Raw genomic sequence first — 71,140 nt, forward strand, 5'->3', positions numbered from 1 at the left:
TGATCGTGTAACCCTTTATACACCACAAATGTGTGGCTAGCAGTAGGCCACTAAAATTTGGAACTTCCATATTTTTGTGCTAGTTTGATAGTACCGATTCTCCGCCATCCTGTGCTCCTCATGAATTCCTTTAGACACAGAATTTCTTAATAGCTAGTATTTTATGAAATAAATGCACACTTTTACACTTATTTCTAAAATCTTGCTTTTGCAGCTAATGAAATCGAAAAGGTATGAGATCTCTTCTAAGAACATTATGTGGTGGAAAATCTTAGGGATGGAGTGCAGTGCATCACTGGATCTGCATAACAGTAGTACCCGGACATGAGGGGGGGGGGGGGGTAGATACTAAACTTACTTGAAAGAAGAAAGGTGATCATCACCTGTAAGCTGAATATCGAGGTTGGAAGAAATCCGTTTTCTGTGTTTGTCAAACTCTGTAGTAGATATGAGGTATATAGGTGTGTATTCTGGATTTTCGTATGTAGCTAGAAGAGAAGAATAGTGTTTACGTTAGGAGTTAATTACCACATTGATGAATGGGATATGAAGATAATTTCACGGCCAATAGTACTGAAAGTTTTGAGTTTAAGCGGCCCATGTATTTATAAGTTATGTTCTTTATTTCATAACTTTGACGGATTATTTAAGGCAGCTACTAGTGCGTACATATCCACGGCCACCATGATAATGCGGGCCCTGATGCAGTTACGTCTGCAGGAGCATCTGCTTGCTGTCACTATTGATAAAAGAGTATCGGTTAGCTAAATTTATAATCGACTTCAAAAGGTGCTGCAAATTGAACCATTATTCAAATTAAAAAGTGATCATAATTTTTGGCATTTTATAAAACAATCACGTTTTTATATTCACTAGACAAATTTTCGCACCCTATGCCATGGAACACATGGAAATCACTCGTATCTATCACTTTTAATTTTAGGAATCATCTGCCTTTACACTATACTATGCGCATGGCAGCAAATATTAGGTAATTTACTTTAGTCCTTTTTGGTTCCTTTCCCTGAACAAGAGGTTTAGGTGTCCGCACCAATATCAATGGCCCATTTGTTTCTTCTGGTGAATCCTCAATAGGAACTTCGAAATTAAGAGGTTTGCTTTAGAGACTCAATGTTGTTTAGGCACATTAGGGGCGTTTTCGGCAGAATCACTGCGGTATAAAATTAAAAGTGTTCCTTCAAATGGTACCGCATGCTAAAATTGTGAGATGAGCGAACCACACAATGTAGTAGGTAATTTCCATCAAATATTGTTGTGTATGTTATTTTATAAATTTGAAGGTTACAAATACCATGATTAATTCAAATGGGTTCCGCTTAAAATCTATAGTTAAGAATCGAAGTCAAGCGAAATCACTCAGTGTATAGCAAATCACAATGTCTTATAATGCGATAAAATCATACATAACGCAGTGATTGGAGACATGACGTACAAATTAAGTAGCATTTTGAGAAAATTGAAGAAATACGGACGCTCAAAGCCATGATTCTTGCTCACCTTTGAGCCAGGAGATCTTGCCCTCTGGTTCCCCATCGACAGCCTCGCATCTCAGTTTCAAAATGTCGCCCTCCTCCAGACTCTCTCTCATCGACTCTACGCGAATGCTGGGACGCTGTGGGGCCTCTAAAAGCCAAACAAATACCAAAGACGCAAAACTTCACAGCACAATTAATGTTATTTTCTGTGACTAAGAAAATACTTTTAAGTAATGGTCATCTGATGCTCAAGATACACTGTAATCTTCCTTAGGATGACTGACCATTTGCAAAACGAGGAGTAGCCTAATCACACAAAAACATGCGCATGGGAAATAGTTTGGTATGACTTTGTGATCATAGCAACCAAAATACATGTATTACAATGATTACCTGGCAAAGATTTCAAACGAAATCTACCGGGTAATATATTTTGGCTATCTGAATGATGTCTGTCAGCTGCCTTTTGATAGCTTAACTTCTCCCAGGTCATGGTATGACGAATGAACGGGCATATGGCCAGCTGGCAGTTAAGGTGAAGTGAGAGGATGTTCCATATCATGATCAAGGTTTCTAAAGTAAATCGCTTTCTTAAAAGGATTTTTTGCTACGAATTTGGAAAATATATATTTATAGTCTAACTTTACCTTTGCAACTGGTATTTATTCCTATAACAACAAAAGGAGTCACGAGGATGATCTAAAGGATCTCTTCTTTCATAGGCCAAAAGAAGAAATCAGTTTTCAGCAATTAAGAGCCCTGCTAATGAACCTTTGCACGTTCACTGACCGAATGCAGCCTCATCATTCTCCACTGCCTCTCTACCTCCCTGCAGTTCCTTTTTTTCCATCCTCTCCTGCCCCTCCCTTTCCCCTCTCCTGCTGCCATCGCAAAAGGCATTCGATAATGAGCGAAGGGATGTGGGGCACATCAGGGTTCAGCATACTCATCCACCCCGCTCACTCATTCACTCGCTTCCTACCTCTTGATGAATATCTGCACGCGATCCCATTCACCCGCTCCTGCTAAATACGTACAACAATGGCATGGCGCAAGAAAAAAACTGGATAGCAATCTGTGTCTAAGCAACTATCCGCCACTTTTTAACAGTCAGGTATCCACCTCGTTCATTCTTAATGTACAAAGTAAAGTAACCTTTTTTCTTAGTTTTGCTTGGTTTATAAATCGAAGAGCCACTTCTTTTGCCCAGATGTTAGCCATTAATGAGCCAAGTTTGTACTCATTTTTTACGTTGCCTGTCGCTCGGCCTCATGTGCATCAACGTGTATTGCCAAAATATTCGAAAGGAGTTATGAGTTGTGAGGCATGCTGCAAAGTATCACCTGAAATTTGGTCAAATGCAGCAATAGCCAAAGCATTCCCTTCTTTAAGTTTTAAAACAAAATAGCCATTCCTTAAATTTGGCTACCGTTTTTACAATTTTTTTACCCAAGGAAGTTACTTACAAAACTGTAGTATTTGCGCATCATCAATTAAAGGAAAAGGCCTGTTTCACCATTTTCAGCCTGTGTATAGAAGTGTGCAGGATTTTGGAAATGTCAAACTGAAAAAGAAACATGATTTGGCTCTTTCAATTCCCTTCAAATATACATTTTTCAACAGCTAGTTGGACCGTTAGGAGTCCGCGAATGACGACAAGCAGGATTTTTTCACCCTGTCGAGGCACAAAGTTCAGAGGCTTTCGTACGCCGAGGCTATCCTTTTTCTGTAAATCAAAGTTCATCACCACCAACAAACAAAATTTTTTGCGCAGAAGATGCACGCGTATTGTAATTCCGGTGCTATAGCCCACGACTTTATTCTCAACAGAATGATTCAGCTTTTTTGTGAACTTGCGAATGGGAGAATAGTGTGGCATATTATCCTACTATGAATTTCAGTGGTTATCAATAAGCTGTTATTTTGCACAACTATACTCCAAATTTGGCATCATTAATCTTCAAATTGATATGTTTGTATGCTTCGAGGGGTAAAAAATCTTAATTTCTAAAAATCTATGCGTAAAGAGTTATTTTATTTACATTTAAGTTTTCTCCAACCAAAAAATCATAAATAATAAAGGAGAGACTTCCTTAATATTTCTAACTTAGATAGAAGTGGCATGTTTAGGTTGAGTAAACTTTTATGTGATTGTTCGGATGATAAGGGAAACAACATTTTAAATTATCTATTAATTATACCAAGCCCTGTCGAATAAATTACGTGTGCAAATAAGAGGACATCAATGACTGTTAATATTTCAGTTGTGTTCCACAGTTTAACGATATTAGCAAGCCCGGCTTATGTTTTTTTACAAAACTTCATGTACTACCACTATCTCCTGAAATTCATACACAATAGATCACCCCCTGTTTACCGTAGAAATTTGCTGTTCCAGTGAACCAAGTAACTTCCTACTATTGTTTTACTTTATTAATAAATCAAAATTAGTAGCAAAATCGAGGTATAAATATTGTAGCCAAAGCACTATTTCCATTAATAATAGAATGAACGAACCATATGGTTTTAGTACGACTTGATCCACGATGTTGGTGTGTGTATTGAAATCCACATCAGCAGAGGAATAGCCCCGGCATTGGAGGGCACCGAGTCTCATAGAGTTTGCAGGTGGTAATCGGAGCGATACCGTCTTGATGTAGCTAGCACCATTGGCGCCCCCGCGTTTCAACTCTGCGATGGAGGTCAAGTTAGTGAGATCGTACCACTCGGCAGCATTAATTGTCAATGCGCCGAACCACTTGATCGTTGCTTGACCATAGAAGGGAGTCGTAGAACACGAAAAGATCTGCTTCCGCTCCGGACGCACATACAGGGTGCGTGGAAATTGCGAGGATGATAGGAGTTGGGCTGAACACTCCTCCTTATTGTCTGAACTCTTAGGTCCGGGTAGTCTGGTGTTACTCATTTCATTCTTGTAAATGCAAACACCAGAGAAGGCATCTAAAAATCCAGGTCAAATCAACAATGATAGGTAGTTCCAGCAAAATCATTGAGAAATGTGAAAAATTGGGTATTTCTTAGCCTATTTTTCCTTAATGTAACCAGCAGTGTTGTTGAATTGAGAGCTAAAGTGGAAAAGTGCCAAATCTAATAAAGGTGGAGTTTTTATTGTTCAGTTTGATGTATATGAGGTGTAATCAAAGTGCAGTACCCTATAGCAATAAAATATGAGCCCATTTAGAGCAAAGTTATGCATTTAAGCCATTAATACGGGCCACAGAAATCAAAATTGGACATTAACATTAAGGTGATTTTCGTGATTTTTTATAGAGGATTGCTCTCACTCCACGAGTATGCAGAAAAGGATACAAAAACCCTAAACATCAGTTTATTTATCACTTCATTAGCAGTACCTTTAAGCAAATATTTAGTAAATTCAACATTTCTCTAAGTGTTTTGTTTTAAGCGATGTTAAACTTTGCAGTTGTTAACACAATGATGGGAGGAAATAATTATTAGAAAAAAATTAGAAAAATGAAATAAGGAGCAACAAGTCCGAGTTGTTTTAAGGAAAACACTTCGCCTCAAAACTTTCCTCGCATTTCACCTAGATCAACTTATGCTGTTCCTTTGGTTTGACAGAAATGAAATCGCCATCTTTATTATCCTCTAAGTAATAAAAGATCTGTAGGTTTCTCAGTCACGTCAAAATAGGTCTGCATTTCCGCTGTCATGTTAATCGTGTTTTGCAATCAAACTTCCTGTTAGGAGAAAAAGGAGAAATGGGAAAGAAGCCCGCCTATTATGCCACTTTTTGAGAAAATGAAATTCGACAGGAAGCCTTCTTTACTCTTAAATACTTAAAAGTCCCGTGCCGTGGATACTGGCTGCCGTTATATTGAAATTTTGACCGTGTGATCAGGTAGCCTGGGAAGAAATTAAATTCACAGGTTTATGAGTCGTACCAAATTAATTGCCATGTTTTCTAATTCAAACTCTTTCTATCAATTTCAGAAAAATAGGACCGAATGTTATCGTTTGTCCAAGTACTTCAACAAAAGACCAAACTTCTGGCTGCAGTCGTAATTAGTAAACAAGATTATTCATTGCGTAATGTGATACGAACAAAGGAATCCTAAAAATTTGCAGCTGAGTCTGCGCACTTATTCATTAGCACCTTAATGCGGGCCACTGTGGTGCTCCGGTGTGCTTGTAATACGCGATAAATCAATTCATTGGAGTAATCCAATCATGGTATTGAACTGACTGTCATGATAATTGGCTACAATGGATGAGAATGGATAAGCAATGAGAAAGTGAAATCCTCATAGCTATTTTCGCCTGTACGTATGTTGTGAGGTGTGATTAAAGCAATAGTTAGAGGGACCAGGGGTCCCGAAATCACGCATAAAAACGGCAATATCCTTGGCTAAATAAGCCGAAGAACTGGCCAACGAATTAATCCAAGGGACATCTAGTTGTATTGCCTGCTCTTTTAATTACCATGACCATGTCTTAGCTCGCGTCCCAGTGGGTTTATGGTGTACGGTCTACTTATTTCCCCCAGCTGAAGAGTTACAGTGACAACAGTTGTCACCCATAAACCATTCATCTGGTTGCTATCGAATCGCATCACAGTGCGGCAGACGACACGAAAGCGCCAGGTTCGCTGCTGCAGACTGAATGCTGTCAGAGGTCAGGCCCCACGGTATGGGTTTAAGGTTAGGGAATTAACCCCACCGACCGAGAGGAGGAGGAGGAGGGAAAGTAGTAAATTCTACTCTTCGTACATCGTTCCCGTTAGTCTTACGAGGAGTTGCATAAGACTAACCACCAACGCAGGTCATTTATACAACTACAATGTGATTCTCCTCATTTCAAACTGTTTCCATTATTTATTCAGTCAATCAATGTCTTGTTAGGGACATCTTCCAGAGGAAAGTCATTTCTTAAGATGTGTGCTCACAAAATCAGTTATGAAAAAAATTTCGAACAGCTGAAAGTCAGATTAATGTAGTGAAAATTCTGGTGGTTGTAGGAATCATAAACCATTGTGTGTGGAGTCACTCTCGCAAACATCGCCACCCTTCACGATCTCGCGCAGTATTAACGTTGTATCCCCCTCGAGAGTTGGACGCGTGCCGGCTAGAATTTAAATTCCCAGCCTGTGTGGCATTTCGGCTAAGGTCAGAGATAAAAGCCTGCCAGTATTCCGACTTTCAGACCAGTGTCCTCTCGCTCACACGTACATCCATAGTAAGGTCAGAAATCATTTCTCTCTACCTGTCAGTAGTGGAAGCCCATCATCGCCCAGCAAAGTTACGAGACGATGTTTATGTCAATCTTCGCCCCATTTATCATTTATTTGGCTAAGTGTGGGTTTATCCAGAGTGGTAAATTTTACTCAAGGCATCTAATATCCTCCTGTTTGATTATTGACAAAATAATTTGCAGTTAGATCAAAAATACGATTTGGTATATTCTTCGTTTTAATCTGTTCGAAGACGTAAATAGGTTTTTCTGGGATGTTGTGGATAGGCACCTACCGGTTATACTTGGTGGCAAATCAAGAAGTGCATGCAACTGCAAAATCCAGTTATAATGTTTTGTGATCGATTGAGATGAAATTAGCATCAGTGATCAAATAAATGGGACGCGAATACGTGACATGAACTCCGGGAAGTGGATCTGATTTCTGACGATGCAAGTGTAATACCTCCCCGCCTTTTGCCGACCTCAACAGAAATATACAGGCCAACTGTTCGAACACATTAGTGAAGTGTTAAAGAAGACTTGACGTTTGTTCTTCTGTCAAAATGCGTTGTAGAACTTCCACGTCTGCACAACTCTCAGTGGTGGCGTCGTCATATCAGGAACCGTTAAAGCATTCTGACACAAATTCAGCGATCATGTCAGCAGTGACGTTATTTTTCAAAATAAAGCTGCTGTCAGCCAAAGATTGGATGATGATCAGCTGTAAGACCATGAATGAGAGGTTGCAAACCGCAATGCCCCCTTATGTTAGTGGTCCATGACCTTTCTATTTAGCGTTTATTTTCGTTGCAAATACATAAATTAACTGTCAAGCTTTACATGTATGTGAGACATACGCAACATTGAGAGAAGGCCAATGGGAGTAGAGGCAGAATTGAAGCGAAGCTAGCATTCACAAGGAAGCTCACACAGGCTTCTGGCGCGTCAGCACAGGCATGTGCTTGTCCGTGCATGTCATAGCGGCGCGACTCCGTCGCGGTGACGGGAGACACCGTGACTAATTTCATCGATTTTTGGCCACAGCGGCATCACGATAGGATATGGGCAGGTGACTAAGCTGCGTCTACCCAGCGTGTGAGACGTGAAGTGGACTAAAAACCGGCATTTTCGTCGGCCACCTCAGCAATGATTGCCTGATAGTGAAGCCCACAAGGTTGCACTCAACTAGTACACTGACAGTGGTTAAATTTAGCGGTTGCATAAGTCAAGATCACTTCTAGAATACTTGCAATAATAATCTTTAGTTCGCCTTGAACAAGACCCGTTGTGCCGAAGCAAAAGCTCTACTTTTTATTAGTCAGAATTGGGTTGACTTTGTTAAAAGTAGAAAAGGAAGAAGGCTGACGATGTGCTTTTTCAACTTACACTTAACGTTGAGCAGGATTTTTGCTTTTTGCTCCATTCCCAGCTTGTGCCGCGTAACGCATACTATGGAAAGGCCATTTTGGGCTCGCTTTACATCTGGCAGGGAGAGATGGCTTTCCAGTTGATTTCCATCGGAGGTGTGTCGTGAAAATTGCTGGAGACTGGGCAATTTGTTCAGCTCAGTGACTGTTGACGAAAGAGATGAGGATGCAGAGGAATCCGTTTGGAATGGGCTTGGTGACTGATCCCAACGCCAAATCAATTCACCCGGAGGTGACCCTGGTGGTTTTGATTGACACATGAGATTCACTGTGTCACCTTCGTTAGCAATTATGGAGTCAACAATGCTTTCCTCCGAAGAGAGAATGACAGGAGCCCCTGGCGGCGCTAAAACATACAGTTTTCCATTTACAATGGAATTGTATCTTTGGTATGGAGTTTGAGAAAAATCTGATGCCTGTAGTAATTTGGGCCACAACAATATGCTTTTGATTTATCCTGCAGCTGATTAATGATCAGGTAGAAAAGTATCATTTGGAACACAAATATCTCAAAATATTCCATTAATCTCACAAGGCGATTTTCTCCTCCTGGACACCTTATTAGCTGCAGTGAACGTATGCGCTCAGTAGTCCGATTTCTTTAAAGCTGTAAAATATATTATACTGTCGGAAAAGGTTAAATCGTGAAATCGGCATTGATATCGTGGTAACTGAGGCATCGATAAATCTCCATTCCTAAATTCAACATAAAATCTGCGAACTCAATAATATATTTCAATAGCTGAATGCGACTCGACCCACTAAATGATTACCGCAATTTCAATAAAGGAGCAGAGTCGGCGGGATCAGAGATAACGAGAGTGAATCCGCGTTTTTTCAGCCCTTAAGATTAACGACCAAAATTAGGGGATGTACAATCGTCTTCTTTGGACGTGAGATGTGCAGGATGTTAATGATAGAAAAAAGCTGGCAGCATTTTTATAACGCCTGAATGATACGGTCCTACATAAGAAACGCACTTGCTTCGTGTAAGGAACGATGAAAGAATTGAGAAATTTCAAGTAACAAAGATGCCTAATTTTATTAAGCAAAAATTTCTTTTAAGCAGGAAATTGAACATCACACTCAAGTTTAAATTAGCCATCGCCTGAGGCCTCAAAGCAAGCGAAAAACAGTCTCACCACATTTCGCTACCATATTTCAGGGTTCAGGCGTAGTAGAAGTAAGTTGCATATGACGCTATTTATACTACTTTGAAGATTAATCACGATCAATATTGGATTGGTTGATCTGTGCCCTAAGTAAACCGACTTAAGACATTTATAAGATTTCATTATGATCAAATGGCTGATTACGCTAACAGAATCGGTGTGACTTGAATAAGGTGGACGGATTCAAAACGAGATCGTTACCGCACGTCCACGTTGTATACAGATAATCTCTGAAGGAAAGTGCGTAGATAAAACGGAGAAAGAAATAAAGGCAGCAGCTTTTTACCATTGAGGGAGCTGGCAAAGTCATTCTTCACATATGTTAACTTTGCCGAACTGGCACTTCAGATGCGATTGTTTGGGAAGTCATGCCAATGGCACACCGAAAGCGTTTTAAAAGAAAGTGAAAATAAAAAATTTATCAAAATTTGTCATCGCTATCCTTTTCATAGTTTTTTGGGGTTTATTTTTATGAAGTGTACGTACTTCCCAAAAATGTATATGTCAACACTAGATTGACTGTGTGATGCTGAAGGAGGTTTGTTTATGACAGCATTATGATCAATAGTGCTGTAGACAAACCCGATGTTCCATGAAAAGGGATTCAGATAATAATAAAATTATTATCGCACATGTCTAAACCTCGTCCATTTCTACAATTCGAAAATCGAATAGAATTTTAGTAAATAATACATTTTGGAGATTTGATACTCAAAGCTAAAATCGCTTAGTTTTCTGTAGTGCAGATGCGTCAAAATTCAGTTAACATTCATCTTCACTGCGGTGATTAATGTTGTGTAGATGAAGGGCAAAACAGAGGCCTGTAAATTCTCAAATAATAAAACATTTTCTCAAGTTTGAATATCCACTTAGTAAATATTCTTCTCTGCATATCTTTGGTAGATTTATAAATTAGAATATCTTATTGCAATGACAATGACTCAGTCAAGTTAAAGGAAAACACGTTTTCGATGTGCTTCTTCGACATAGCAAGGTGAATAAGGAGGTCGACATTTTAGTTATTTGCACACGAAACTGGTGGCGTACTTTATTACCTTTTTCTTTTTATGCAATGAGAACAAATTACAAAGAGTTAAGTTTAACGGAAAAAACAGTGAACTTTTAAAGGCTCTGACGATCCTCTGCTTGATAATAAGGCCTATTTGAAAGTTCAACTGCTAAAAATCGTAAGTTTAAAGCAAGAAACATCAACTATCACCAGTTTTTCAGCCTTGTTGACGTACAGTTTCAAATGCCTCCCTTGTTGAACTTTTTTGGTAGTGTTTTTGATTCAAAAATGAGTTAACTACCCAAATTTACCACTGGTAATTTTGTCGATTACTACTGCAATTTTAACAGCATTATCAACAAATTCACAATTAGTACTAGCATTAACGAATGTTATAGGTACAGCTCGTGTCAACAAAGCAAAAATTGACGAAGATTAACTGACGAAGGAAACTTCACATACCCTTTCCTTTCTCCACACCCGTTTTTGATGCCGTTTATTGTCATCCATATCTAGATTCGCGGAAACACTTACTGGATGGGTTTTAACTTGAACGATGTAGGAGTGGGACGGGCCTGGGTTAAAGAGGAGTATGAGCCCAATGGTCGCTTTTTTGGGGATAATCCGATCGACTAAATAGTTGGTTGCGGTAGAAGTTACTTCTAATTTAAAGGTGGGAGTTTGTTTCCACTAGATGAAAAAGCACTCAATTTCGTAATTTATTCAGTGTGCAATTATCCAATAGCCTAATTCGCATTCCTCCTGTTAGTCATACCAAGTGTGCATAAAAGGCAACCTAAAGCACTCATAAAGGAACTGAGAAAGTGGTGGGCGCGTAAATATTTTACCTCGTTCCTATTAGTTACAATTCCTCATTAATTTTACACAATAGGTTTACGGTATCCATCACTAGTAAACATTCTTTTCAATCCCGAGTGTCATCTACCTTTGAATTAAAACAGTTGCTCAACTTATTTTTTTAAACTATGTCGCAAAGGTTAACTAAAATCGGAAACAATAAAGAAATACAAGCTTAGAATGATGATTTAAAACTATTAAAAAGCTACGAAGTTCAGATTTATTTAAAATCTTATTGTAATCTTGTAGCTAACTTTTTTCAGATATAATATATATAATCTACCAAGAGGAGTGTTGCAAATGTTTGTTAAATGGTTTTGCTTTCCGTACTGGTGACAGTGTGCTCAAAAGCAGTCCTATCATCCACTAAGAATATTTTTACGAGTTAAATTATTTCGGCTTGGAAGTATTGTAAAAAGGTGCCGTTTAATTACTGTGTCGCAACAATCAAAGGATCAAAGAAATCAAAATAATGCAAAGTTATTATTTAAAACGAATTTTAATAACAGAGCATCTACCCACCGCCGTTTCGTTGGGGCCACCTAAATTTTAGCCAAATGACCCGTTTCAATGACTTTCTAGTAATTCTTTTACTCACAATAGAGTAGCCAGAAATGCATAAACGACCATGTTATTTTAACTAAAATATCAATAATAAAATCTGCCATTCAGTAATTAAAAGGTCCCTTCATTTCTATCATCATTTGACAGCATTCACAAGATTAAGACACAGTGGTCCTTTAAGTTCGGTGCTATCCTTTAAACTTTGAGAAACCGAAGACACTAGGGTTTAAAAAAGTTAGTAGGAGTGGTGGCTAATCTGGAAGACAGTGTACTAAGGAAAAGCAAGAAAAAGTGTAGATCATTGTTGGCGTTTGAAAAAGCGGACAATAGGCTGTGCCAATGCATTTAAAAATGATGCTTTGCCTCAAGGGCATTAGGGAGAAACGACTTTCGAGACCAAACATTGAAAATTATTCTCACATAATTTAAAAGATCAATTTTAACCTCCGGAGGAGTAAAAACTAATTTCAAAGCAGGTAATTAAGATAAGTGGGGGAACAATTAATGCGGAGACGTGTTACAATATGTAAGCCGAGATAATAATCCTAAATCCCAAAATCGAGCTCCACTATTTATTAGCTGCGTTCAGGTCCACGAATCAGCTCACTACGTTTGCACTCATCAGAACTGCTCGGTTTTACGCATATACTACTATTGTTCCTTTTATTTTCCCCCCAATTAAAGATCGTGGCTTAAAAACAAATGCTATTAAAAGCCATTATTAAATGCAATTATGGTACATTCGTGTTGCATGTGACTACAGGTAGAGCATATTCAAAGTTGGCATTATGCACTTTAAAAAGCATTAAAGCACATACCATTGACATTGTGGAACTGATAGCCAATTGATTTATGTTCTAAAGGTTTTTATAGATATTTTGCCTTAAAATTGTCAATCAAGTAAGAAATTGTGAAAGACTACTCACTCTGCACCGTGACAATGATCTCGGCGAGCAGTTTTTGTTGCCCTAAGTTTCCAGCACGTTGAGTAGCCTTGTTGGTGACCAGACAAGTAAGTCGATCGCCGGTGATTAGGTTGGCCTTGGGGATGACCAACACGGCCTCTCCTTCAGCTCCTCCATCCGCCACGGGAGTAGAAAAGACGTCGTTACCACCGCCACCAACATAGCTGGTGCGCATTGGCAGCCCGTTGTGGAACCACTCGAAATCGGGCGCCGGCACACCCCCCTTAGCCTGACAAATCAACCGCAGCTTGTCGTCGGCACTGGAGAGATCGTTAATGTTGTCCTCTACAGAAAATCCCGGCCGCGATATCACCAGCTGACCGTTCTTCGTCGGCTGCGGCTCACCCGGAGGCGCCATTATGATGGGCCTTGAGGGCACCACTGAAAAGCGACATTACACACAAAACATTCATCCGTCGGTGCACTTTCAACTCAATCACGACTTTACTAGAAGCCGTCTGTGAGTGCTCAGATGACCTCATGTTGTTTGGATGCAAATACAGAAGACTGTTACTATAATTACGGAAGCAGTCGACCATGATTGCGGGGCATCATCAGCACCAACTCTATGACGGCTGGCGATCTCATTTATGTATGCTGTGTTCGGGATAGCGTACGATGCCGGTTCCCGGTGTGACGTACTTGTTTTCAAAAATCAAAATGAACTTATAGACACGATTTTACGCCTGTGGCTGCACCATATGAGAGTTTAATTCGCTTAAATCGGAAAATAAGCTACCTGCTAAATTTAGCATCCTCTTCTAAAGTGTTTGACCCTAACAATGTTTCAGAGAAAATTTAAGAATGAGAAGTAAAAGTAGATTTGTGAAACTATATTTGTTAGTAGTTTATTTTGTGTTAATCATGCTTAGTGAAGGTCCAATTATGATCCATGAGATCAGGCTTTTTGCCCTCTCTTTCGTGTAATACAAAAATTCTAGATTTATACGCGGAATCTAGCAAGAGTCATGAGGAAATAAACATCAGTTGCGTTGTTCATCCTGTTTGAACTTTGAACATTGTTTAGACCCGGTGAAAGAATAAAAGTAGTCAAAAATGATTTGTGGCTTAAATTAGTTGACCTGGATACACTAAGGTTTTAGGGCAAATTTCTATATGCCAGTCAGTGCAGTGCACCATAAACCAGATTTTGTATACAAGCATGCCATAATTTTGGAGTAGTCATCCAAAATAATAATCCAGCTAACGCATTTCCATCCATAATCCAACTCCCGTGAACGTGACCAAGTTTTTTATTTGATGCTTTATTTGCTGTTGGGTGCATATCCATCCTCCCGGTTGAATATGACACTGACTTTTTCATGTGAAGCAGTATTTGATAATAAAAATACTAGCTATGGGTCTAAGTTACAAAACCCACGAATGTTGCCTACAGGTGGAACGCTTAACGGTATGCTTTCGATTTGAATTTCAATTTCAATTTTTTGAATTGAATTTCAAACCATATTTTTTGATAATAAAGCAACATAAAACGAGTAGAGCTGTGAAAATGGGATTTGACTAAACAATGATCGAAAGTTTGGGTCATGAAATCGTCTTAAGTGTGCTTAAATTACAAAATATAAATAATTAAAATAAGTGTTCTATATATCTTATTGGAATTAAGTAGTAAAATACATACCAAGTACAGAAAGGTTAGTGCTCCTGCGTAGTAAAGGCTGATTTGCTGTTGGTGAGACTTGGCATTCAAAATTTCCGGCGTCTTCTCGAGAAACACTTGATATGACCAAATCGTGTTCACCTTTGTCAGCGTTGCCTTGCATGGAATACTTGGGCCAATTTCTCAGTTCTCTATCATAACCTGAAGTACAAAAGCAATTTGTCGTCTCTTCTGTTGAGGTAAACCAGAAACCGTGTACCATAGAAGAGGGTAATAAATATGCACTTACCTCAATTTCTTAAGGTCACACACCAAACCCAAACTCTTGCTAATAGAGTGGAAATTGCACTATAAACGCTTTTTTAAGAGGGCAACTGTGACGTAGATGAGTATCGGGTAAGAAGTTATGAGTTTAAACATTATGTCTTCACCGTTTGAACTCGAATTTATAACAGGCTGAGGAGCTCTGTAAAAGGCTGAGTAACGGTGCACCTCGTCTCTATTAGAGATGGAGGGAAGTGATAACTTGCTAGAGCATTTAGCTTCTCTCAAACATGAATGTAAATCGCACTTCCTTATCAGAGAGGACTATCTCTTCAATAATCGACACATCATCCTTCTTCATTCTAGTTCTGATCTATGTACCAGCGTAATTTCTAAGCTCAAACCTCACATAACAAATGAGTCTAAACTGGTCGTGATTTTGCAGCATAGCTTACTAAACCCTTACTAAATAGAGAAATATTTCTATCAGACAACATTTCACAAAACGTGGGGCACATTAATAAAGCTATCATTAACAGAATATTCCTTATTCATTCATGCAGATTGATTAACAGCCCCAAGTATCAAAAATAGTCCTAATTCAGACTGCAATTCTTTTGTGAAATAAACATTGAGCCACTTAATTATACTGGATACCGTTGCTATCTTAAAAAATATAAGAGTACAATATTTAGGCCTTTAATATAAATGTTCTAATAAGCTTTTGTGCTTATAGTTTCCTATTTCTACTACTTCTAGTACAAAATTAATCCTTTGTATATTACCGCATTTTAATTGATTGCGAATAGACCTTCTATCTACCGGCTCCACCAATTTATTTAAAAAACGTCTTCCAAGAAAAAGGCCTTATGTTAATTAATTACATGGCCAACACTCTGGAAGGATCTTCTCATAGTGCCGATTCATCTGATCGTGATTATTGTTCATATGAAAAGACCAATCCTAAAATATTGTTCAGTTTTTTATAAATAAGCCTTATTTTTATTTCGTCCGCATCAAATTTTCACAAACTCAAAATATGTGATCTCTTGGCGAAAATGCCGTCAAGTGAATTAGACGCAGGCAGTAGGAAATTCTTACATTTTTCACCAGTGGCACACAATTATCCCGAGGGACTCTGTTTGTGTATCGGTAAATATTCTTTTTTTCCAGTTCCAGTCTTCTACTTTTTGTTATTTGTGCAACAAGAAGGTCATCTGGGAGAACTACACTATCTCACTTTTTCCAGGGTTTTAGGATGGCTTAACAACATTTTGTACATTTTGGTGGGTTAGTATTCAACAGATAATCCAAACAATAAAATATTTAAAACTTTTGTGCAGGTTGAAGACTCTCTAATTTACACACTAATCTAGACAATACAACAGATTATAGTTATGAAGCAAATTAAGGCGATGCGTTTGTGGTACCTGACCATTGCAATTCATTGTAATGGTTTAGCAATCCTTGGTACATCGTGCTCTTTAAAGTTCTTTCCAAACCAAAATATATCAGTCGCTTTTCACTTTTTTTATGTTTATGAATACCTATATGTGTAACACATCGCATCAATCCATTTTAATGCTGTTCAATGTTTAAAAAGTCGTCAAATTCATTAATTTAACTAGAAAGAAGTAAACAGTTGGGGTAACTAGATGTTTGCTCTGACAGTGTGGTAATTGTTTGCATTTTTTTCTATATGAACTTCCAATCGGGATAGTTGTGGGAGTCCACCTTTTAGGGAGAATTTGTGTCACATTTGTGAGTGCGTACAGTAGGAGTTTGTCAAACTCATAGTTCGGTTCCCGCGAAACGACTCGGAATTCTTGAGTTCTAGTTCCAATTCATTAACGCAAATGAAGTGATAGCCCGACGTGAGGGAACTTCGGTTGTCAGGAGAGCTCAAGTCTCTTTGTCGAGTTTTTTACTCGCATTGTAAAATGTCAGCAATAACCTAATTTTCAACAATAAAGATAAAATTTGTGACTTCCATTTACCCTAACGTCTTCAAATATTTGGGAAATTTGGAATTTAAACTGTACAGCCATATTTAAAGGCACAATGTTTACTTATTTGTAGTAAGAATTTGTTTTCAGAAGTAAATTCGCGCATCTAATAGTTGAAGGATGATCATGCAAATTTAAGTACTCAGTCAAATCTTATTTTTCTTTTTCGTTGATTCGCCATGCAATATTAGGTGCCAAGAAGCATAGTCACCCTAATGCCACCTATGCGGCAAAGTCGGATTTGCGCCATTCAGACATTTTACAAAAGGTACCAATAAAATCGTTAAAAAGTATTCATTTTTCTCCTGATATTGCGGTGTGTCTTTCATGCACTTAATTAGCCCTACCATTCTCCCATGTTACTCATTTAAAGTGATAAAGTTGCCATCCCAATAAACAAATGAGCTTGTCTACAATCGGTACGCCTTAGTTTACAGAGCGTTAATAACAAAGTCACTTTTTGAAGATAGGCCACGAGGGAGGTTCTTGTTCGCTTACGAAAGATCTAAATTTGTTGTCTGAATTTCCTTAGAGGTAATTAATAAGAAATTCTGCAATGAGCATACACTACCGCTGTGGCCAGTACACCAAGCGTGAAGTTATCTTTTTTTCTGTTAGCCATATTCAGTATAAGTACTGTCAACAAAAATTATTTTTTACGGATCATGCACATTTATTTTACAACAGCTTGTAACGTCTTTTAAAAAACTAATAATAGAAATTTGAATAACATTAACTGTCATCGCAGCACAACCTTCTTAAAACTCGCTTTCTAAGCATCAGTCACCATAAAGTGATACGCCCACGCCAACCACTCACGTCAAAATTCTAGCTTACCTACATTCCATTAATAAATGCTCCAGGAGCGATTAAAACCGAGTGTCGTCAGATTTGCACATATGCTCATCCAATTTCGGTAAATTAAATGGAAGTTCAATATTACTAACTTTACAATAAGTATACTTGGAAAAATGAGAGCACATTAAAACCTCAGATTACTGCTTGCTCTGGAACTCAAGAGTCAGTCACAAAATATACCTGATTTAAAAAAGTGACACTTTAAGAAGGAGTTATTCAAATCGGGAAAATCGAGCATTGATAAAAATAATAATTTGAAACATATGTAGAGCCGAAAGAATAAGACTAAAGGAATTTCGCTTAAGTACTGCAATTATTCTCGCTGTAATGCCGCGATCATAATGTTTATTACTGGTCTGCAAACATACACGAAGTTCAAAATAGCAAATTCCTTATGGTGTTAGCTGATTTCTCCTTAAAAGGAAAAACATGTATTACTGAGTGTGTCATAATTGAGAAGCGTGCAAAACTGAGAATTGGAGGCAAATTACCTTATACGAGTCAGCCAAAAGACAACTATTTTAAGTGATGCATTTTCTCAGTCTTAATTAAAACTATGGTTGTTAATAGACTCTACATTCACCCGACTTGATAGCTCCTTTTGCATTATATTTTAATGCAGAAAATATCTGCAGTCTGTGGGATAAGATCTGGCGGTGAGCAAATTCAACTTTAAACTTTTTAGATGCTTGCCAAAGCTTATGTCTATCGCTTGTTTTAATGGAGAGGATACTGGTTAGGTTCATCCTTATCATCAGTTATGTCAAAATGGTGGAAAACCCTTCTTTTCTTTGTATATTTCTAGCCGTTTCCCTCTTGTTTTTCTCTGTGGGTCATAGTTTTATTCTCATAACAAAGTAAAAGAATGGAACATTTTCCCTAAGTAAACACCTTATCGTGTTCCGTCTACCAGAAATTAGTTCTGATCATAAATAAAATCGTTTACAATTTCCAGTGTAAATATTCACGCGAAGGTTCTGAAAGTTTAAAAAAGTTAATTTGAATCTTAATCTGATTTAAAATGCACTCTCATAGGGATCACAGGACCTTACTGCATTAGGTAAAAGCTGATGAAGCAAGCGTGTGTGATACATACCGAGAAGCGTGTTGTGAGCTCGCCACTGTGCCTTTCCACTCTGCCAGGATACCCGACACCGCATGCGCACGGGTGAGCCCTCCAGCACCTCATATTGATCTGCGGGTAGTTCGGAGAAGCACTGGCGTTGAAGCCGCTCATCAACGGGGGAACAGACAGAGGATTGAAAGGACTCGAATGCTGTTACCACCTCCCCCGAGTCCGGTGCAAATATTAAACTCCGTAGACTCTCTACATCATCGACGTTAGAGCCGGAGACCCCAGTAGAATTGCAGAAAGCGAAAATAAGTAGTAGAAAAAGTGAGAAAAATGTCAATTCTAACATGCGCATATTGCAAAGAGGTTAGGTGAGAAGCAGAGAATATAAAAGAGAATCCACTAAGAGCAGCTACTGTAGTTTTGTAAAGGGGTATTTCTCAGGATTCCCACATCACGACGACCCTGCATTACAGTTTGTCGCATTGAACGCTAACTAATTAGGAGTTGAGAGTGAAATCCGCTGGGGTGGGGATGAGTTGGGACGGGACAGGACGGGACGAGTGGAGTACGAATGCGTTCGTGTATGCGCCACCGCAGGCAAACGCAACTGTCACGCGTGTAGCAGATTGGCGAGGGCGTGAGCAAAAGTCGTGCGTATGTTTGCCCTGGCCGAACGAATGAGGTCATCAAAAGATAGGTCGGTTTATTACTTCTCAAGACAGAACAAACGCCATCATGCTGCCTACCTGCCTAAAATGCCCCTCTCCACCCCTCCTAATGATGTTGTGACATCTTGGATGACCGGGAGTAAACATGGCTAATGAGTTAAAACCATAACACCATTCAGTCGCAAATTACGTATTTGTAATTCAAATATGCTCTCATATTAGCAGAAATCCTGCTTAGATAACTTTTGTGTTAGATGCAAATGCGAAAGTTGTTCGTGTAGGCGCATGGTATACAGTTTTCTAAACGCTTGTGATTAAACATGCTTTTGGGGAAACCGATGATATCGTCACTTTTTCTAAGCTTTTAAGGTGCCCTAGCAACCAGTATCTGGGAGGCACTTAAGCTAGTAATTGGATTCATACATCACCATTTTTGGAAAAAGAAACTGGAAAAATTATGCCTATAAATATAGTATCACACAACTTGAGTACGAATATGGAGGCTTTACTGGTGATTTGCACATTTATTACTAACTTTCACTTGTCAGAGACAAAATAAATCACTGAAAGTGAATTATGACATCTAGTATATCAAATTAAATCAACCTACTTCTTCGAGTTCCTATCGGAACCACCTCTTTAACGATTCTTTGCTCGACAAAGAATTATGCTCCTATCATTTTACGGAACTGGCTGCGTTGCTCAAATATATGATGGCATTAATTTGACCATATAACGGTAATAATAGTTATTATGCAGAAATGTATATTCTTTCAAAGTCACTGTGTTATACTGGGAGTATTGAAGAACACATGCTCAGAAAGGAAATTTCTTATCCATTGTAGCGGTGGAAGAAGCTCAAAATTTTGATTCCTAGGCATTGAGGAATGCATGCATTTTAAAACATGCTTGCGCCATTTTATCGTTCCAGAAAATCTTTGTTTTATCGAGAAGGAGCCGCTATATATTTCAACTCGATAACTAACACTTGGTTGGTTTAAAGCTATGTTTTTTGAGTTCGGATTCGTTTCATTTCTCAAAATTATACTTCGGAGGTGAGACGGGGACTTTTTAACAATCCATGCTAATAAGTACAGATTATATTTGGTCACCTATTTAAACAGTAAGCAGAGCCTGTATAATTTTGGCCCAAAAGTAGATACAAATAAAATAAAAATGATGTAATTGCTATTAGTGTACCATGGGATGACCAAATAATCTATTTATATTTCACCATCGCGCACCATCTGAAAACCACCTGTCTTGGAAATCAGGCCCGGCCATAGTTGTGGAAGCAAAAGCGGTAACAGTAGTGTTGCGCGACCCAACACTAGCAACTGAACAGCTGTTTAGGAAAACCGGAGAAAACTGCGAAACATGGACAGACTGACATTATCGCTGCCAACGATTCATGAGTGCCCCGCGCAATCGCGGACATTTTTCAAAGAATCCGATGAAGACCTCTCCCAGCAGTTGTTAGTGCCCGTTGCCCACCTTGCATCTACCGAACCGGCTTTTTGCCCCTAAATCGGCGACTAAAACAATAAGCCGGCTTGACAGTGCAGTCCAAGTTAATCTTTCTCCCCCGTATGGTAGCAGCACAGCCCCTTTGTTTTATTTATCTTAAGTGTAGCCTATTTTTTGTAAAATCAAGTGCCAATTTTACTATTTATTGCCATGGTGTTTAATTCGTCTTATATTGCAAAAACTTTTAACTCTACAGAACCTAGCACGTTTACAAAACCACCCTATCAATACTTAAAGACAGCAGTATTAACTTTAATTTTGATTATCTTATGGTAAAATGTAAATCAATTACTTCCGTTTGTAGGAAAATGATGAACTTGTGCTTTATTTTAGGGATGGCAAGATTTAATTAATGTTCAGATATCAGACGGAATGATTTATCTCCTTCATGTTCAGCAGTACCCTTTAGTTGTCGGCCGAAAATGCAGATTTTGCATAGTTTAATTTACACTTTCACCTCACTGACACCGCAAATACACTGAAAATGTCACGTTAACATGACCTCCCCACTATCGATTATTTCTCATCTATTTAAATAATGCGTTAAAAATCAATAAATTAAATTGAGCTGACATTTGCGTAGAGTCAAATTTGACCTGCCGTGGCTGGTGCTATGTGCTGCATCAAGTGGATGCTGATAAGCGGTCCGTGGCGTCTGACTGTGTGGGCAGACGAATTCACCACGGTCTTCGTGGAACCTTTCCACCCAAAGCTGGCAGAATGCACAATCCGCTGCATTCTTCCCTTCTTCCCCAAGCCCCGTCCGACTTGCGAGTTTTTCACCTACTTTTTCCTTATGTGGCCTCTTGAGTATTACCGCAAATTTACAGGTCGTGACAGACTGGCAGCGGTAAAACTCTTCAAGAATGCTGTCTGCTTCATCTGCGAGGTAACTGACATGTTTGATCCTGCCGACGCGGAGACACTCTTCAATGTGCCCGAATGGAAGTACTACATGATAAAGGGCACTTGGCCTTGGGAAGAGGACGAGGAGGAATCTGATGATGACGAGGATTAAGAGCGGTAGTTTTAAATCACATTTAGAATTCATTTTTTTTATCTATACTTCACTGTTCAGATGATTTCCCATTTTGGAGAGAGGGTTGTTGGCACTCGTACCTTAGCCATAAGTACTGATGTGTAGGGAAATCATTTATTTACAAAACTCAAAAAATATATATATATAAACAGAAGTGCAATGGTTTTATGATCCGAGACTGGTGAAACCTGCCTCGCCATCATTACCGCATCTACATGGACAAACATTATTTTATTTAATAGATTTGCTTAGTCTTTGGAAGTAAAATAATTTTTTTGTCATCGAATTATGAGTGCACGATTGCTCCTTACGAACGACTAGCTGTTGCACATTCATCCTTAAGTAGTTCAGACAAGTGAGGATTCAAAAAAAGAAGTACACCTATTGACGTGCACGAAAAAAGTGCTCTAAACATCATCAGAAGGGGCACCATGACGACTCAAGAATTAAAATTGCTGCTGAAAATTTATTCAATGCCACTGTGCTTCAGTGCTCTCTTAGACAAGACAGGTTCTTACGCAAAGCAGAGGAAACTCAGCAATGCAACGTCACTAACATTATTTAAAACAAAGACCGAAGCATGCCTTGTCATCAAAAATCAGGGTCTTATGCGTAGGTACACTGATCACACCCGTAATAAATTCTGATTTCATACTAAAAATCCAATTGAAAATAGATATTTAACGAGGTTTTAGGATATAATGGACGTAGCATTCTGAATTGGAATTTTTAAATGCACTTCTATTGTTTCTACTATGCAAGTGAATTCCCAAAATGTCCTTGAGAAGAAAGCATTCCGTAACTCAAATCGACTCATAGTGACGATCAAAATAGACAAAGACAGTTCTCAGGACTGGAGAAAAGTACATTTTGTAAATTTCACCGACTTATCACTACAAGCAAGACTCTATGTTCTTAAAGCAACAAATGAGTTTGAAGGACAGATTCAAGAAAGTTGTAAGTAAAAGGCATTTAAGAGGTTTTTCAATCAACTGGCAATCGTTCTAATTGAAAATCAAGTTAGACTGTTTTGGGATGATGGATGAAACCTCTTTCGCGTTGCAAAGTTGCGCTACTTATCTCCTCCTAATTAAAAGAAATAAAAAGTGGCGTAATAAAGCTCTGGCTTGTAAAGAAGGTGCCTTTGGTTTAAGGAAGGGCAAAGGTGACAACAAGCTGTTGATTGGCCGTTAATTGCATTCTGGATTGTACAAAATGACGCCAGAGGAGATCGGGTAGGATTTTGTGATGGAATATCACTTGATGAAACAATGTTAAAGGAAGTGTTTCGCAAAGTTAAAAAACTGCTTTAAACAATCAGCATCTGAAAATTAGAAAGAAAGCATTTAGTAAATGGGAAACCAACGCCAAACGCACAGTGCTAGAACCTTATTGACAGAATTTTTATTAAAAATTCCTAAAATAAACAATCAGGCTTGTATTTCATTAAAAGCTCCAGTTTACAGTGCTATTAATTTAAATTCATACGCTTAAAATGAGATTAACTTCAGCTAAGTGGTTTTGTTTGTTTTTTTTTTACTATTCAAGAGTGCTGTTGACTGTCATCTTCATAGAAGCGCTCGAACAAATCTCATAGAAACGTTAAACACATTAAAATAGGCTTGATTAAGCGAAAGAATGGCCTTCTATCGGAGTTTTTGCAATTCTTCCAATATATGGGGACCGCTCATGTGATCAATCGGAAGGCTCGGAAGTGCACTCTGCCTGATGTGGACTTTTAGTGGATACCCAAACGACGAAGGGCCCAAGCACAGAGCACTGTAGGAATGCACGTGTGTGGTTTCTGGGCGAGCCTAATTTTAGACCTGGGAGGGAGGGCTTTTACCGTGTCTTTGTTTACATTAGGCGACAGCTCCACGCTGCCCCATGAACAGGGCTACGAGAGGTATAAACATAGACGGGTTAAAAGGCCACGGAAAAGGCCGGAAATTGAGGCTATGCCATAGCAAATAGCTCAGATTTTGGTATGCAAATACCTCCAGGCAACCAAAAATGGCATTTTCTCTTGCGATTGTAACAATGATTATGAATTATGTTGCCGATTTATAGTGAATATAAATGAAGATGAAGACATTAGTTCGCAGAAATTACTATCAGTCCCTTTGGAGATGCTTTTTCACCGCCAAGTAAAAACTTTGTATGTGTTTGGAAGATATGAACGAAAACATTACTGCTAGTTTAGTTACTCGAATACTAAGGAAAAAGCTAAAAACATCTCTCATAGCTCCTCAAATATTGTGATTGTAGTAAAATTAGGAAAATAATCGTTTACAACTACCTTCATTACTTAAGGTGAATTTCCACAGCACTCCTTCACATATTACACCTCAGGTAAAATTGTGTTTTCCTTTTCTTAGATAACTCAACATTGCTTCGCACACTTACAGTTTGAAATCATCTGTGTCCGTTTTGATATATTAAAATGCTACCCTGCGAAAACCCAGCAGCTACAGATGCATTATTTGTTGACTATTGGCCCCACCTGTCAAAATCCGCATCAAATAAAGACGTACGATTTGCGTGTGCATAGGTCCAAGAACGAATGCTTACACAATCGACATTCAAATTATGCGGTTATTTTTCTTACATTCAAATTTAAATGTCAAGATCATAAAAATAACTTATAAAGCTGACCAAATAACAAAAATACTGCTCAATATTGCTTACATACCTAAAGGTTTAAATGAAGGGACCGAAAAGCCAACAAACATCAACTTTCAATTCCTATAATTAGATGCCATGGCTTAGCACCCGTGCGGATGTTTTTACCAAAGAGCATTGGAAATATTATTTCGTTATAAGAACTCAAATATCCGGCTTAAATCAGTCTACTATAATACTTCCGGAGTTAATAAATCACAGATAGCATAAATTATGTTCTCAAAAAGAAGCATGCTGCTATACGCGGAAATGGGTACGTTTCTCCTTGCGGGAACTTACGCAGAAGAAGAAAACCGAGAAGGCTGCGGCCTGCTGTCTCAGAGAGGGACATGATCAAAAATGAGTTAATCCACGCACAAGCACGCAAAATTGCAAAAACCGTCTTCTTTGCCTTCTTCCACCTTCTCCGGATTGTACCGACTTTCCCGTAAGTAGATGTGTGGGTTGGTCATGGCCCGACGATCCTCTTGTCCCAAAGCTTGGATGGGAGCTGAGAAGCGGATTGGTTGGGTGCAACATGCGCGCACATGCACGCATGAAGATAACGAGTATGCAGGTGCGTGCGTGTATGTGCCTACACATGGGCATTTTGGATTTTATGCTATCTACGTCGAATTAAAAACTCACTACGACTCTTTATTCTGAACGGTGACTCGAATCTTGGCAATTCATTTACTTCACTTTTATGAGGTTAATCATGTTCGCCGTACGTTCATGCCTTGAAAACATATATCTACCCAATAATCTCTTTTAAACTATTATGATAATAACTACCATTAGCTTAAATGACGGCATTTTAGGTTATTTATTAGGCCATTCAGGTGAGACATTCAACTAAACCTATTAGGCGAATTAAAGTCCCATTAATTTAGCCTCGCTCGGGATTTTTGGCATTTACTTACTTCCAAAATTTCTTATCAAGATTGAAGTAGAGCCATAGTGACAATATGAGGTATAAATGGGCCATAGGCTACAGTTAAATTACATAAAATTCATTAACGGATTTTAGATGGCTGTCGTATTTTAGACGTCGAACTAATTGAAAACTCATGATAAGATGCATTAAAACAATATTTTGTTTAACCCAATAGCGTATACGGAGACCATAAATGCGAACCAATATATCTGTTGGAATATTGATATGTTTGCTGCCTTGAAATCAACCTCCTCCTTACGCAAACAGAGAAGACATAATATAGGTTTTATTGGGGTATGATAAACTTCAAGCATTTTACGATTGTCCGTGTGTAAAATCCCTTGTATTTTACATCTGATACATATCTACGAAGGAATAAAAGATTTAATCTCAGAATTCATGGCAGGCATAACAAGGAGCGCAATTGATATGACTTACATCATGCACAACATCTTAAGACAGCGGTATAAGGCTCTCGTTCTCAACGCAATGAGCCATCATGCGCTACTTCAAGCAGTAGTAGTTAATCATACTATATAATCCGACACATTCCCTAGAAGTAGGGTTCGGACTTTTGTTCTGTGAAATTGCGAAAAAGATGGGAACTTGTCGTTTTACATAACTTTTTCTCCGTTGAATTCGAATTTGACCTTAATATCCCTTTTGTAAGATAAGTATTCAATAAATTTTAGTATTAATTCCCACAGTTAGTACTTTAAATTACTTTTTATGCATTAAAGTTTTTGGCCGCTCAATATTATCGCCAGAGGACTGTGTTTGCTCTGTGTACGTGCTATGGACTAGAGTTCTAAATGATCAACACAATTGGCTTGCCGAAGGTCAAACAATTACGTTTAAGATGTACTCGACACACCTCGAAGGTGCGTAATGAAAAAAAAAGCCTTAGAAACAATCGGGACTAGTGCATTAGTCATAAAAAGGTCAAGTTCCTACAAGGCAGAGCAAAGTCTCATTAATGATCCCTAAGAAAACTAGCACTAAAGAGTGAAAGAGAGGCAATGATCTATCTTTATTCTCCAAAATCCCTGCTGATTATTCCTTCATGTGGTGAATATAGTTTTTCCCCTGCAGAGTAAAATAGATGGCTTTAAAACAATTTAAGAAATGGAGGTGGCTAGGGATTGACAATTTCTTAGCTTCTAAAAGCAAAACTTTTTATATGAAGGTGCGATTTGTAGCTAGAAAGGAACTCACTAAAAGTGATTGAAGATTGCAACGGCGATCACTTCAACGACTAAAACACTTGGAGAAGCCTACTTGGGTTATTTGTTTTTAACTCTAAGACACCATAAGAAAGTACTTATTCTTCTTTTATTCCAGGCATAAAACCCTCGGAGGGAGTAATAAAATCGTAACCTCAATTTAACCACGGAAATGGAACAATCAGTCTCCTACGCAGTTTATTCAACTTTTAATGGGGAATTTCAGCCCGTTTGATGAAACCACTAACCGAGATTTTATGATAGGGTTTATTAGATCTCAAATCCCATGAGATCGGTCATGCTTTAGTTGGCTCTCCCAAACCCGATTCTATCAGGTAAAGAGTCGATCAGATTGTAATGCGAAGTGTCTAACATAATACCTGAGTCAACTTTCCGTTAGGTAATTTTTCTTGCTTCTCTAGTGCATAGTATTACGGGAAATAAAAAGACGCTGTTTGGTGCACTAGAGACCTTACATCTTACGCCAAAAGTGCATCGAGTAATGATATGAAGGAAGGTATTTAGGCAGATATTTTTAAAATTTAAAGCTAAAGTCTATTACCCTTTATTTAATGAAGTAGTTATTATTCGTTCAAATAGCAGATGGTTTAATTGAAGGTGCTAAAGCACCTAGTAATCATGATTATGTAATACGTCGGTTGAAATACAGTCTACTCCTTCTGTTTCTTCTTCCTAACGTCTTTTGTAAAGGATTTTCAGAAACCGCTTATTGAGATGAAAATTTTTCAATCATAAGTCAGTTCTTAATTTTCATGGGTTCATTGTAAAGTGCATTTCAGGTTAATTTTCTAAGCAAATGCGTATCGTTCCCAGACTTCCCAGAGGACAAAAGAAGACATATTACTCGGGCAGAACATGCATAAACTACCTGTGGAAGGGTTTAGGGCTACTGTAATGGTTCGGAGGTCAAGCCGTCCGGTAAGGGTATAGTGAAGAAGCCCTAAGTAACCTGTTACCAAAACTGTAAGTTAAATAAGCAATTGAAGTACAGCAAATGATTTATTTTTAGATGCCTTAGAACTCAGGCGCGAGATCAATGAAAAACGAATAAGTAAACATCGGTTTGTTTTTGATTTTCCAAAGCAAGGACTAAAGCAGTTGAATAATATTTCGTTTTGTAGGAAACCCCACATTCATTCATTCGTGTTTTTAGCACACCTGAATTTAGCTGCTCCCACATAAAGTAACCATGTGTACTCGTGGTAGTCGTTACCAAAGCTCCTCTTACCGATGTAAGAAAGTCAAGGAGATCTTCCCACTCTCAAGCCTAATGCGCGCAAAGTTATTCGTAATATGCCGTTATCGATGAGACGTGTTTCATGTTTTGTATCCGAGATACTTTATGCCTGACTGGCGCAAGTTGTCGTGACTGCTGTCGAAATTATGCAGTATTAACGACTTTAAACAAAAAACTATACAAGAAGTAAACTAAATTTCCGCTTTTTACTGCACCACTTTTTTGGATTATCAAATAAGGATATTTAATATGATTCAAATAATTGTTTTATTAGACCCGTTGGTCTCCAAAATTTAAAGCTCTCTAGTTCCTCTTCATTGTATCTCATTTTAATGAGGCAGGGATGAATTCAATGACAAAATACTGCTGACTGTCAGTAGAAAAGTCATTTTAAATGAGTACTGCTGGTAAAAGGCTTATAAATAAATCACTATCAAGGTGAACTTTGCAGTTTTTTCCTGTTAAGGAACAAGCTTAATTAAAGAAATGTTCAAAAATAGGGGTTGATGCTATTGCCACGACTAACTAGCTTTATTACTAACATTACTATAGTGATCCCATCTGTGTTTGTAGGTTGTATTTCCATCCTTTGGCATGCTGTTTGAGCTATGCTTATGGCCTGTTAGCTTTAATGATACAGGAGACATCACATTATCAAAATTATACGATTTGTTTTGCCTCTGAATCATATTCACGTTTTCTTAAAAAAAATTTAACCCAATTTCAAAATCAAAGTTGTAAAGTTCTTTGGATTTATTACCGGTAATATTTTGTAACCGAACATTTTAATGGAAATAAGATTAATGCTTTTAACTCCTCTCTCTTCTTAGGTTAAAAGGCCGTCCTTGAATTAGCTACATCTAGTTTTTCGTAAAAAGTGACTTTAGGGTGTATGTTTACAGGGTAATTAATGCCATTTTAGATTATTTGTGTCATGTGCTAAATATTTATTTAATTGTATAGTCTGAAGCCATACTACCGTATCATTTCAGCTGTTGTTTGAAACCGTATTCAAAAATTTTTAGTCAACCAAAAGGCTTAATTATTATTTTACCTATTTTTGATTGAGACTAACTGTTGTCATGGTTTCCAATCATTTATTGGGAAAACAGTTTGCTTGCATGATGGGAAAAAACGACTAATTTGTACCTTAAATGAACCAAAACTATTCGTTTGCAACGATTTGATACTCTGAGAAAGAATCGTTTCGATGACATCTATCGAAAGCTGGTTTTCAGATCTAGCTTAAGGATTTGTCACTTGCATTTTTTATCTTTAGAAGAAAAGAAGAACATTATAAGCAGTTTTTAAAACATACTATTAGTTTTGCCTTTAGCTTCAAATCGGTGTGAATACTTTGCTATAGTGTAGCCTTACTGGTTTGTTACGGTTTGTGAACATCTAATTTTATCTGCAAAACCATCTAAGGTTTAGGTCACTCATTGCCTTGCTGGTACGAAGCTATAAAGCACCACGAAAACATGCCAAATCAGTACACTTATAGTACTATAGGTCATAACGGTCAACAAGCCCTGTCAAATGCATAATCGATGTGGAATTAGACCATCCAGGGCTTTGTTGATGACTGGTCTCATTAAGTAGGGTGCTTAAGTTGAGTTCTTAAAGCTGGTGCTAATTTTTTTACTCCTGAGACAATTTTGGTGGAGGAAATAACAAAAATATACATAATGTTAATGCATTTATAAAGCAATAAAGAGTCAAGTCCTTTGGTACGAAGGTTTTGAGGACAATATTTATTTTTTTTTATTGAAGCATACCAATATGCGCCTAGTTAATTACGAAAATAGATGGGTTTTCATAGTATTTCATCAGTAGACCCAAAATTGGGTATTTTTGCAAGGATTCGTAGTTGAGAAGTCAATCTCGAGGACGATGCCAAAGCCGAAAATTCGGTGGATGCGTGTTTGTATCACAAACAGGACTCACTTTCATATTTCAGGTAGTTTATAACTTTGTCACTATACTAAAGGGCTTCACAGGAATATATGCTCAACTATATTAGCACTGCAATTATAATTGACTTAGAAGTGGTTAAACCAGTAGGTTTTGCTAAATATTAGTATTCTTAATAACAAATTATTCATTTATCTTTGGTGAACTGTTCTCTACCAAGCACTTTATAATTTACTTTATGAAAAAGCTGCTAGTTCCTTCTTTGCTGTTCGAAAGGTTAATGACGATGGTAGCGATTTTTACCATGAGTTTGATCATGCTATCTCTCAACCAATGCACTTTAACAACAATAATTGTTTAACGCCAAACAAAAACCCAGTAATAAGTTTTAAACTTGCATTACAAATTTATAACAATAGAAATATATGGTGACGTTCTATGGTGCAAATAAAGTTGATGGATACAGGGAGCAAAGGAAGTAAAAGGGGGAATATTTAATTCCACTTATTAGTTTGTTATGGTTAATTCAGTGATATTTCGCATTTTGCCCATAAGTGATTAACAAAGCGCAGTCTAAATCATGCATGATTTATGCGGGGTGGATCCGTGAAATGCTGCACACAACGTCACCCAGACTGGGCTGACAGGGAGGATGTCGTCTTTTCAATCGGCAGTCAATCTGGTCTCTGCGCCTATTTTTATCCCGCCTCTCTGCCTGAGTGCTTGGCAGGTGTTAGCACTCTCCCCGCGACCATCGGATAAAAGGCCGAGACTGTTGTTTCAACTGCATCCGCCATCGATTTCGGACCAGCAGGAGATTGAGTCTCCATGCCCAGTATAATTAGGGCCAGAATAGCCGCAGCCACACAAATCGCGTTGCTGCTTACAGATAAGATGCGTTTCACACTGAATCAGTTTGGCATCATGCATCGTACCACTGGTGTCGCGAAATTCGCAAACAATAGGGCTACTGTTTGTCCCATAATCACTATACAAGTAAACATGCTAAATTTATGCTTAAGATAGTTTTAAACTGTAGTTGTCTATGTTAACCAGATCAAGTTAATGAAATCTTGTGCATTTAAAGTTAAGTCTATTTTACTCTATACGCTATTATTTCATCCACTTTTCATATGAGTTATTCCACATGGAACTCATTGATAAGTGGAATTTTAATCATTATGCGGTGATTTTTATTTTTGAAAACATTTATAGTAGACCTTTTGGGTATTTCAAATATCTTTAATCCAACTATTAATTGTGTAAAATTTCAACGGGTGAGGCTACTACAGGCGAGGAAGGTAGGGTTTATTACCGTGAATATAGTTTCATGAAATGCATATTTAAAGAGGTCCATTTTGATTGTCGTTTTATCTACTGGAGCAATATTTGTTTCTAGCAGGAACAACCACCCGGGTCCCTGACCCATACTTTAAATCGACCGACAAATAAATTTCGTTGTGCTATGAATGCAGTTTTTCCCTTAGTAAACAAAAAATGAAGGAATATTGTAAATGAAGTGTCGAAGAAGAAATTAGGTAGATGCGGACCGGACGCATTGCAAGTTGAAGGACGTGTATGAATGTTGAGTGAAGACCATTATCATGGATGCGAATCGGGTTTTGACAGTTAATCACATCAAGAAATTTGTGTGCATAGTAGACAGCAGATTTAAATGTGGTTTCTAAGTCCTTTTAAAAATCCTCAACTTACAGACAAAATTTGGTTATTTTGCAAAAGATAGAATCGAGATTTATTATCGATAAAAGGGTAATCGTACTCCATAGAATAATGCACAATAAATAGCCATTTAAAGACCCAACCTTCTCTGTGATGATTAAGCAGCTGAATCAAAAAAAATTTTCTGGAGATAGAATAAACATATGGGATGGTGTCGTGCATCAAAAAACCCATATATTTCCCTCTTTTGAAAGTGTATTTTCCAAATAATGGCGCATCATATTCAACTACAAATATCCTCGTGTATAATTTCGTTTGTTTATTTATTTAAAGCGAAATAGCCTTTGGTCTTTTCCCATATTATCTATTGTCCAATAAAGAAATTAGGTCGGTTAATTCAAATATTCAAGAAACTAGTTGTATTTTTGAAAAATTAATTTAAACGTGGTTTTATGTCTGAATAAGGTTTTTCGACACTATCGTGATGACAAAAATATATTGAATGGGAGAAGCTTTAGTGCCTATATGTATTTAACACTCGTTAACTATTGGCTGGGTTGTGCCACGCTCTGCAAAATTTCTACTTTATATGGTATCTTCATGCTGTTTGCAGTCTTTGTTATCAGGCAACTTTTCTATCATTTCCTAGTAAAATATGCGTGAATAAAAGGATCACACGACTAGCGTCCATGTGATTCACAGAGCACATTCAAATTAGTGGGATTAGGAAAGTTTTTGTCTTAATCTTCTGTATTTGCATTTATAGCAGTTAACAGTGCCAAGATTAACATAAGAAAAAAGTGGGAAGTACCAAAAATCTGTCCACTTTCAAATAAGCCACTTATAAGCATGTTTTCCTCTCCCTTCCAGGAATTTGAGTATTCATCGGATTCCCAATTCCAAGCGGCTTAAACAAACTGATAATTTAATGTAACACTTTAGTTGTATACGAATAATAGTTAAGAAAACACCCAAAAGTTGATAGGAAGAAGAACCGCGGAAAAGTGAGAGCGCAAGTCGGCTTTGCTGGATAAAATGTGCGTCTCCACCTTCTGACTCAGTATTTGATCGCTGTATAGTCATATTCAAGTCACAAGTCATGCTTCAGAATGCTCAGATGGTGTTGTTGATACGGATAAGAAGAGCGTGTTGACAGCTTGATGTCTTCATTTGCTACAGTTATACATTGGGATTAAATAAAAAGTGAAAAGCACCGATGCCACGCGATTAACTTTTACCGTTTGCACTAATGCAGCATCATTTCACAAACATTTCTATCATTTAGTTGCAGTTTTGCATTTAGATAACACTAATAAGAATGCACTAGTGAAGTGTGCTCAACATATTTAGGTTAACACGAACTTACATAATCGCAGACACAGTCAAAAGTGTATGGGTAAGAACGCACCAACAATGGGTTTTCAAAGCCTTACCAGTAGATTGTTTTTAATACCTTTAACACAATAGCGTTTGTGAAGTCTTCTCAAGATTTAAATCAAAACTAATTGTTTGCTAGTTAGGGAGAGAATTAATACGAAGCCAGTTCCGCATCTAAGTCATGGAACAGGAAACAAGAAAGTAGTCTAATCACCAAAGAATTCATCCCAATAAAGTTTATTATTTTATTCAAATTTCGAACTAATAACGGAGGTGAGCCACAAGAGGACTTGTTTTATTTTCACGAGTCTAAAAAAATGAATTTTTTTATATGCGGCCAAATCTTTCACCAAAATGCGCTTACTCCACCTATTTCTCTTGGCTTTACAAACCACTTTTTGAGATTTGATAATCTAGTTCTACTCCTGAACATCTCTCCTCCCCCTCTCCCTCTAGCTTTCCTACGAGAAGCCTTTATGCCGCTACTGTCACTCCCAACATCGAATTTGCTCGTAAGCTCAGACGGGAATATATAAGTTGCTAAAATCTCGTCTTTTAGTCACACACACCCAAACACATCCAAAGTTTGTGTATACCGCACCTTTTGAACCCACTTTAATTGTCGTTAAACCTAAAGACATTGGTTTACTAACAAAACAACTAAATCCAGACAGTCCCTGTTGTTGTGCGAAATAAACTAACTCGTAATGAGTGGAGTATGGCACATCTCCTTTTAATGGACACTGGTGCTGCTACTGTGAACGAATGCGTGAGAAGAAACATGACTAAGGGAAATGATAATGAGTGCTCATTCAAACGCAAGCCTGAAGTCGTGCGTGTCACAGAATTCATTTACTCTCAAATACACAGGGTAATATACAAGCCAATAATGTTAAAATATTTCCTCAAAATAGGCGATGCATTTGCAGAGTAGATTACATATTATAAGAGCATCATTTCAAATCCAGCTTTTACTGAGGTCAATAAAACTACCAGCATTTCACCTTTAGTGTTTAGCAAGTACACTGAAATTATCGAATTCATACAAAACTGGTTAGTTATACACTAATCCTCTACAATTTCCTTAATTCTGTGGTAAAGATATTTCAGTGAAAATAGCATATGCAGTCATTTTAGTCGAATAAAATATTTTTCAAACACGGCAATCCAAACGACCTCTAATCAAGCTCGTTGACAAAACCAGAATAAAATTGGGATTTGTTAAGCTTGTGGAGTCAGAGGTATCCTAAAGTTTTAAGCTACTAAATAAACTAGATTTCATCATCTTGTTATAACGTGTTTTTTCAGCACCTCGTATTTCCAAAACAAATCATCCTGTGGTTTTTCACACCATTTCAATCAATGTGTCTATAAGCTTACTGAATGAGAATAGGTAGGTAGGTATAACTGAAAATATTGGAAGTCGACTGCACACCGAGCTTTCAATTCTTCCTTTATTCAGAAAGGGCGAATCTCAGAAGCCAACTACGAGTTTGTACTCGATTTTGTCAAATTGGTATTAGTCACTTGTGAGCAAGTTATGCAGCTAATTCTTTACAATTTACCATTTACGTATGCAAATCTATTATTCAGTTGCCATTCAGTTTCAAGTATATGCTTATTTACCTTCATACATGAAAAAGGTGAAATAACTAATAGGAATGTAGTGCCTGAATATGTTGTGGTCCAGCTATAGACAAAGAAAACTTGTGCTCCCATGATGGAAACTTAGTGTAGTAGTTTAAAATTAGAAAGTGAGGATAACGGACCCTGTTATGAGACACTTAGAAGTTTACACAAAAGAGATCTAACATATGAACAAAGTATCCGCGGTCCTTTTACAACAGGAGTAATAGATTGGTTTATAATCTCAGTCGAAAATGGCAGCTAAAATTCTACCTTAATACTGAAGGTTCGGGCGAAACTGACTTTAGTGAAACTTCATAATATGATGCATGATACTCAGGTAATTATAAAAATTAGATTGGAATGCTATTTTGTGTGCGTTTGCTGGGACAGCAAGTAGTGGTGTGATTTTCCACCACAAATGATTGAGAAGCATTAATCCTTTTTTACCAATAATTGCTAGATTTTAAATAAAACGTCAAGAATACTACTTATGCTTTATCTAATAATAAAAACATGTCTAAATATTAAGCAGTGTACCTTATCAGCGAAAGAGCTTTGGTTCTGTGAATTTTCTAAACTAAAATGTTGATTTATTGAGATCTGCCACACTTTCGATACTTAAATCAACATGACCACCTTACTTCCTGCTCACAAAAGGCGCTATTTAAAAAGAATTCACCGTTTATGAGTTTATGTAGTGCCCCTGCAAATTGTACTTTTATGCCTCCGTAAGACCCATGCCCCACCATTGACTGCATCAAATATCACAATTTAAGTGTAGCGTTTTGGGGACAGTTCCGCGATTGATTCCACATGCTGCTATTTTACGCTTTGTCTATCATTCATCGTTCATTAAGGCAAAGACCATAACCTTCTTTTTGGACGGATAAATTAACGTGGCTTTGGGCATATTAAGATCAAATTGACACGTGATTTTCCTCGTCCCCCCTTCCATTTTGCTCCTAATAGTTGTGATCAGCATTTGATTATTTGTTTATCCAAATTGCTCAGCGATCGTTGCACATCCTGTTAGACCTTTCTCCATGCATTAAAACTCTTTCCCTTTTGGTGTTAATGGAATACTGGTTGTGAAACAGACGCAGGGAGTTTGGAGAAGGTGTGGTATCATTATGCATTACATTTGCATTCAATGAATTTTGATTTAATCTTCATGACCACGTTTTGTATTTCACAGTAAGATTCTTGAAGTTACCTTATTAATTGAGAGAAAGTGTTTTGATACTACTGACAGGCTTTTGAAAATAAAGTAGCTTTTAATAGGAGATCCTATAGTTGTTGGTGGTTTTATAAGCAATATGTATATAATTAGTGATAGAATAATGCAAGAACACCTCCATTAACCTGCATATGAGTAACCTTACCCGTACCAAAAGGAAAACATGCCAGTCTATCTCATACGGAATTACATATGAGGTTACGGATAGCTAAACCTTCCTAGGATACCTAAATTGACGTTTGGATGTCTTGTATCTGGAATACATGCTTTATGGATGGGAATGAGTGCAAAGGTCAAATAAGCTCTACCGCATCTACTGCAGCTTCGAATTGTGGAAGCGTTACTTCTGCGTAACACTGGGAACCACATTTAACGAAACAGATCATGAAAGACTCTGATTCCAATTTGAGAGAACAGTCAACCATAAACTCTGGGCTATCTTATTCTGCATTTTCACAATGACAGAAACAAGCGGACAGAATACTCTCTGTGAAAGAGTGCATAATAAAGTGCTCTTCCAAAACAGTGCCTAGAGAATTAAAAGGAAATTACAATGTCTTCGTAAACGAAAAATATATGCACAATCGTCGCAACTCAATGAGGACAGGAATAACACCTCGAAGCGATTCAAACCATCTTGACTCCCTTTGGTGACTAACGCGTAAAAGCCTACGAAAGATTTTTCACTGAGCCGTCCTCAAAGCAGTGGTGCCTTTCTTGAGTGAATTATACTTTAAGCTACTAAATGCGCTTTCGTTGCTTAATCATTTAACAGATAAACCAAATTTGAAATGGACTCATCTTTCCAGGAGGCAGAGAATAATGCCCATATGAACCTTTTGTGATAAATTTCCACTAAATAAATTGGTTACTTAAAAAATATAAACCTTAGTGTTGCCTTCGATAAGCACTTTTTAAACTCCTGCATTTGCAGCTACCTTTCATCTTTTCCAACTCAGGGAGTAATCAATACTCCGCATCTTCGAATGAGACTTTTGGTAGGTAACAGCAGGATTCTAAAACAAGTGTCGGCTAGGTGGATTAAATATTCTTAAATGCTTTTTCCTTTTTCATTTTAGTAGCGAATTTTTACTGATAAACACATTGTATTCTTAATAGGCATAAAACTTTCACGATGCTAGGGCGAGGTTTGTGCAAGGGGATTAGAAAATTTGTTTTTAATTGATATAACCGATTATTGGCTCCGCAAAATTGTAGAAAGCAATTAGTAATGATAACTTGTTTAAAATCTTGCATGAACAGGTTTTTGGATTTTTAACAAGTATTAAACAAAAGCCTTAATGATTTAATTCTATTTCATAAGAGAAGTTTACATAATTTTATGAGGTGACTTCTAGTCTGTATGAAAATATTAGAATATTCAGTTCTCGTACTTAAAATTTTAATCTGGAAATGTTGTCTCTTATTGAAATGTTAATTTTTGCCTATATAATTGTTTTTTGATAAAAATTAGTTCTTAAAAGAGTTCATTCGCCAAACTTTCTTGCACACCGTATTCATGATGGTATATTTAACGGTCCTCATGTAAGAATAAGCTCGTTGTGTGTATTAAACAGCGCTATGTCCATTGAAAACGGCGCCAAATGGTGGTTGTGACTTTGAGCATAATCATGACATTTTGCATTGTTCCCGAGGCTGGTTTTGCGATCTATATATAGTTATGGAAAAGGCCGGTGATTCTGTCGACATCACATACTAGCCTCTACAAAACCCACGAACCATTGCCCAATGCATCAAATAGTGCAACATCAGTGCGGCGTTTTTCCAAATTAGTTGAGTAAATGAATCCACAAATCAATTCCCAGGTCTCTTTCTCACCTCATTTACTGTTTTACAAAATATTTTATCGCAATGTTTCGCACGATTCACCAACTCTTGATCTAAATGAAACCAACCAATTTCTAGTAGTGTCCAAAGATTGTGCAAATTAGCAGAGGACACAAAGACAAATTTTTTGGGGAAGTTTAGCGAATTAAAAACTTCTCAACACAAAGTAGACAATGTTAAAATAAAATTGCATTAGATAATAATAATATTTTCTCCACTGTCATACTTGCATCTGATTATTTCTTAAATTGTTTGAACATTAGAAGCAATATTGGGTGTTTGCTTTTTAATTATTAAGGGTAGGTTTCGCTCATTGATAGCAAACTACCTAGTAGCAATCTGAATTCAAAATTGTGTTTTCTTTTTATCGTAGGCTATCACAAATAAGTATGGTAAAAGAAAGGAAGGTTTTTATGTCTGATTTTGTTCATTGTAACGGCCATACCAGAAACCATGACAACACGTACCTTGGGTAATTTATCTTTTCATTAGTGAATAGGGAGTAAACGACTACAACCATAACGTACTAGGTATGGTTCAACTGAACGAAAGGGTTGCTTTTATTTCACACCTTGACACCTTTATATGCAGCAACCACTATTAAAAGGTGATCTTCAGGTGAGTTTCATGTAGTTTGACATTATATGGTAGAGCAAGTTTATTGTTAGACGTTGACAAAAGTCTTGTAACTTCAAAAAGTATTGGATATTGGTAGTTTAATTAGGGTTCTTACTAACACGCCCCAGTCGGGACAATAATTGGACACTCTGCAAACAATCAATACCTAACTTCTAAAAATGCAAATCAACGTGAGTACAGTTAAAAATGCCATATGATTCGTGATGCATTCTAAGACGGCAGATGGAGCAAATGTTGACAGTCAATGCGGATGTTAAGAGAACGGGCATAGGTAAAACGAGGGGTGGCGCGAGGAGACGCTGCGTAGGTGAAGGTGGTGGTGGCAGTGGCGAAGGAGCAGCAGTGCAGGAATCAGCGATTACCGGCCGTATGGTTGAGTCGCTCTCGCAATCTGTCAGTGGAACGATGGGAGAATTAGTGGTGGTGGTGAATGAGATCAGACGCCTCGAATAAACAGCGAACTGCTGTTACACAATTCTCACAAGTGAGCAGATGGTCTTACTAAGTAAACACACTGGTTTTATTGCAGCAATTGGTAGGTGAAGCCATCCTATTGCACTCAACAGTTCGTTGTTTTGACACTTCGTCAAAAGCAAAATGACTAAAAGTTGCAAACTGAACCCAAGTAATCAAGTTTGAGGACATCGCTTACTAACGCTCAGCGAAAAACAATGAATCCAAGCGGCAATTCACTTACTTCCAAAAAAGGTACACCATCACACTGGAATAGAGCACTAAAACAAAGCTGCAATTGTCATATCTAAAGCTTATGTATAGACTGCCCTACTATCATAATCTACCATTATACTAGGTGGATGAATTCTTCCTAAGTTAATTAATTTATTGTTTTCGTAATAGCACATTTAAGAATTATGAGGGCTTAAGGTTTAGGTTTCCTTCTATATCAGATTACTTGTACTCACTACTTTATTCCAAGCTTTATACACACCTTGTTGATCGAAAGCCCTGCACTGTATGGCTCTTTAATGGAGCAGCCTTAAGGACTAAAATAAATCAGCCATTTGATAAATATATCTAGTCAGTAGTTTCGTCGGCAAAAGACTTCTTGGTTACTTTTTATTGTGTCAATAATTGCATTTTCATGTTTATAAAAAGAAGGAACATGCTGGCTTCCTCTGCGTCACTGTAAACTCCAAAATTTTGCATAAAGAGTTACTGAATTTTAGTGAAATTGCAGTATTCCAACAGAGTGCACTTTATAGAAGTAAAGCTTAATGTAAGGTTTTCATATTTTCAGGTAAATGTACTTCAGTTTGTACTACATCATTGGCTACAATAATTTTTGAAGCTATGACGTATTCAAAATGGCTTTGTATAATCTACACAATTAATTCAATTCAAAGAAACTTTAAAATGCTGAAGCGTAGACTGCTCAGATGGCATTTAGGTACATGCGGTTTCAGTGAGGTTATGATTTTTCTTAATCAAAATTTGTTGCTTTTAAAATGACCAAACCGGTAGTTGGCCTCTGTTCGTTAAATTTTGAATATGGGTTAAACAACAGAGAGGATCTGATTTCGCTGTGCTACCACATCAGCACACCTGAACTGCCATTCAGGTTCCAAATTTTCCAAGTAATCGCAAATAGTTGTATAGAGTTTGACCCCGATCTCAAAATGTATGTATGGCTGAGTTTTTGAACTTATTGGCATCATGTTTATTTGCGGTAGAAAATAGTGGCAGTAGTTTTGTAATAATCTTGCACCTTAACGAAAATTTAATTTTTCTTTCAATTAAAAGTCTTAGCAGTGACTTGTGCTTTTACAATATTAGATGGAAAGAAACAACGTTCTATAAAAATGTGGAAATGATGAGAATTTCATTATTTTTGTTTCTTTAAAGAGCGACTTTTGTGGACGATTGATTTAGTTAAAATGATGTTTAATAGTTCCTGCATGAACCCATGGTACTTTGAATTGCCACATTTATCGCAAATTTATCCCTCGTAGTGTTTATCTGCTCTACAAAGGTTTATAAAAATGTTAAAAAGACGTTACAACACAAATGTTCAAAGTTGATTGCACTGACAGCCCTTCCCTTCCTTCTCTTGTACCTCGTTTCAGCACCTTACCCGGAATTTCTTATGCATCCACACAAACACAGTCTACTTCCAGACAATAGACCCATCTCCGTCTAGTCTGTTCTCATTGGCACCTATACAGCATTGGACGTGAGTAAAACTGCCTGTCCCTTTCACCGAAATCGTCCAATAGTTCGAATTCTAGCACATATTTTTCCACAAATACGATGCTTTTATAAGAAAGTTTTGTGGTGCCTATTTATTGCACGCTTATCCCTTTCATTTTTCGAGGCTTGTTTGAATAAACACATCGGTACGTAACTTGGTGCAGGAGGCTGGCCTCTAAGGCGAAAGACCTATAATGATTATTTGCGCTCACTCCAAACCTCCAGAGCCTAAGTATCTTTTGAATGGGTTACCTTTAAAAACTAGACGGAGTTACCTGAACCACACAAAACTATAGTTTTTTTCTTGATTTCTTCATATCCTTGGAAAGCTTATCGCCGCTACAATCCTTCTAACTCGATTTCCTGACTACTTTAATACTCACTTCAACATTATAATCGAAATGAAATTTTTAAAGGCCGTTTTCATTTTCTTTACCATTTTCTAAAATTTGTTTACGAATTTGCGCTCCTTCAATTAAATTTTTCGCCTCCACTCTAAGTACTGCTCGTGATTGGGAACTGAAATGCTCTGACGGTCTTTTTTACAAAGAATTTTTCGTATCAATAACTCCAGCTGCAAAATAAAGCAGGACCCATTAAGTTCTTTGGCATCATTCGTCAAATCGATCTGAAGTTTAGTGTGCGTTTTGATTCGTAGTGATCATCAGGGGCAGTTATCCCGGCCTATACTGATAACGGCTGTGTGGAAAAAAATTCGGGTGCTTTAATGGGTTCATACATCCCAGTCTTCCAATTGGTTGAGATTAATTTTAACTTCCTGCTAATTTTAGGTGGAGTTTAATCATTAACCAATGAGATGCGGGAATCGGGTATTAATGAGCCTGTTGGTTGGATAAGGCACTCAATGCTGTACTCAATGCAAACACAGGAAGGTATATAAAGGGATGCATTTTCAAACTTTATCAGATTACGAAATAGATCCAATTTACCACCACAAGCATGCGTGCAATGTTAGCTGTCCTCCTCTGTGCCTTATCCGTAGGTGACCCATGTTGCGATTTATATGCTATATTTTTAATTCAACCTCCTCTCAAGTTACACACTTAATTCTATTTTTGAATGAATTTTCCAAATAAAAGATTTGGTTATTTTTGAGTAGTTAAATCAACCATGAACGGACGTAGTAGGTGCTAATTTAAAACTTCTTAAACGCCTTAGCACTTGAACTACCTCCCCGAACTTTCATTCATGACTCCGTCAGATATGGCATTCACCAGACACAGCGTTAAAATGCAAGTAATAGATAACCAAAATGGCTTTTTTATTTCCAATTTTTACGCACGCCTCTTATTGCAGTTTTTCGGCTGCGTGTCAATGGCCCATCCTTTGTCCGATGAAGAGAGCTTGGAGCTATTTAAGCGCTACTTCGATCCTATCCGATTCGCGATGGGTCGTAAGTAATTCAAGTGACTTATTTAGTCCCCACATTACGACCTCACCTTTATCGAAGGTTAATTAAGGATTTATCCATAAAATCGGAATGGTTTTGTTCTATGCTACCGGCTTGGTGTGAATTGATGCTGTCTCAGTAAATAGGTAAATTTGTTAAGCTTACGATATCCATTGCAGCTACAGATGATAGACTAAAATCGGTAACAAGTAAATTTGTCAAAACTGCTCCGTCAATCTTCCCTAATGAGCGGGCAGAGATGCATGGTTTTTTTGCAACCTTATGCTCTTGGCATTAAATGCAAGGAAATGGGCAAAATGCACTTACGGTGCAATTTATAATTCGGTCCATAATAAACAGCACCAAGAAGAACTCATCAGCATTACTTATTGTCTGATCTACCTCTGTTAGATTTCACCAACAAGATATAAGCTAATGTGGCAACATATCCACTTTGCTCGGGCCACTTACCCAACAAGATTATTGAGACTGCTTTTTCCACTTTTAGCCATTCGTACCAAGGAGGATTTGGATAAGCGTGAAGCGGTCGTCGCCTCGAAGCGATACTTTGACCCCATCCTCTTCAAGCACGCCTATTAGAACAGTGCCTGTAGAGCGAACCCTTTCTTTGTGTTATGCACAGTAAACAATCGGCATACATTTACTACATGACTGGACTCTTTAAATGGTGGGATTGGGGGCGAGGATGGTGGGGGAGGTGGGGTGAGAGGTGACCTAATTTGCTTTCAAGAGGATGTATTTGTGTACGCGTGTGCACAATGTGAAGTCGGTTCCTTTAAATCACACTATACCAGACAATGTATAAATCCTCAAACGAGGCTTATGATCATCTTCGCAACACGTGATCCACTTTTCAGTGGTCATCTAATCTGTGCTTGTATGCTATCATCGTGGAGTATGCATTTTATTACAACCCAGCTACACTTAACATACATACGTCTGAAGTTCACTTGAATTTTTGCATTGTTTATAACTACAATTGGTTTTGAGGGGTTGTTTTAAAATTGATTACATTTAATATCCGTAGTAAGACAGCTTAGAATTAGGTTCTCGTCTTTACTGAAGCAGATGACAAGTCAAATCAACGTGCACATTGTAGAAGAGAGTATTTATTATTTGCAGTATGACACTTGCCACTTATAAGATCGGGTATTTTGGTCTATTAATCGAGATGGATGACACGAGTTAGTACATTAATCCCAGTGCTGCCTTCTATGGTCTCTTATTTAAACACACTGAATTTATATTTAGTCAAACTGCAGTCACATTTATTACCGTCAGATTTATGAGAAACGCAACCTGGGCATAGTTGTAACCGACCTATAACAACCACAAGTCTCTAAGTAATTCTGAAAGAGAGTAAAAGATAGATTTGGCATTTCGTCTTAACCGAAAAAAAAATTTTGATGCATATTTGTATATTTAACTTCAAACACCCTAAAATATTTTAAATAAGCAGACTGAGTGAAGTTATTATTTACCATGTTAATTATATGGAGCAACATCGCCGTCGCTTGGAATTTATACTCCGGTTAAATACCAAATTTGACTGCCTGAATTATGAGTTGGAGGATCAGGAGGGTATATACATAAAGAAATATCAAAAAAAAATATATACGTTCACTTTAAGAGTTTAGTAAAGCCGAAATTTAGAACAACACAAAATGATACCCTACTGCTTTGCTTAATACTTAACAATGGATCTTAATGCCGGTTTTATGAATTCTCAATTTGGACTCCTTGATGTGCTCATTATACGCCCTTTTGATCAAGTGTCTCAATCAGCAAATTCAGATCAGTGCAAAGGTCATTTGAAACCCAAAATTTAGTCTACCAATCGCAAAAGCATCGAGAATGAATTGATTCAGGGGCGATGAATTGCGGGTGCGTACTACCTTTAAAATCTCCTCACAAAATCGTGCTACTCAAATGTTAACTCAAACAGAACCCTGCATTGATCGACGAAGGGGCTGTTCTCCTGCGTTCCTTCAACACCTCTTATCGACTAAATACTCTTTAAAAGTTCTAAACAGTTTTACTGCTTTTTAAGATTTCTTGGTTGGGTGAGACATTTCGTACGCAGTTCCCTCACATAGATTATCAGGAAAAAACAGAGAACCCTATCGAGTCACGACTTTGCAAATGCCCAGTTTAAGTAATCACTTCAAACACCTAATGCTCATGCTCTTAAATAAAAAGGGACGATTTTCCAGTCGCGTTGTAGGTATTTGTTAGGCGAATTGGATGATCAAATGCCAGTGGACCTAATTTTCCCAACTCTAATCTACGCACGCCGATCCTTTTTATCCTCGGCGTTGGTATTGCATTGAAAATGCCATATCCTTTTAACGTTTGGAATAAAAGGCGATATCTCCGATTCGATAGAAATTGTTTCCATGGCTCATCAAAAATAAATTCTACTTGCTTAATTTAGTAGCATAAGAATCGAATTAATGACAAGGTGAAGGCTCCACATGCTGCTGGATGGCCGCTAATACGCGCCACCGCAGTAGATAGGTTGATCAGTTAACTTGTGGCGCTCTGCTAGCTAGAGAGATCAAGCAGGCCAGTTTGATGTGGTAGTTCCAGGACTGAATTTGGGAATTTACATAAACAAATGGAGCCAACAACACCAGCAAACGCTCTATTGCAAAACCAATTAAGCGTGCAGCTTCTACACGAATCCAAGTAAGGTTCTGCTACGTAAGTGGTGTTAGTTTAGTTTCTGTTGATCAAAGTGCGCAACCAGAGGTAGAGCTCGCTGTTCAGCTAGGATGCGACCAAAGCGTTCACAACTTAGTCACTTGTGCTTAGTTCAAGTTTGCAGAGAAAACTCCGTGCACGACATCGGGTCGCCCTCCATCCTTCAGCCAGTTTCAAGTGCAAAGAACAGGATGTTTATGGTAGTGGGTAGACCACCTAACGCCTCGTAAGGAGACATTCTTTGGCAAGTTAGCTGAAATGTAACTACCTAACGGGTTTTGTTTTATCACCCCAATCTTCATGACCAAATTTATCCCGTAAGTGCATTGTTTTTGCTCCCCTCCAGTATAATTTTCTGCAGTAGATTGGCTAGATCGGTGGAAAACAGCAAATCCATAAACGCCGCGATCTCTTGCGATACACGACACATAAAATGCCCTTTCGGAAGCACCATGCGACACATTTAATATTTAGAGAAATGAATAGCGATTCCTATTACTCAACTTATCCCCATCAAGTTTTATAACTCATTTTAGAAATTTCCATTGCAACCCCTACGTTTTAGCAAAAGCAGTCGGGGTCATTTTTTTCCTAATTGGAGAGAAATGCGTTAAAACTATTTATCATCAATCAATTGGAAGAAAAGCAAAGTAAATTCAACAGAATTAATGCATTTTTAATTCCACATGCCATAGCAGAATCTGCCCTTTAAATGTATATGCAAATAAATCAAATAAAAAAGGATGATTTGTTTGAAAACTACAAAAAAGAACCATGATAGATGGAAAATGTAGTGTAATGTAAGGGATCAAAGAGGAGCGAGTGAAAGAGGAAGTAGGGGATGGAAGGGGCGAGACCAATAAAGGCTCAAGATGAAGAGATGGTGACTAGTAGAGAGCGAGGGCCATGCATACCCGCGAGGGGATGTAGACGTACATGCTGCAGCGTCGGTTGTCCCACCCCTCCTCTGTGGTCGGCATAGCCATTAAGTCATCGACACGATTGAAGCCGCCAAACTCCTCTCGGTCCGAGTTCAGGATGATCTTGTAGCTGCACGCGTACATGGGTTGGAAGAGAGAGGCAACATGTTAATCGATGGCTCCCAATGATGGTGCAGGCGAGGCAAGGGCAAATAACAACACGAGCTCACCTTCCAGGGGTGTCAACGCCGATGCGGTAGTTTGTGAAGCTCGTTTGTGGGTGAAAATTGAACACAAACAGTACACCAGCTCGCTCAAACACAATCACCTTGTCGTCTTCGTGCTTTCTGCTAACGTAGGCCTAGAATAAAATGTGCAATCAGTGGAGGCTCAAATGCGTCAGTCTACACTAAAAACAAGATTGCAAGGCCTCATACTTCTTGGTACTGATAATAAGGGGCGAATGTATTAATTGTAGTGGAGCATGACACAGTCCCTCAACTTTTTGCTTAGATACATTTCCAAAAAGGTAGAGGTAGATGTAGGTATTAAGTGAAACCAGGTCAAAATTAAGGCATAAACTAAGTAAAAGTCGCATTTTATCAAATGAAAACTCAAAAGTTCATGTACGCAATTCCACTTCCATCAAAAATAGGTAAAATGGTAAAAACGATGTCCTTTTTGTCAGTTTTTAGCTAAATATATGTAAAGTGGCTTCTAGGCCGAAATTTTCGTAAGAAATTCTTATCCACAAAATAAATCAAATTTAACTAGGGCAATTTTCGGCTATCCTATGGATCGTACCATCACGATGTTTTCAACAAAAGGACCAAAAATCCCACGCCATTCGGTATCACTGAAAATTGAAGATACACTTGAGCCGTTATCACGATTAAAATAACGAGGTAATGTCAGTAATTTGCATAATAAGTCTACTTTGCTGTAGTTATAACGAAATCTCGCGTTGAAAAGCTGAAGACTTGTTAAAGGATGGGCTGGTCAATGGATGCGAAAACTGGCGAATAGATAGAGGGCTGGATAGATGTAGAAATTGATGAATTGAACTGATAGATGGATAACAGTAACTGACCTGAGGAGCGCTGAGCCAGTGGTACTTCTCCTCCAGGTGTTGCATGGCACGATCCCAGTTATTAAGAAATTTGTACTTGAGCAGGGGATCGTCGACGAGATGCCACTGCCGACGCGCATAATGGTAACTGCTGTTGTTACCTTGTCGTGGGAAGTCCAGCCACTCCGGGTGACCAAACTCGTTGCCTGTGTGAAGAGCAGAGGCACCGCTTCAATCCTCGAATCAACCTCCGATCTCCCCTCTGATCGCCTTCCCCTTTCCCGTCATTCCATTTACACTTAGTTTATATATTTTTTCGCATTTTAGTAACCACAAGGTTCATTCACTGAGCAAGTGATTTACATTTGTTGATATTTTATAAATTATTCCGGTAACTATTGATCTAATGGAATATTTTTAAGTACTAAATAGTATGAAAAGGAACAACCCTTTATTGTGTCGAGTAGATACGCTCGACAACCTCAATCCCACAAACCACTGTAACTTACCCTAAAATAGTCAGCATTAATAATTGAAATGGGCCTAACCAAAAAGTTCTTTGAAAAAAAGTATGGTTTTAAATCTTTTGTGAACAACGAAGTTTTGGATAATATGCTAGCTCTTAAACATGCTTAGGCGTGCAAGTCGTTAGTTTTCACCATTTTCAATATGGTATTTTGGAGCTTATACTGGTTACATGGATTGCATCGGTTTAAAAGCATTGCTAGTCGTGGTTGCGGATGGACCCGATAGACGCAAAAGTGATGACCGACTGGTAAGGTCATTCTGCCTGTGACTCACCCCAACCCGCCAGCTGAACACACTCCTCCCCAGTTTGAGAAAGTCACGACCGATGCATTCTTTGGACAGGCGGGAAAAACAGAATGACGCGTTATAAGGGCATATTTTTGCATTTTGAATATCGACTTAGCAACCCTTGGACTATTCCTTACCACTCTGCAGTCAGAGGTTTTGATACCAATATTTGAGCATGATTCAGCCCTTGCGATCACAACATGGATTTGTCCCCAAATGGTTCACTAGGATAAATGGCAGCAGAACAATCATGTATGCCACCATCATCCACTTCAAAAAGCGTACATTCTCAAGCAGAATTAAAGCAGTGCACAGCATTCTATCAGCCCGCCGACGAAAGTGGGGCGTAGCCGATTCAGTAATAGCAGTGACTGTCCCTACTTTTTTAGTAGTGCAAACATGAGCTGTTTTCTTACGGTAAGCAGTAGGAGAGGCACCATACACCAAGCTTTCCTAAGCTTGTTGCCTACAAGATGATTTTAGACATCTCTAGCATCAGACGTCCACATGCTTTGCCTTCTGGAGGCATTGCACTTTGGATTCCCACTACAGACACCGACAACGGTAGCATATGGATTAGGCGAATCGAAGATGCTAGGAAAATACAGGAATCAGCACGCAGCAAATGCGCTGATTCTAGTAGAGCATTTACTGTTGGTGGTGGTGGTGATTGCCGTAACCCACTGCAATCACGCATATACACATACACCTGATCATGACAGCAGATCGGATAGCAGAGAAAAGAAATCCCAAGACCTGCTAATCTACTAGCCTATATTAGTTTATCTTTTTTTTTCGCGGCAGACCAAGCAATACAGTGAAGAAAAGATTGCATCGAAGAAGAGGTTAGAGAAATACGCACCCATGAAATTGAGATATCCCTCGCCGCCGAGGGCGTGGGTGATGAATCGTATCATCTTGTGCAGCGCAATACCCCGATCAATGATAAGACTGGGATCAGAAAGAGTACTCATGTGGGTGTACATCTCCTTGTCCATCAGCCAGAAGGAGATAGTCTTGTCGCCCACCAGTGCCTGGTCGTGGCACTCTGCGTAGGCAATGTTAGCCTCACCCCACCGTCGGTTCGTCAGGCTGTGTACTATCTTCCCCATGTCCCAGTCCTCATCCGAGCGTTTCTTTAAAAACTACACATTCGCACAAAAATGATGGCTTTCACATACGGGGAAATCGCATCTGTTTGCTATCAATGCGCAAATCGCTCCAAAAAAAGCTTGCAAGCAGTACATTTGCGTGAGATTCCGAACCAACAGAGAAGTTTCAACAACTTTGCAAGTTACCATTCTAGAAGTATGCTTCGTAAAACGCTTGAGCACTGAAGTGGCTATGTATCTATAATGAGTACTAATACAAAAATTTCGTTGCTTAAATCCAAAAATGGTAGTTTACACTAAATAACTTGGGAAGGTAACTGCGGTCCTCAATGATATAAGATAGAAGCCTTCACGACTCCACACAATCCGCTTCCAGTGCCATGATGCATGATTAAGCAGGTGGTTTAAGAATAAACCAATGAAGCATGTCGTGCATGGGGTCCGTTACATCCGGGTTACGGAGGTACGTTGCACTTATGGAAATTAAAACTAATATTAACACACACCATATATAGGTGATAGGCACTAGTGACCACTTCATAGTGTGATATTGAGATGGTTTGCAAGCCGATAAGCGAAAGAACATAAATACGAATTGACGTAAGTAAGCAATTCCCAATTTTCACTCGCAAAAGCAGGTACAAGGCATCAAAAGTACCACAAAGAATAACCGAAGAATTGTGGATTGTTATTCAAACGTGCTAATTTATGGTTCAATTGCAGAATTTCAGTCTTTCAGAAAAAAAAAATAGTAGTCAATGCTACGTCAGCTAATGAACTTGGTCACTACAGCTTGATAATGCGCATGGATTCATAAAGCACGAATAACTGTTCAAGAAGTTCAAGAAGGTAAAACGATGCCAGTGTAAAAAACTAGTTGTAATAAAGAATAAAAGATCTCATTTACCTGGAACTAACTATTAATAGTTCAATATACAATGTTGAAAACAATTCGGGGTGAAATATATGGCATGGACTCAGCATTTAAACTTGCTTCCTCGTCCTAGATTATCATGGAGCCTGAGCTGGCGTAGACATCGTCACGTCTACCCTACCATCACTAACACCATCAAGGCCTGGAGTTTGCGTTGTTTACACCAAGCATTCATCACACCACAGTTGACTGCATTGTAATACCGACGTGGGTTCCACGGAATATTTACTTTGTGTAAAGGTCACCAGACCCTAGAATCTACATGATCACGCCTAGTAACGGTGTCAGAATATGAAAATGCAACAAATTAAAATCTGAGTTAAATGTGATCCTTTGAGTGGGTGACCAATGGTAAGCGGTGAAGGATGTGGTGCTTACCGCAATCCAGAGATCGGGAATGGCCATGGCGAGACGGTAGTCGAACCCCGCACCTCCCTCGTCCACGGGACGACACAGAGTGGGCATTCCACTGACCTCCTGCGTTGAAAAATAGTCAATACAGTCGCATCTATTGACATCAGCTTTTTAGCACATTACAATTAGCTTCGGTTTTGATCTGAATTTGTTTAAACTAACATTCCTAAAGATTGATCTTTCGACCATATAGTGGCAATGGAGAGCAGAGAATTTGAAAGCGGAGAACTCTCAAAATTCCAATTTTAGCCTTGAGCTCTAACCTACAGAGGTATTCAAACAAACCAAATACCAATGCCCATGGAAATCACGTACGCACTTTTAAAATGACGTGTAGTAGGCACAAATGGCATGCTATCCAAAATATGTCACACCAATCTTTTTACTTTAATCGCAACTCCAAAAATGATAATATATTTTCTCAATTTTGCTACTTATATGGTTTGTCTAGAGCTAAATGAAATCTAACGCACCTCCGCAATGGTGATAACAAAGGGATACTTCTTGTGTAGGAAGCTATTGGCTAGCATGAGGTAGGTCCACGACTCCGTATCCACCGACAGCCCAAAGTACTCGCCGTAGGATCCGGAGAAATTGGTGTTGAGGCCGTGATGATGGTAGATCATCGACATGACGCCGTCAAAACGGAAACCATCAAAGCCATACTCGTCAATCCACCACCGCAGATTCGAAAGGAGGAAGCGAAGTACTTCCAACCTGGAATTTAAACACCGTAATTACTTAGACAGTAATCCAACTTAGTAGTCACCATGGTAGATTTATGTTTGTGAACAAGCAACCAAAGATTTAAAAACCCCTACAATTCCACGAAGTTTATAAACATAACTGCATCATGGGATCAAAATTATGAGTAAATCATTGGCATGCCTAGATAGGTCTTAAATATGCCGTCGTAATGAGAATACTAGTGTGACTTCTAGAACACTTAATACTACGTTATAAAAGATTAGTCAAACGTACTCAGTGTAATTGAAGAGACGCGAATCCCAGAGCTGATGAACTCCTCTGGCATGCGCATGAAAGTAGCAAGAGTCTGTTCCATCGAACTGATTCAATCCATCCGCGGTATTCTTAGAGGCATGACTGTGGACCACATCGAGAAAGACAATGATGCCCTGGCGATGACACTCATCCACCAGCTCCCTCAACTCATCCGGTGTGCCATAGCGGCTGGAAGCAGCGAAGAAGTTGGTCACCTGGTAGCCGAAGGAGGCATAGTAGACGTGCTCCATAACCGCCATCAACTGGATACAGTTGTAGCCTAGGTCGACGATCCTCGGCAGCACCTTGTCCTTGAACTCCAGGTAAGAGCCTACCTTCAACTCCGACGTCGCGATGCCAACGTGGGTCTCGTAGATTCGCAAAGCCCTTGGCCTAGGCGGATGGGAGTATTTGAATTCGTAGCGCTGCAATACAGTCAGGTTTCGTGAAAGTGAGCCTACCGAAGGTGGATTGTAGAATACTTGATCATATACTATGTTCTTGTCAAAGTTTTTCACGTAAGTCGCCCACGGGCTGAGACGATCATGCTTGGTTCCATCTGGGCCAATAACTAGAAGCTAAAAAATTGAGAGAATAAACAGCAAACCAATTACCTTGACTTTCGAGAGATGCGGTATCACCGGTTTCCCATCACCAGAAGTCGGTGGAATAACAAGTTCCCACTTTCCAAATTCCATTTTTTTGAAAGGATACTCAAATTCATTCCAATTATCTATTAAGAATATATTCATTGCGATTCCCAGAACAAACTGAAATCTCCCCGAAGATAAATTGCTTTGGCTCCTGGGGCCCATTCGCGACATCTAATGGCTCCATTTGGATCCACGTGGGTCCCAAATTGTTTGTATCCTTGAGTAAATGATTCCATTCCACCTACGCTATCTATCCATTTCTGATAATCCTCGAAACACTTGTATCTAAAAATTAAACAATACGTGGTCCAAGCAAAGTCGATTGTGGCGGAGTCTATCAAAATAATATCTCAAAGAAGGTACCTACGAATGTACCCACTATATGCACTGTGAAAGTGGGAACTCATGCCCACTTCCAACGTGCTTCAGCTGACTTCTGCCATATAGCAATATCACGAATCAATTAGTTTTAAGATGTTGAAAAGTATTATGAAATAACGAGAAGACGAGGCATATATAGTTACGAGGTCAATTAGTCAGATACTAGGAAATACCTTACCCTCAAGCATGAATTATAGTCAGAACCCTTAAAAATATTCTCCAAACTCAGAGACTTATCCAATAATACCGAAACCCCAACCTCACAAACAAGTAATCATATGCAATTCCAGAACACGATATAAACAACACCTACCTCCGTTTGATTTCATACCTATACGGTTCTAGCCACGGATCAAGTTCAAATAAATGCTCCTCGCTGGGAATTTTAACCGCATTTATTTCTTCGGAAGTGTAAAACATGGTACCTTCGAAAGACTAGGAGAAGCTACACTGGTCTACCTTGCCGTCAATCCGCCTATTTACCGGATTAGATACATGTCAAGTATTATAACAAAAACATCCTGAAAAAAAATTATAAAAACTCTGCATGATACTTCAGTCAAAAGGCTGAAATATTTTTGCCACACAGACGGAATATTCTGAGTCCGCAAAAATAAACCTCACCATATATATCATCAATGTGCGCGTTTGTCAACCATGCAATTTACTGTTTGACGTCATTTTTTGGACCTTAAAATACATTACACTCCATAAAACATAACACAAACAAAAAAAATTTTGGGGACTTGTTTGGGTTAGTTTGGCTCTAATCCTAAGCAACTGCATTTAATTCTCCAAATGTTCTCTTGGGTCATAATATTGAAATGCTTTAATTGTTTGCTTACCCCTCGGTTTTAGTAAAGGAAATACTTAGGCCCTCCGTCATTGTATGTTGCCTGAATGAGCCTGCCTCTGGGCCATGCCAATAGCCCCAATCCCCTCTGCATGCTGAATATATGCATATTCTGCCTGAGAATTCTGTCAACTTTCGGCTTCTGGGAGGTTGGAGGGCGCTGCATTAATGGCAGTGGGAATTGAACTCGATCTTAAAGGGCATCTGTCCAGATTTCTGCTGGGTGATAAGTATTAGCCTAGCGGAAAAGTGCATATGCTGCGGATAGAAGAATCTGTGATGACCCCTATCAGAAGGGCTGAAAATGATGCCTACCTTCGGCAACTAGCTCAGTTTGGTGTTCTGAAGCGACATTAACCGTGAACCATCTGGAAAAGTTCGTTACAGTCCTGTGTTTTGAACATGTACGATGACATCAATTTGTAAACACGCGATATCTCCTCCACTTCTCCGCAAGCTGGATAAAACAGACGGATATGACTGGTCATCTCTGAAGTGAAAACGACGTGGAAAGGAGGAATCAAAACAAAACCCTACCCCAACAGAACTATATTTGGTCTTGTCTTTCGCTGCATGACTCTGCTTTTAGACTAGTGTTCTTACCGCTGGCTATGGATACTCCAGATGGTCAGCACATTCCCTGTCTCCGAACCCAGTTCTCATATAGGACGAAACTTCAGATCCAATAGAATTGCAAAAGGCATTATTGACACTGCGGTCAAGTATCTTCCTAATAGGATGGAAATCCGAGTATGCTGTGATGGCCGACGCGGAAGGTTGTATAAGGGTAGTGCTGGGCAGGACGCTCAAAGGAAGCGAGGAGCTATGTAATGCGTTAGTTGTTTGTTTAACTCTCTATTTTGGTAAAAAACAGGCCAATTACGGACTCTGCCATTGTGTCTCCTTCAGAGGGGCTGGTCTCTTTCCCATGACAGTAGATCCAAGTCCTACTGGAAGTATAGGGGTGCTGGAGTAAGCTATACTAATATGGGGGGCTTATTATTAACAAAGAAGATGTAATGCCTTCAGTATGAGTAGAACGCCATGGTACCGATTAGACTACGAAGACTAGAAAGCCTTCATTCTCAAGTGTACGATAATACGGATGCTAAGCTCACTTTTACTTAGGTGGGGGTGAATTAAAATGAAAATTCTATAACAGTATTTCGGCCTTTATTGACATGATAGCCACAATGTCACTTACTAGTTGATTACCCATTTTACGTCATCCACTCGTTATCAATATTTTTAGAATGTACACAATTTGCACCTTTTCGATGTGATTCAATTAATTGTAATGCCTCTGTCGTGCCCATAGCCTTTCCAGAAGTCGTAAGAATTCATGGGATTTTAGCAGAAAGTACAGTACCGACGTACAAAAGGCATGAGAGGCTCCTGACGTGGTCGGGTAGACATGTCGCCCAGCGAAAGTACGGTCTTCAGAGACCTACGTACCCACCCAATCAAACGCAGAGTCAAATGCACTATCGAAGCATTAAAGAGCCTTTCTCTTTTGAGCATTGCCTTTAATGCTCCCCTTGGTCATTCTCCTGCGTAGGCCATTGCAGTATGGTCGGTGCTTAGAAAAACCACCTGCAAACCAGTCGCAAGTCAATGAATTCACGCACAATTGATTCCAGTGTCGCTATTATATGTTGGTAACTCCACTAGGACTGTCGTTTCGATCATAACAAAGAGTCTTTTTGACAGCTCACCCTGTGTGTGATCCCAAACAGCTGTTCCAATCTAAGATAAGGACTTTGGTCTTTCGCTAGATCAGTCTTTCATTTCTGATTCATCAATCTTTTAACCAGTCCTGACTGACGACGTGGGTCTTTAAGTTTGTTTTAGCTAATAAAGGAAGTAGGTTGAATTATTGAGTACGAGGTTTGAGAATTTAGAAGTAAGTTAGTAACAATTTCTAGAAATATTCATTGCAATGAAATTCATCGCCACTAAAATAATTTACTTACAATCAGAAAAAAATCAGAATTCTTCAAATATTGTGAAATTATTTTCTGAGGCCTTCTGATCTGCATTTTCCTGTACTGAAGGTCTGGGCGTCATCGCGTAGTCGTAAGGTGGGGAGAGCTTTTGCTCGAAGAGACCATCCCAGTCTATGCTGACGAACCACGGATGGTTTCGAATCTCCCGCGGGCCCTCCCTCGCCAACGATCCGTATCGTCGGGACACCTCGCGCTGCAGCAACTGTCGCAATAGGTGACGCAGCAATTCACCTATGCGTACCAGCCCACTCGCGATGACATTCCCCAGTGGATCGCATCGGGGATCGAGGATCTTGGCGTAAGTGTTGGCAACATCACGACTGACAAACGGCGACGCACCGACAACCATCTCGTAGAGCAGGATCCCAAAAGCCCACCAATCCACAGAAAAACCATATCCACGATGCTTTAAAATCTCTGGTGCTAGATACTCTGGTGTCCCACAAAAGGTGTACGTCCGATGGATCACAAATTTTGCAAAACCGAAGTCAACCAACTTCACATAGCCGTTGTGAGAAATCATTATATTCTCCGGCTTTATATCACGGTGAATGATTTGCAGGTGGTGGAGATACTCCAAGGCCAAAAGCACTTGTGCCCCGTAGAATCGGGCTAATCGTTCATCGAAGCGATGCAAATGTCGCAGCATTGAAAAGAGATCACCACCTGGCACGAATTCCATCACTAAATAGAGTCGTTTCAAATCCTGAAAAGCATAGTTGAGCTGCACAATAAAGGGCATGTCGCACAGAGCCAAGATAGCGCGTTCGTTGTTGACATGGGTGACGTGACCCTTGCTTATGACAAACGCCTTCAGCAGTATCTTGGCGGCGTGCCAGGTCTGTGCTGTTTTGTGTCGAAGGAGGCGTACCTCACCGAAGCCCCCACGTCCAAGCGTCTGGTAGAAGAAGAAGTCAGAGCACTTGCTCACGGGTAGTTTTGGCGGCTGCAAGCGGTGGTTGGCCTTGTCGCGCTTGACCTCCACCAATTCGTCAATTCGCCTCCTCTCTGCAGTCAAAAAATCCACCCAAATAGAAGCACCGGAGCTCCCGATTGACCGCATCTCCTAGCCGGAGTTAACGAGAGCAAGCACTTACGCTCTCTGTGCTAGAGTATGAGACTGACATAGAGAGAGGGAGACGTACGTAACCAATCGACCTTTGCCCAATTAACTAATCATCTTAATCGTATGCGTGTGTGCGACCAGGTACCCACAATAGACCCAGACTCATAGATGGACAGTGAACAATATTGAGCTGTGTGATACTTTGCAGCATTAAAAAACGATTTGTTTCCTCGACCTTGGCAAGTAAGGTAAAATGCACCTGCAATATCTCAAAAACAATTTGTTCCAAGGCCGGTAATAAATTCGAAGTTTAAGCCATTTTTTCACAAGCCCCTGATCTATGGAGGTGGTAGTTCTCACAAAATGGACCGAAAAACCCACCTTCGGGTCAACAAGAAGCACAAGGAAATCTTGACTTCCAATCCGAATTTTGATCAAATTTAGCTGGTACAAACTACCACAATTTTACACGATAATAACTACTAATTCGATAAAAATCCCCATTCAAGTCGACATCTTATGAAACCAAGAACTCTAAAAACTTTGCCGTGAGTAACTTAAGGCAGTAAATGGTAAGTTGCATGATACTGTATGCCAGCTAAAATTCCCATTCACCCACTGTTTATACATGACCTGGGACAGTGATGTTACTGACCTCCTCCCTTTTTTATATTTCAGGGATAGTGCTTTATGGAAAGCAAACATTTTCCTAGATACTTCGGGGTCAGATTCTAACAAACTTTCAACCGGTGTCCCATAAAGTTACAATCACGTTTTGCGATATCTTCTTTGTACAAATTCAGGATAATAGATGACCAGATCTCAATTGAGGTAGAATCAAGTGCATTCTTCCTCTGAGAATACATAGAGGAGACTAGTTTAAGGTGCAAATGGGCAATCTGACTCACGCTACTTTATTATCAAAATTCCTTCTTAAAAGGCTTCCTTCAGATGGCCTTGGAGATACCTAAACTGCAGTGGTTTAACTTCATCGCACATTAAACAACAGTTTACGAGCGTTTCGATCTTACGTCGAGTAGTAAGTACGACAATCAAAATCGATTGAGCTATGTACTAGCCGTCGACTAAGAATACCTTGAATTCAATAATATTCTACAGAATATTTACGAAAGCAGGCGATGCAGCATTATTTCCTGATATTTTCGGTAATATATAAAAATGCAAGGGTGTAAATGACTATCAAAACGTCACAAAGTTATCAGAGGTGATTCCTCCATCTGCATTCTCCTGATCCCATTCATATAAGGCCAGAGAACACAGGGTATATCAATGCTCCCGTCCTGTAGCAATGAAAAAGCGATTTGGATTAATTTTTTAAAACGTACTAATTAGTAATAATATAACACATTCTAGATCGGTGGCAGAATCAGAGCATGTTTCAGGTCTCAGGAGATGGAAGGCGTGATTGGCATAAGCAGAGTCATTGTATATATATATATATATATATATATATATAAGTGTGAAAGTCATTTGACCCGTTAATTGGTCGTTATTTGACCCAATGAGTGAAAACATCCCAATTTATAAAATATATCTTACAGAGTTCTGATGTGTTTCAACAAGGGCCTTTAGAATTCGCGTAACAGCACAGCCGGTCCCATTTAACTAACGAAAATCAGAAAATAAAAACAACAGGTCGTAGTTGCATACGAAAAACTAGAAGAGTTAAAAACAACTCAACACAAGAACCTACCGTGTAAGCGTAAGGATGACGCTTCGCTGCAGAGTCCTGCTTCCAAAGGATGTTCAATCGAATAGCTTGATAATCAGTGCAGTTTGATGTGCTCGAAATCTGAACTACCAAAATACACTACTTGTGACTTTTCCTCATTCCCATGCCTGAACAACACTTGATCGGTAAACACTCCGCTGAATTGTAAGATAAAAGACCACCAAAAAATGATATCAAACAGTTCACCTGGCAGCATTCCTAAAAACTGAGGCAACAGTTATTGAATGTAAAAGGCTCCTAGGTCTAAACATGACTGCACTAAGGACATGCCACAAATACCGTTACCTCCCCAAATATTCCTTCACCGGGCATAAGCGCCTCGATGTCAATTTTTCGATGAGCAGAGTTACCGAGCTCGCTTGTGGGCATCTCCAGGACACTGGAGAAGAGTTAAAAAATAATCTCATTCAGATAATTCACATCCAAAGAACAATTATTTTAGGACTAATAATACCAAAGAAATTCCCTCTTGAAAACTAGGCACCAATCTTTAACGGCTAACACAAACAAACCGGAAGTGTAGTTCGAGATCTGAATAGAGTTTCTTTTGGAATTCAACAATCCTTTCAAAGACCTTGTCCCCGACTTCCGGAGAGGGTTCGGTCACACAAAATATTTCCACCTAAAAACACACCTGGGCTGTTAGAAAGGACAACATCAGCATGATACAATCCAAAAGAATGACGAGAGACACACTTTGGTGAATTGATGCGTCCGATAAAGGAGAGACTCCTGTGGTGCAATCTCATGACGGAAGCAGCGGCTGACTGCACAGAAGAACTCCGCCTCGGCGGTCCCCACCTCACCAAACACACGGTTCGCACAGAATGCTGCCAGTGCCATCTCTGCTGTCCCCGACAGAGAGAATAGGGTTCCATTGCCAACACCACTTCCCTTTCGTTCGGCAATATTGAATATCTGTAGACAGAGGTGTCTACAACTTAGAGTATCGTTCAGCGGCCCAAGGACAGACAGCCAGACCATGAATTGCAGCCAATTTTCAAATGAAAAGTTTCATAAGCAAAAAAAGCCAAATCAGATACCTGGTTCCTATCACCAGTGGTGGGAAACCCGCAGCGTTGGATGACAGAAGAGAGGAGAAGGTCAGGAACCGCGATAAGTTGGAATCCGGCTTCGCGGGTCCGATTAAGGGTGAGTTGGAGCAAGGCGGCTTCAAGGACGGCAAGGCTATCGTAGAAAGCATAGGCGCGGGAACCGCAACCAGCCACAAGCGCTCCCGACGACCTCAGCGTTCCATGTCCTGTTCTACGAGCTCGATTTCCGCATCTGTGGGGAACGACTTCGTTCGACAGTAAGTCAACCTCGTTCTTCGGTTGTGATACTTCAAAATAAGGTACAACAATAGTGCAATTACTTGTTCTGCCTAAGCGGAGAAATGAGGAAGTTTAAAAGCGTACGCACTAAGTTTTGGTGAACCATGGAGATGGAGAAGTCGAAACTTGCTGGGATCTCCTACGGGCTACAAATGAAGAGGTGCATAGTTATAATGAAGAGTGATGTACTCACTGTACTTGGGTGGCTAAAATTCGGTAATGAAAGGTAGAGATGCTCTATCCTAGACTGGAGATCTTTTTCGCCGTTTTGAAGGCGCTGATAAAGTGAAAGCTAAAATGTGGAAGGCAAAAGAATTAAAGCAAATTCCACACGAAGGGATGCAAGTTGGGGAGACTCGACACCTACCATTTCGTCTAAATTCGCCTCGGAATTTCGCTCAATCAGGTTCTGGCGCATGCGTTGAATGAACTTGGCACAGCCCAATTGGTGGAAATCACCCTTCGTGCCCTGCACGAAGGGTGATAATACGGAGGCAAAGAAACGGCGACCACCACTTGGACTCCAGATATTCCCTGCCGCAGCCCGGAAAATCGACTGCACAACTGACAGAATTGTACCGGAGTGCTTAAATTCGATATAAACAGCAGATAGGAATTAACACATCTCAGCGATACTCATGGTAGGTAGATTATGAAATTCTAGGCGAAATACACTAAAAAATACAGAGCCATAAGCTCTAAAAGCCGGCCCTTTGATGGTCAGCCTCGTGAACAAAAGATGAGCCATAAATCAATCCCACGGTACCCCTATCCAGCGCTTGTACATCAATGGTTGGAAATCTCGACTAATTTTTAGGCGTGTTTTGGATCGGAAACGATACAGGGCAGTTAATTTGATTGGTAATTAAGTTTAGACTGCCAATCAAGCGCTCAGACGCATTCACATTTTTTGACGCAGTGTCCACGGCCTCACCAACCCTTTTGCCCTCCGAAAAGTAAACTGCAAGAGGTAGGACTCAAACATCCAGTTTCCACAGATGATTCTGTCAGGAGGAAACAGCAACATCTTCAACAGCACCAATCCGTTGTGCCTCATTCTAGAGTACATCAAGTTTGGGTCTGGTTACACTCGCGACGATAGTATTTTTAAACACCATCAACCCACTATGTGCTCCATATTAGCTGTTGGATAGTCGTTTCAAGTTGTCTTTGATGGGTACCTACTAAAATCCTGGCATTCAGCATTTTATCCTAGATGCGGTACTTTGAGAACAGTTATCATTATAAGGATTGGATATCCATGACCGAACAGATTTTCCAAGATTATGCAAAGGAAAATTTACCTCAGTGCTTTTAATGTCCAGACTGGACCATATCAATGTCTGAATTACACTCTACCAAAATATTCATATTCCGTGTTAGAGCGGTAAAGCACATTATTCCAGGAAGCGCTAAGCAGATGCGAGTCTAAAGAGCACACACTAAGATGCTTATTCAACAGAACCAAATACACATACAAATCCGATGCTGAGGAGCCATCACTTGAAGAGGTATGAACCAACTTAGAAACGGAAGAATGGATGCATTTTTGATCAGCTTACTGCATCACTGCACCGCGCATTTTAAGAAAGGTGTTTTATAAAATCGGATACTCCCTGACCGTCTCCTAGTAAATTCAACACTGGGATTTGCAATTAGAACTGGGGAAGGGTATGTACTGAGAAGGTAAACAAGGTTCATAAATATAAAATTGGTAAAAAATTAAAAAATCTAGGAGGCCTCCTACAGACTAAAAAAAGCCGATTCACCACTCCAAAAGCCGAATCAAAGAATCTAGCATTTTATTAAATTCCCTTGCAATGTACACGAAATTGAAAAGTATCATGTTGCATCACCTAAGTCATTCAGAGCAGCATTAATGGTGCCGTTAAGATCCGACAACATTTTAGTGACTGCGGCAAGTTCCTCCTGAGGCTCATTACCCACGCACTTATTAATGGCCGACTAAAATAGAGTAGAAAAAGTAAAGAGGCAAAATCGGTCCTTGAGTCATGCGAACTACCAAGTTGTTTTAGAAAGGACAATGACCTTAAGTCTTGCGATGTACACGTTGATATTCATTCTAAGAGAGGAGAGAGCGGAAGTAATGAAGAGCTTCATCTCTGGATCTGATGTAAAGTTGTCCACGCAGCCGGTGGAAATGAGAAGCTTCGCCATGGCTTGCAGGTCCGCCAGAAGCTCCTCTCGCGCAGTCTTATTGAATTCCCAGTCCGGAGTCGCAGATCGGAGGCGGCATTGATAGGACCGTTGGATGTACTGAACCGCCTGTAAGGTTGAATATAATCTAGTAATCGGCGAATCATATTTAAAAAACGATCAATTAGTGCAGAAAAAACCAACAGTCGGTTAGGGCAAATGCCTCAAATTGCCACGAATGCAACAACATTAGAAACAAATCGTTATTTGACAACAGATGTAATAAGACAAGTGAGCAAAACCCACTCGTTGGAATTGGACAGGGCCCGCTTCAGCATTAGAATCAAGAATAAGATTCGCATAGTATCGCCAGGTGTCCGCATCCGAGGGGTTCTGGAAAACAGAGGCGTAAAAAGTAACAGCCACAAACTGGTAGGGAACGGAAAGGACCAGTCAAACTCACGGTAGCCGTGACGCGACCAAAGAGGGTGAGGAGGTCTTTGCGGTACCTAGCAGCGCCGCAGTTCTTGCTGTCCGGTAGGTTTTCAGACACCGCCTTTGTGAGCATGCCCAGAACCTGCGAGTCGATGTGCTTTTGGCGCAGGTCAATCAGGCGATGGTAGGCGCTGATCACGTCCCCAAAGGAGCCCTCATCCATACCAACCTGAAGCAGAGGCAGCGAGCCCTCTCTTTCAAGAACATATTCTACGCTGACGTCCAGGAGAAAGATGGTGGTAAATGGAACACAACACTGACCAGCAAAATGTTCTCCCAAATTCTCCATGAATCGAAGTTCCATTTGGTAGCCTCTTTCAGCAAGGCCAATGACTGTGCTCTAAAGTAGATAGGCGAGTAAAACTGATAAAGCTGTCTTTAACCGCGTACGTGCGTTAATTTCGTGGAAATTTGATAGAAAACGGTCACCAATTTTTATTCTCACTACTAGTAGAACCCAACCAGCGTACCTTCTACGGTTTGCAAAATGAATATCGATCACAAAGACACCTCACCTGCGTCCACTAAAGATCACCGCGCTTGCCAAATTGTTCCAGGCTTCGAAATTCTGGAATGAAATAAATCTCCATTAAAATGAATTAACTGAGTGTTCTGGCACTATTTGTAAGGACAGAAAACTACCGACCCCTACCCATTTCGGCTCGGGAAATGCGAATACTGAATAAATAGCAATTTTTTTGGGAAAAAAACAATGAGCATAACTTAAACGTTAAACGACTCTTAAAATCTAGAACTTACATCAGGTTCAAGTGCGACACAATATCTGAAGGCTCTTTCAGCCTGTGGAAAGTCGTGTAGTTGAAGATAACAGCAACCGAGTGTAAACCAGAGGTTGACCTTGTTTAGGGGTGAAAATTAGGCGTGGATCGACGCAAAAACGATCACAGTATAAAATAAATACCTGAAAACGGTTTATCTCCAGGGAAGCCTCAAAGCACTCAGCAGCCTTCTTCACATTCTACAAAATAAAATGACAGGAAAAATGCATCTTTTTTGGGAAAATGGACCAAAAACTCGCAATCAAAACACCTTGTCTTTCCTAAAAGCGTAGTATCCCAGACTGCGAACGGCTCTGGCTGATCTGTGTTTCGACAGCTCCCAAGCGGTCCTGTAGTGTGCCATGTCAGAAGTCACGTCACCAAGACAACAATAGAGTTCCGGAGTCGCACATCCACTAGCAATGCGCTCACGAATCACCTCTTCAGCCTACGAGTGGAGTCCGATGATTAGCATTGGCAAAAGCAATTACTACTCACCAAGTCACGCTTGCCGAGTGAAGTATAGGAGTTAATAATTTCATCCCACTGTTGCCATCGGAGATAAATATCAAGCGCGCTTTTGGTTGAGCCGATTTTGGTGAGAACACGAGCGAGCGACAGCTAATTTTGTTGTCGTAAATTCAAATACACGCACCTCTATCTGCCACTGCGATGGCATTCGGGACCAGAAAAAGTGTTGCATGCCTCTTTGTTCTGTCTCAGGTGCTGGAGAAGAAAACTGAGCTGCTATTTCTTCAAGCTGACGAATAGCCCTTTCTGTCCTGGCTAGCGACCGCCTTTCGTATGAGCCTCGTTTGAAGAGCGCTTCAGTGAGTATGGGCCACGAAACTGCATTTTTCGGAACACTTTCTGAAGCCCCATCATCTTTTACCTTATTTTTATCCGCCCCCGCAACCGCACGAACGACGGCTGTTACGTAAGTCAGTGACTGCTCGTCGATCAAATCGTCATGTGGATGTGAACGACGGTGCAGTTCCCTACCAATCGATGAGACGAGTTACAAGGAGACGTGTGATAACCCACCCGCTACACAAAACAAATGCCTGTTCGGGGACCGAAAGCTTCGGATCCGCAGCTGCTGTAACATCCACGAATCTGATGAAATCCAATAAATTATCATCCTCAAGAGGACAGACCTAAATCCAAGTCAGGACGTGAAAAGAAACCAACTTTGGGTTGAGCGGTTGAGCCATCTGATAGAGATTGAAAAGAATTTGCGGCGTCAGTTCTCTCAACAACTAAAATAAGTTGTGACAAAGGGTTCTCTTGAGCCTTGGTCCTAGTTCCGAGCTCGGCTAGAAAAAACGCATATCTATGGTCTACATATATGATACCTGAAAACTGAACTTTCAGGCCCAAAAGACATTCACACAGCTCTTTAAAACGATGCGCTAAGTTGAAATCATAATAAAAGGCAGCCATGAAACAGCCCAGAAGGCAAAAGGAAAGGCAATCCTGGTCGCATCTAACAGCGAGATCATTCAGCTCAACTGACATGATATCAGAGAAAGTGAGAGTAGCTACCATGTTTCAAAAGTTCGTCGAGATCTGCCTTGATTGAAGGACAACGTGTTTCACCGTATATATTTTGGTATAGATAAGTAGATTTCATATGAATCACAGCATAAAAGAAGGCCTAAACCATAAGTTAACAAGAAATGTACCATAATTTTGGAAGACGTAATCATATGCCCGGAAAATTCTTTACAAAACCAGAGCAGGGATAGATTACGAACTAGGGGAAATGGCGTTTCACCATCGATAGATAGATACTTATAGGCCAAGTCGTCCATTTGGGAAAGGTCCAGAGGAAGGTCAGATGGAGGACCTACAAAGTTATTCTTAACGTAGGCACTTAAAAGGCACTCTAAAGCCTGTAAAGGAGCCAGTGAACTAGGTGAGGATGAAGAACAAATGAATAAAATACATCACTGCAAGGTCCTCGATAAATTTATTGAAGTTCGGGTTCCTCATCTCTAACCGCTTAACATATTCTAGGACTGTTGGGAGGAGTTCTGTACTCTTACTCCCCATGACGTGACAATGTTCACGGCGAGTCGAATCAGATGAAGCGCCCTTTAGTGAAGCTGCTATAATCACTTGTAACAGACTTAATAAAATGGTCACAAAAAGTTACCAATACGTGAAAGCAAAGGTCTCAACGTTGTCCATAATAAAAAAGGAACGTCGACGATTATACCCAAAATTCATGGAATTTTACAAGAAAGCGTGATACTTACTTTAGGACTTCCCCATCATTTATTACAAGGTTGCAAACAAAAAATGTTTGTTGCCAACGCTGCTTAATTTGCTTTTATTTAAGATAAAGCTTTATGAACTATACTAAGTGGGCGTTTAATTACACATTTCCTACTTCAGCGATGTACGCCTAAATTTACAAGGTGATTTCCATCTAAATATAGGTAATTTTAAATTTGGAGTTTACTTTAGGCTTGTGACTTTCGATTCACTAGTAACTAGAAAAGGCATTAAGGTGAACTTCCCCTGTTTCTCAAAAGCAAGTATTTTTTACTGTTGCCCCAAATCATCTAGATTGACCACATTTACATATGTCTTGGACTGCTTTGATATTTTCATATGGTTATGTATCTGCACTTCTTCTAGACGGGTTTCCTCGCGGGTTTCTTTGGATGAAAAATCCTCACTACAACATTGTTTTCTTATTTCCGTAAGATTTTAAAATCTAAGTTTACATTTTGCAGTCTTTATTTTTTATTTTCCAATACAGATTGTGGCCAGGTTTGAATCAACTATCGTCATTGCGGCTCATACAATATTGTTGGAACGGTGTAATACTTCAGGATGCAAAACGTTGCTGCTTCTGTAACAGATACTTTCGGAAACATGAAGTACTGTTGTTGAGGTTACGTTATACCATTTCTTTAGGCCATGGTTCCAAAAAGTTACTAATCAGGCCAAGACAACTGATTCAAAATATTTTACTACCACCAAAAAGGGTGAAATTTTTGAACTTAAAGCCGAACTACAAAGTGAGAAGAAAGAAAAGAAGAAGGAAGCGGTCAAAAAGGTTATTGCTAGCATGACCGTTGGGAAGGATGTTAGGTATCTCGCTTCATTCTGAGTTATTTCAGCGCCTTGTTTCCCGATGTGATGAATTGCATGCAAACGGACAACCTGGAACTGAAGAAACTCGTTTACCTGTACCTTATGAATTACGCCAAAACTCAACCAGATACTTCGATAATGACCGTGAGCACGTTTGTCAGGGTGAGTTGCGTAGTAAGGAAACTATTTCTTAGGATTGTGATGACCCTAATCCATTAATTCGGGCTTTGGCGGTACGAACAATGGGTTGCATTCGCGTTGAAAAAATCACTGCATATTATTGTGATCCACTGCGAAAGTGTCTAAAGGATGAGGATCCATACGTTCGCAAAACCGCTGCAATTTGTGTAGCAAAACTCTATGACATTGATCCAACACTGGTTGAGGACAATGGGTTCCTCGAGTTACTAAAGAATCTTCTGAGTGATAGCAATCCTATGGTTGTTACGAATGCCGTAGCTGCGATTTCTGAAATATTAGAGACAACGCAGTCGGATGCGGCTATAAACCTTTTGAAAATTGATCAGCAGATTGTAAATAAGCTGCTGACGGCATTGAATGAGTGTAACGAGTGAGTTCTCATTGTCAATGACTGTGGCCCCTGATCATTTTCGCAGTTACACTCGTGTAAACTACGGTTCTTCTTTCTAGATGGGGTCAGGTTTTTATTCTCGACGCCATTACGGAGTACACTCCTTCAGATGAGCGGGAGGCTCGTGGTATTATTGAGCGAGTCATGCCCCGTCTACAGCATGCCAACGCAGCAGTTGTCCTGTCTGCAGTCAAGGTGATCATTCGCACCCTCAGTTTCATTGATCCGGTGTCTGATTTAGCCCAGACCACCTCCAAAAAATTGGCACCTCCTCTGGTGACTCTACTCTCTGCTGAGCCCGAGATTCAGTACGTAGCTCTGCGAAACATAAACCTTATCTCTCAAAAGAATAAGGACCTTCTCAAACAGGAAATCAAGGTGATCCAATACTTTCGTATCTTATTCCTTGTCTTCCAGGCCTTTTTCGTAAAATACAATGACCCGATTTACGTGAAGTTGGAAAAACTCGATATCATGATCAGACTAACAAATCAGGCAAACATCGCTCACGTTCTCGCTGAATTGAAGGAATATGCAAAGGAAGTGGATGTAGATTTTGTGCGCAAGGCTGTGCGCGCTATTGGACGGTGTGCCATCAAGGTTGAGGCGTCTGCTGAACGCTGCGTCAGCACATTAGTTGAGTTGATAAATACCAAGGTCAATTATGTCGTTCAAGAAGCTATTGTCGTCATAAAAGTAAATCACCTGTGCTTTTTATCGGCTTCATCTTTACTAGGATATTTTCCGTAAGTATCCCAACAAGTATGAGAGCATTATTGCTAATCTTTGTGAAAATTTGGATACTTTGGATGAACCAGAAGCCCGAGCCTCAATGATTTGGATTATCGGCGAGTACGCAGAACGTATTGACAACGCTGACGAGCTTCTGCAATCCTTTTTGGATGGGTTTCATGATGAAAACACTCAAGTTCAACTCCAGCTTCTCACAGCTACTGTAAAACTGTTTTTGAAGAGACCCTCTGACACCCAGGTACGTAGATCTAAGTCTCCTCAGTCGGCTTTTGTATCGCCTTAAATTTCTAATGTACGTGTTTGTAATCCTTGTAGGAACTTGTTCAAAATGTCCTGGGTTTGGCCACTTTGGAATCAGATAATCCTGACTTGCGCGATCGTGGCTATATTTATTGGCGTCTTCTGTCGACTGACCCCACTGCAGCGAAGGAGGTCGTTCTTGCGGAGAAGCCGTTGATCTCTGAGGAGACTGACTTGCTTGAACCCTCCCTATTAGATGAATTGATTTGCAACCTTGGCAGTTTAGCCAGCGTCTACCATCAGCCCCCGAGCGCATTTGTAGAGGGCAAGCATATCTCGAGAAAGCACCTCTTTGCCACTTCAGCAGCTGCTAGTAAAGCCGGTGAGGCTGGCGGACTGCAGCAACCTACTACTACGGTCATTCCTACCCAAGAGACATTGATAGGAGATCTCTTGGATATCGATGCTGTGCCGAACACATCGATGGCACCACCAGTTGGCTACACAGGTACTCCTATCCCTGGGATCGACGTGGAAGCACCGGATCTCCTTGGTGACGGTCTTGACGACCTCCTTCCTGGTGTCCCTCCGAAAACTTCCGCTGCGGCACCAACGGGTAAGTAGGAAGCCCCTTACTTGGGTCTGCTATCTGTGTTCTTGAATTTAATTAAGCCTTTTCATAATTTACAAAGGTGCGTCTGAGTCCACCGCTGATGCGCTGGCGGATATTTTTAGAGGGATGAGTGCAGGTAGTGGGGTATCCTCAACTTTCACCGTTCCCGCTAGCCACGATCTTGCCTCCATTGTGATGACTCCTGCCGCCTCTTCTGCCTACGTTCCACCGCCTACCACATGGTTGGAGTCCTCGCGGGGCAAGGGTCTTGAGATTGCAGGTACATTCAGTGTGAGCCCCTCCACCAATCAACCTCAGATGGAACTCACCTTCACGAATAACGCGCTTTCTCCTATGACCGGATTCGCGATCCAGTTCAATAAGAACAGTTTCGGACTGGCTCCCGCTCAATCTCTCAATGTGCCCAGCCCTCTGCAACCCAAGCAGTCGGCTAAAGTGATACTACCTTTAGGATTCGGCAATCAGGTTGTGAAGGTGGATCCACTTATGAACTTGCAGGTGGGTGTGCCAATTTTTTCAATTTTTTCCCAAACCTTTATGTTCACTTTTGGCACAGTACAGTGGTATTTTTGCGCATCAATCTGCAGTCCAATTAAATTCTTTTTTTATTTAGTAGCAGTAATGACAGCAATAATTTGCAGTTTTCATTATCAGAATAGTATTTCAATAGTTTTTTGCAATAGCAGCTCTTTTGAAAGCAAATAGGTCTTGCTTTTGATATAATTGGTTTCTTTAAATAATTCAACCCTTCAGTTTACCCCTGTTTTTACCGATTCAATCATGAGTTTTGGTCGTTTATCGAGATACCTGGGTTTATCAAATGTTTTTTGGTGTTTCATACAAATAAAAGCTGCACAGGGCACTAGTTTGAATGCTGATGACATTTTCCAATAGGCTGGATCTCCTAAGTATTATACCTGTTTGAGTTAGAGGTATGTGCCTAATAAGCCGAATAATGCCTTTTTTAGAACGCGCCCTTCTAGGTTTTGCGTGCATTTCACCTTTACCTTTTAAGTACATGGCCGTCATTAAGACATTTCATGCTTATCTTGCCGAGGGAGATGGAGCTCGCCTTTTTATTTGTAGTTTGACTCGCTGATGACCGCCGCTTTTTGTTGCCTTAAAGGTGGCAGTGAAGAACAATGTGGACGTCTTCTACTTCGCCTGCCTCGTGCCCATCCACGTGCTCTTCACAGCGGCGGGAGAGATGGAGAAGATGGTTTTCCTCGCCACTTGGAAGGACATTCCCGCTGAAAACGAGCAGCAATTCGTTCTCACTCCCCTCTCTCTGGATGCGGGTGTGTTACCACAGCTTCTTACAAAAGCGTAGTCCTTCGGTCGTGCCCTAATCGGCCCAACCCTTGTCCGGTTCGATTAATGAAAGGCACCCTGTGACAACGCGCTATAAATTTGCTTCGTGTCCAGTTTTAATTATTTTTAAGCTAGCTTTTTCAAAAACAGCTAAGAGATTTGTATCTCTCTTTAGGTATATAAATCTTTCTCTTTTATCATTTTTTGCTCTTGAATCTCTATTTTCTGTCTTGCGGTGCAGTTATTCCTAGTGTTGTAGATGCCTGTTCACAGAAATTGCGCAACAATAATGTCTTCACCATTGCCAAGCGCAACGTCGATGGGCAGGATATGCTCTACCAGTCGATCAAGCTGTGCAACGGAATCTGGGTTTTGGCAGAACTGAAAATTCAACCTGGCAATCCGTCCTACACAGTGAGTGCTCCTGTCTTCCTTTCTCAGTGATATAACCTCATATTTGTTAAAATAATCACATTTTGGCATTTTATTGAGCTGATGCCTTCGAACTTTGATCATGCGACCTTTTTCTTACCCCTATCCCATTGTTTTCTTTGCTTTCTAGTTGTCTCTGAAATCGCGGGAAATGGATGTGCACCCCTATGTGAGGGAGGCATTCCACGGAATTCTCTCCAATTAACTACCACGATTTGCATAAACTCACCACCACGAATAACACTCATTCGTAGCTGTGATTTCCAGGCTTATTGCGCCCTTACAATGACCAACTACTGCGTTTACCATCCCATCTTATTGTTGTCAACCCCCCCATCATCCTATGCCTCCCCACTCTTCCTTTATCCTCTGTGGTGCTTTCTATTGTTTATGTGTTCAGCTGTTGTGGACCATTTAAAATAATAATAATTCCGCATAAAGTGTCATTTAGAACAAACGCTTTTTGGATATTACGAAATAGGGTAATAATTGGCTCGTCAGTTTTTAGTACACGAAACAATGTAAAACTATTGCCCCCCAAGCCTTGTAAGCCGTTTTGCATTAGAAGCGACTGTGCTCAACGGTTACATATAATTTTACTCCGTACTTGTGAGTAGCAAAACCGAATCTGTCCTTACATGGAATCAGTTTATTCTGATCTTAAATCAGCTTGAGTGGGGTCATGCTGCTGCTACCCATGAATATTAAGTAGGAGTTGGCAGCTAGTAAAGTCAACTACGTTAACTTCTTAGCTCAGGATAAACGGTGCATTAAGCAGTGTGGGAGGATAAGGAATAAGGTCCTGATTTTAAATGTATACCAATTTGTTCGGTTTCACCAGAATTGGGCTTTTGGCTAGGCCCTTGAGAGGTCACAATGGCCGCTTTAATAAATATCAAAACGGTGTCCTAGCCTGGGAAACAATGTCAAATCTGGATATCATATAATTTGTATATGAGTCTTGGAGAAAGCGCATTTTTGAAGAGCCCAATTGAAGTCTGCAGAAGGTTAAATTCAAAACGCGAAATATAAGACCTGTTTTTTTCACTAATGTGCCGTGAATCAGTGAGTAAGCATTGCATACTTTGCCCCCAACCATGGTTATCTCTATTTCGCACCTCAGATTGGTGATGGTGCAATGTTATGCATTTGTCTCACTTATAAATATACCCACTACTACTTCGCACACCATTGTCCGCCATGACGAAGCAGACTATGCCCCTTTTGTGTCAGCTCAATGCAGCACATGTAATAAATGAAGCCTTCAAACACCTACAGATTAAATGCAATGATACTATTATTTGTAAAAACACTTCATGAAAAAATATTTGTGACAAGTGCGCATTACATGCACAGATTACAAGCATTGACGCATTATATACATGTAGTATGTGTGCACAGCAGAGATTAAAACGATGAAAACGCGGACACAGAGGTGAGTCAAAAGAGAAAATGCTACTCGGGAGACGTTACGGTGCTTGCCTCACTCGCTCGAATTAACCAATCCCCTGTCGCCTGCGGGGAGTGACTGCGTGAGGCCTCCGAATTGGCTGTTATCCTCCAATTGAAACATTTGTACAAAGAGATCGGGAAAGTGAAGTTCGGGACGGGATTGCCGCAGATCCCGCACAGCTGCACGATGAGCCTCATTCATACTTGAGAGGCTCGGAAGGAGCTTTATTAGTTGTGTGAACCTTTCATCGCTCGAGTACCGCACTAAATCGGGGGAAATAAAGCGTTCGTCAGTGCAAACACTCAAACTTTAAGCTTACACGTCGAATCTATCACCCCTGTCCGCATTTTATGTTTTAAAACTC

At 39.6% G+C, this 71,140-nt stretch overlaps 10 protein-coding genes across 10 annotated transcripts in view; 6 read left to right on the forward strand and 4 right to left on the reverse strand. All coding sequences in view use genetic code 11, as the record gives it.

Moving 5' to 3' along the window:
• Positions 1-3,817: 3,817 nt before the first annotated feature.
• On the reverse strand, positions 3,818-15,538 carry EGR_06032 (Kin of IRRE-like protein 2; the record flags this gene model as incomplete). The annotated part of the gene is made up of 6 exons (XM_024495281.1): positions 3,818-3,837; positions 4,014-4,457; positions 8,097-8,483; positions 12,667-13,086; positions 14,348-14,527; positions 15,475-15,538. 6 exons carry the CDS (start codon positions 15,536-15,538, stop codon positions 3,818-3,820), a joined length of 1,515 nt encoding a protein of 504 aa, XP_024350236.1.
• Positions 15,539-18,470: 2,932 nt separating this feature from the next.
• Positions 18,471-20,635, reverse strand: EGR_06033 (hypothetical protein; the record flags this gene model as incomplete). Its single annotated transcript, XM_024495282.1, has 4 exons — positions 18,471-18,505; positions 18,551-18,781; positions 20,442-20,542; positions 20,589-20,635. The coding sequence occupies 4 exons, from the start codon at positions 20,633-20,635 to the stop codon at positions 18,471-18,473; spliced, it is 414 nt and encodes a 137-aa protein (XP_024350237.1).
• Positions 20,636-21,337: 702 nt separating this feature from the next.
• On the forward strand, positions 21,338-21,742 carry EGR_06034 (hypothetical protein; the record flags this gene model as incomplete). The annotated part of the gene is made up of 1 exon (XM_024495283.1): positions 21,338-21,742. One exon carries the CDS (start codon positions 21,338-21,340, stop codon positions 21,740-21,742), a length of 405 nt encoding a protein of 134 aa, XP_024350238.1.
• An 8,666-nt stretch (positions 21,743-30,408) lies between these two features.
• EGR_06035 (hypothetical protein) lies at positions 30,409-32,348 on the forward strand (the record flags this gene model as incomplete). The annotated part of the gene is made up of 2 exons (XM_024495284.1): positions 30,409-30,591; positions 32,307-32,348. The coding sequence occupies 2 exons, from the start codon at positions 30,409-30,411 to the stop codon at positions 32,346-32,348; spliced, it is 225 nt and encodes a 74-aa protein (XP_024350239.1).
• Positions 32,349-32,828: 480 nt separating this feature from the next.
• EGR_06036 (hypothetical protein) lies at positions 32,829-39,636 on the forward strand (the record flags this gene model as incomplete). The annotated part of the gene is made up of 12 exons (XM_024495285.1): positions 32,829-32,832; positions 33,033-33,325; positions 33,484-33,684; positions 34,276-34,456; positions 37,038-37,112; positions 37,154-37,224; positions 37,506-37,620; positions 37,724-37,802; positions 37,901-37,999; positions 39,025-39,139; positions 39,283-39,391; positions 39,425-39,636. 12 exons carry the CDS (start codon positions 32,829-32,831, stop codon positions 39,634-39,636), a joined length of 1,554 nt encoding a protein of 517 aa, XP_024350240.1.
• A 1,698-nt stretch (positions 39,637-41,334) lies between these two features.
• Positions 41,335-42,385, forward strand: EGR_06037 (hypothetical protein; the record flags this gene model as incomplete). The annotated part of the gene is made up of 3 exons (XM_024495286.1): positions 41,335-41,373; positions 41,692-41,788; positions 42,294-42,385. The coding sequence occupies 3 exons, from the start codon at positions 41,335-41,337 to the stop codon at positions 42,383-42,385; spliced, it is 228 nt and encodes a 75-aa protein (XP_024350241.1).
• Positions 42,386-45,396: 3,011 nt separating this feature from the next.
• Positions 45,397-52,230, reverse strand: EGR_06038 (1,4-alpha-glucan-branching enzyme; the record flags this gene model as incomplete). Its single annotated transcript, XM_024495287.1, has 10 exons — positions 45,397-45,559; positions 45,660-45,790; positions 46,520-46,704; positions 48,177-48,459; positions 49,739-49,837; positions 50,248-50,491; positions 50,756-51,354; positions 51,391-51,509; positions 51,548-51,714; positions 52,124-52,230. The coding sequence occupies 10 exons, from the start codon at positions 52,228-52,230 to the stop codon at positions 45,397-45,399; spliced, it is 2,097 nt and encodes a 698-aa protein (XP_024350242.1).
• Positions 52,231-54,649: 2,419 nt separating this feature from the next.
• EGR_06039 (cAMP-dependent protein kinase catalytic subunit) lies at positions 54,650-63,801 on the reverse strand (the record flags this gene model as incomplete). The annotated part of the gene is made up of 20 exons (XM_024495288.1): positions 54,650-55,735; positions 57,296-57,361; positions 57,450-57,548; positions 57,774-57,867; positions 58,001-58,110; positions 58,185-58,406; positions 58,532-58,830; positions 58,911-58,968; positions 59,016-59,114; positions 59,190-59,386; positions 60,679-60,787; positions 60,872-61,108; positions 61,286-61,372; positions 61,443-61,814; positions 62,397-62,453; positions 62,525-62,701; positions 62,752-62,874; positions 62,909-63,251; positions 63,298-63,410; positions 63,745-63,801. The coding sequence occupies 20 exons, from the start codon at positions 63,799-63,801 to the stop codon at positions 54,650-54,652; spliced, it is 4,005 nt and encodes a 1,334-aa protein (XP_024350243.1).
• Positions 63,802-65,097: 1,296 nt separating this feature from the next.
• EGR_06040 (AP-2 complex subunit beta) lies at positions 65,098-69,528 on the forward strand (the record flags this gene model as incomplete). The annotated part of the gene is made up of 11 exons (XM_024495289.1): positions 65,098-65,144; positions 65,182-65,358; positions 65,388-65,523; positions 65,556-65,932; positions 66,013-66,649; positions 66,690-66,944; positions 67,022-67,562; positions 67,639-68,078; positions 68,707-68,878; positions 69,133-69,305; positions 69,454-69,528. The coding sequence occupies 11 exons, from the start codon at positions 65,098-65,100 to the stop codon at positions 69,526-69,528; spliced, it is 3,030 nt and encodes a 1,009-aa protein (XP_024350244.1).
• A 1,050-nt stretch (positions 69,529-70,578) lies between these two features.
• EGR_06041 (hypothetical protein) overlaps positions 70,579-71,140 on the forward strand; it is a gene marked incomplete at both ends in the record, with an annotated part of 1,172 nt that continues 610 nt past the window's right edge. Inside the window, one exon of the mRNA XM_024495290.1 lies at positions 70,579-70,714. Within this exon, the coding sequence (XP_024350245.1) occupies positions 70,579-70,714 (136 nt within the window). The remainder of the gene's footprint in view (positions 70,715-71,140) is intronic.

The sequence above is a fragment of the Echinococcus granulosus genome (genome assembly GCF_000524195.1).
Source record: "Echinococcus granulosus chromosome Unknown EG_S00050, whole genome shotgun sequence".
Classification (NCBI taxonomy): Eukaryota; Metazoa; Platyhelminthes; class Cestoda; order Cyclophyllidea; family Taeniidae; genus Echinococcus; species Echinococcus granulosus.